At 43.9% G+C, this 71,387-nt stretch overlaps 1 protein-coding gene across 1 annotated transcript; it reads right to left on the bottom strand.

The window, feature by feature from the left end:
- Positions 1 to 37,950: 37,950 nt before the first annotated feature.
- On the bottom strand, positions 37,951 to 64,357 carry LY86 (lymphocyte antigen 86). Its single transcript, XM_041475493.1, has 5 exons — positions 64,046 to 64,357; positions 50,219 to 50,305; positions 48,697 to 48,825; positions 41,670 to 41,722; positions 37,951 to 38,698 (listed from the first exon to the last, which is right to left on the bottom strand). Exons 1-5 carry the CDS (start codon positions 64,164 to 64,166, stop codon positions 38,603 to 38,605), a joined length of 486 nt encoding a protein of 161 aa, XP_041331427.1. The 5' UTR covers positions 64,167 to 64,357; the 3' UTR covers positions 37,951 to 38,602.
- Between the last annotated feature and the right edge of the window lie 7,030 nt (positions 64,358 to 71,387).

The following is a 71,387-nucleotide window of genomic DNA, read 5'->3' as shown; positions in this document are numbered from 1 at the left end:
GAAAGATGCCAAAGTCTGCTTGTTGTGGACACACAGAGGCCTGATCCTGTGGGCGTCCTTGCTGTGCCATAGCCACTGGCAGGGTGAGGGGCCATGCCAGTGCACAGGCTGTTCCATCATCTCTTGCAGTTTGTCTTGCAGGCTGGCTCATTGCTCCTGGACATATTGTTGCTTGCTGGCCCTATGTGCATGCCCCACTCAAAGCCTGTGGGATTAAACGTGCGAGGTGGGTGTTGCCAGAAAAAGTGAAACCCACCTCTGGAGTTCCTTGGGAAAGTCCTTTCTGCTGAGAAGTTCAGCAGTGAAGCAGCACTGAAACCTACTCATCTTTCCTTGGGTAACACCCAGCCCTGGGGAAAATCTCCCAGGAGATCACCCTCAAACACACACACACATACAGCCCTCATCCCAAAGCTCTGCCCTTCTGCTTGCTGCCCAAGAGCAGACAATTATTAGGCATGAAGGTTTCTTTCATTGAAATCTGATGTGCTTGGGGCAGGTGTCTTCTTCTGGAATCATTACTGTAGCTCCCCCTTTCCAGAGAGAAGTAAATGTATGATGTATTTGACATCTGCTTTAGACGAGTTGCATCTTCAATACATCTGTTTCTGAATTGGATCTGACATCTTTGTATAGCCACATTAACTCTTTCCCCTCTCTCAGCCACCTTTCTCATCTATGTAGCTTTCATTGCCATTCCATCCCTGAAGCACCCACACTCATTTTCATCATCTTTCCTCTCTTTTTATCACTTTGGTTTTGTGGGCCTCAGCTATGGGTCATTCCTTCCCATCCATGTGGTCCTTCCTTCTCCTCTACAGTGCCTCATGGAATAACTCTCATCTCCTTGGAACCTGTATCTGTATATGATGCTGTGTCCTTCTGCATATTTTCTCTGGCACAATGTATCACAATTCCCAATCTTCCTACACACAGACTCGTGCAGTCTCTCCTTCCTATATGCTCTCTTTGCCCCTCTCTCTTCCCCTGGGCAATGGCTTGCTGCCTCTTTGTTGAACTCTGTTCTTTGGGAAACACCTATGTGAGCCTCCCCAAACTTTGCCTGCACAGCAGGCTCCAGCACAGCCATTAATATTGCCATTACCTTGGTTACCTCAGCAGCCAAGTACTGGTGGACAGCTCTTCATGGACAGAAGGAGTTTTATTGGAATGATACTTCACTGATGTAAATTGTCATGTTAGGAAGGAAAACAGGCCTTGAAATGCTCACTCTGACACTCTGCAGTCTGGTCGCCTCCTTGGGATTCACCAGGCTTTTTGCTCTCTATGTTCTACACTGCAGCCCAGACCAGGCATAGGACTACCCATTTCATGTCCCCAATTGTTGACTAAGCACAAGACTACTCAGGGCTCTTTCTCCAGCAGCTGCTGAAGGGTCCTTTTATAACCTTATATCCACCACAGAGGGGTAGCATGCAGGGTAGGTAAACTGAAACCCAGCTCTGAAACCCTGGAGTGTGATGCACAGTGGGGAGCTCAGAAAGTCTGTGGCCTGTTCTCCCATCTAGTGTTTGACTTGTTCAGCTAGGGGTGGACCTTTCTTTAAAGTAGCCCCCTGCCTCCCATGCTGCAATGGACTCTTTCTCTTCTACTGCTTCAGATCCAGCGATGGGAACTGCTGGGAAAGAGCAGGACTCAGGCTGCAGGATGTTTTCCCTTGTGGCTGAGGGGATGCTGTGTTTATTACCTCTTTGCCTGAGAAAACACAATTCCCCAGGGTGACTGTGCTCTGACACTGTCCCACTGTTTTAACAATGGCTGGCAGATGCTCTTTTAGCTCTTGGTCAGTATTCAGGCCATTTTGGTAATGAGGTACAACAGAGCAAGGAGCTGTACAGGTCAAGAAAGCTTTCTGGGGTAGATGGCAGTGTTTGGAAAGAGGGTGTTTCCCTAGGCATCACCTCAGAGATGACTGTCATTTTTTTCAGATTTAATCACAGTACCACTGGCAGCACTGACACAGGCTAAGTCTCAGCATAAGGTCAAAGTACCTCAAGTCTGCATGCACAGACATTTGCTGGTATGCATCCAGACCAGAAAGAACAGTGCCTGTTATTTCTTCCTGCCATGAGAGACATTGTGAAGGTCTACAAGCAGCCTCTGCAGAGCCAGAGCTGGCAACAAGTACACTTGAACATCGGTCCTGTGGCTCTCAGCTTGGGCTGCCAGCACAGGCGTGTTTCTGAAAGTGGGGCACCACGCTGCACTCCTCCACCGCTGCCCTGCTCTCAAACACACAGGCGTCTCTGGCAGAGGGGAGGTACCCCTCTGGCTCAGGCATCAGCCGGATGGCAGCATGCCTTTGACCAAGAGGAAAGGAATGCAGCATCTCCCCTGACTGAGAAAGCTCGGGTGGTTTTGCACATAGGAAGCTCCTTTAAATGTGTTTCCTCCCACTGCCTGGCCTTTTGTTTTTCAGCCATGCTTGATGCTGGTGTTGGAAAGCTGAACTCCCCAAAAGTGAACTTCCTCTCCTACTATAAACTGACCCTTGGGGTTGCTATAGCGACTGCAGAGCGGCCAGCAGGCTGTGTAAACACTCCCTCCCGCTTCCCATCACACTGGGCCTGAAAGGCTGAGCCACGGGATGTGCACAGCAACCTGGATTATGCAGGCGGTTGTGAAATGCAAACCCGACAATTTCTCTGCTTCCTCCCTGCTTCCCCCGCGGGGAGGCAAACCCAGCAGGCTGGTAGCAGGCATAAACACGCCCGTCCTGACGAATTTGGGCACACGGTGTGGTACCGCAGAAACCAAATCCAGACACTTACCTGGGGAGCCTGAGCAAGATGTGGAAATATATGGTGCAACTGGATCCTCTGCAACATCTGATTCCCTTGGCCTCACTAACCGTGGAGTTTCCAGCTGTGTGGGGGGGAGCAGTTTGTACGCACTGTCACAGCTCCTTTTATGTAATTAATTGCAACAATCGACTGAGTGTGAAATCCATCAATTTCTGTGCCCTCTGTTGCTCACTTTGATGTCAGCTCTCCCTCTTTCATTTTCTTCTTCTTCTTTTTTTTTTTTTTAAATGCATTTCATTAAAGTTCCTGACTCTCTGAGTCACTCTCCAAACATTGATGTTCACGTCTGTATCCATCCCTGTAAAACCAGGTCAGGTATTTCAGCAGCAGTAGCCTGAGTGACACACTGAAGCATGTGGGAAGGTGTTTCCCAAGCACAGCGGGATATGCATCCCCTCCAGCCACTGCAGATGTTCTTCCAAAATGGCAGATACGGCTTAACTAGGGATTTTGTGAGAGGCAAGCTAAACTACCCTACCAGAAAGAGATAATCAGCTCTGCTCCCATGGCATTGTGATGCATCTTGCTGGGTTGTCTTCAAGAAATAAGGTTGCTGTTTCACCACAACAGACCTGTGACTGCTTGGAAAAGCACAAAGCACATCATCTCAAACCTGTGTAAAATGAAGCCCCTGATCCAATCCCGTCTGGAGGAGCCATTCAGTAGAGCCAGGCGACCTGCAAAACACCCATCTCTGCCAACTGCCAATACACTCTTTTGTTTCACTGTTAAGAGACTTCCTGGCACAAGGATGGATGGATTTACTGATCCCATCTTTATGAGTGCTGGGTGTCACTGACCAAGCTGATCGATATGTACCTTTGATCAGACACCTGGCTACACAATCACAAGCTGTCCGGGAATTCCCTGAATTTCCATCCTTTCTGCCACCTCAGAGAGCACACACAGCCTCTGTTAAGCAAAGTACTGGCAAAGGCAGAAGAGAAGGAGATTTCTGGGACAGTGCTTGTCTGTAATCCTAAAATGTCCCTCTAATCCCAGCCTGTGACTCAGAGTGGGGGGATGCAGTGGGTCGGTGTGGTCTGCTCACCCACTGCAGTGAGTCATTAGACCCCAAAGCGAAAAGAAGCCTTAAAGCCTCACTCTGATTGCTGTGAATGAGGGCAATGGGACATGTTGCACAAAGTATGCTAAATCAAGGGCAATTCTGATATGCATTTTGTTACAATACTGAGTCCCTATAGTGTCTCACTTAACAGATGGCAGGAGCTGAATCTGATTAAACAGGGTTTTCTGAATCACTCACAGAGACAACTGAGAGGCAGGCAGAGGCATAAAGCAACACACAGCTCTGAGAGCCTTCTAGATCTCAGTGGGTTTGCACTTCTCCATTCATTCCATGCCTGCCTTATTACAGCATTTAAAAATAAATCAGCTGAATTTGTTGGTGTGAGTACATGGTCCTTCCTGCTCCTGTCAAAGGAGTCAAGCAGTGCTGCCAGCCTGCCTGCATTCGATGCAGAAGATGCAGTGAGCTTGGTAATGTGATGACACTGATGCTCCCATTTCCTCTGAAACGAACGTCACAAAAATAAACAGCCTGCAAATTCAGGTAGGGGTTTAGAAAGTGTGAAGTGGGCCACATGCATCTATGAGGTAGGTGGGGGGAAGGGAGGCAGGAGGAAGGAGGAAAAGCAAAACAGAACTACTTTGGCAATTCTGGGAGCTCAAAGTTGGCTGGTCAGGTGAGTTTACATATTTCTTCAGAAAGAATCTTAAGCCAGATTGGCCCTGATGAGGGATGGGACAGCCTCAAACAATGCAGCATCTGAATTATGTCCATAGAAACAGTTAAAAACCTGGCTGTTATACAAGTCATCAAAACCTCTGCAAAATGAGGCTTTTTTTGTGCAATTTTTGATGACTCCTTTTGGGAGGGAGGCCAACTTTGCGGGTCCCAAAGACCACTTAGTTCTCCAAGAACGGCTGCCCAGTGCCAGGGCTGCATCTCAGCTGAATGCCTGGCATGGCAGGGAGCAGGAGTAGGCACCACTTGAAGTCACCAGCAGTCTTGGTGTTACTGCAGCACTAAGAAAATTTGAAGGAAGACAGTGCAAGGGACCTTTCAAATCTTTCCTGCATCTAGGTCCAATCCAGCTGCATATGGCCCAGGGATGCCCTTTCCAGATGTGGACTGACACCGTGACTGTCCAGGGAAGCTAAAAATTGCTGGGTGAGGGAGAGGATTATTAACCTGGTTCAGTTTAAAAATGAGGGAAGGTTTGTGAGGCTTCTGCAAGGTCTCCCTGCTGCAGGAAGCATGTTTTCAGAGGCGCCTCTGGCTGTGGATTGCAAGTGGCCAGCCGGGCGCTGCGGTCGGCTGCTGTTGCCTCCCAAAGCCGCAGCAGCATTGTCGAGCTGCAGACGTGCAGAACAGCTCACGCCAAGACTGCGTGCTCACAGGTGATCTTTTGGTCTGTACATTTTCCAGCAGAGCTGGCAGCTGCTCCTGCAGTGTGCATGCTTCGTTGGCTGTCCAAAGAAGGAACTGGGCGGGCGTTGATCCAGTTGAGGCGGTTTCGAGGAGTGAAGGCAGGAAGGAAAATTACCAACTTTGACATATGTTGCTCCCTGTAGGTCTCTCTTATTATTGCCTGGCGGGATGTCAAGGTGCACAGACACGACCCAGAGCTGTAACACACGATGGCTGCTTCACCTCCTGTCCCACCCCTTTCACACAGGCAGGAGTGGCAAAACCATTTCTGGCATACCAGGAAATCCTGGTTCTCGCTATTATCAAGGAGGGAGCGTGCAGTTATACAACCTCGAGCTGCCATCAGCAGGACCTGTGGGAGGGAGGGGGGGAATAGTTCACTTGGAAAGGAATGCTGCAGCGTAGGGCAGTGGTTTTGACATGCTGGAGTGAAACTTGGCATAAGGGAATAGAGGGAATTCGTTTGCCAGGTAGACGTGGCACTTGAGCAAGAGAATAAATGAAATGGCAGTAGAAATCCTGAGAGATCTTAAGAGGCTGGTTAGCACAGGGCATGTATCTGCAACCCTTAGTGCAGTTTTCACTGTGCTGGGTGTCCACATCTTTTTAACAATTAGTATTTACCTGACCCTCTGTCTCTTTCATCTCGCCAGCACAAGAGAAGCCAGCTGTGTGCATAGGCCCCCAACTTGACAAGAAATGAAGACCCAGGGTGCAGTGGCCTGAAGTGTTTGTCAGCCCTTTCTGATGACAGAAATCTACTTAATTTTCTGAGAATATTTGTCCATTCTAGTGTGCCAGGAAGAATGTAGTGTGGCATAGCAGCCATGCAGAATGATGGCAAATATTTGTTCCTGGTAAAAATTTGCTTGCAACACATCTTCATTTGCAGCATATTTCATGTCTTGGAGCAGATGGGGGGTGGTCTGTGTGTCCTTCTTAAATGTCACTCTGAAAGGGCTGCTGAAAGGGCTGAGTCTTAAGGAGAACACTTAGGTGGAAAGGGTGGGAGAAATACATGTGCATCAAGAAGCACTAGGTGTGCACTGGATGAACACCTTTCACTGCCTCTCCCAACAAGCCCCTGTCAAGGGCTTGACATCTAAACAAACATGTTAAACCTTCCTCTTCGCAGATTCTTTCTACTGGGGCAAGTTCCCCATTGCTTGCTTTCATGCTGTACTTTCAGCCGTTGTTTTTGTAGTCTGTCAGCACAACCTTGAGAGAAAGGACTTTGGCTGCGAGCTGAACACACAGTACCAGCTGTACTGATTTCCATCTCCTGGTATGTAGCTGTGGACTTTCACACTGTGCCTTCTTCGCCTCCCCCAGTTCTCTCCCCACAGCTTCTGCTCTTTGTGGTGGAACTTACTTGGCCTTGAGAAGCAGAGGATTTAGCCCCCTGCAGCCCTGCTGTCAGGAGGGGAGCCCCTTGGCAGGGTGCAGCCAGCCATGTGGGATGAGGGGCTGAAGGCATCGGAGGACTGCTGGTGTTCCAACAAACTTTGGGACGAGTGAGGGAAGCTGGAATGCATGAGTGGCTCAGAGAAGAGGAGGAAATGAGTGGAAAAGGGAGATACCATGTGATAAATGGGAAGGAGAGCAGAAGGGCAGCATAAAATCACACAGGGGATGGGCAGGATTTGAGGAATAGGGGCAATAAAAGGTGAGGGAGTGTTATGAGTGCCTAACTCTTGGGGAGCTTGTAAAAGACTGGATGTCCCTCCCACCCCCATCTCTGAGTTGAACTGTATTTTGAAATGAAAAGAAATCCAGAAGATATCTAAATGACTTTTTTTTTTTCTTTTTTTTTTTTTTTTTTTTCATTCTTCTGGTTATAGGAGTGAAGCAGACTAAAACCAAACCAAAAATACCATATTTTGCACTTTGGCACATGATTTGCTGCCCTTTTCTCCTTTCTGTGACTCTGGCAAGGAGAGGTGCAGAGCACAGACCGCTCCTCCTCCTCCTTAGCAGGGGTTTTACCCTGACCTTGTCACCCATGTAATGCAATGTTGCTACCTGGCAGTTATGATGCTCTTTAACCTTAAACAAAGGTTCACGTGAAACACAGGCCTTTTGTGTGAACAGAGAGAAAGAAGATGAAGAAATTGGGTAATGCCAAAATAATAGCATGCCTGGAACAAAGGCTTGGAAGAGTAACTGGGAAGAGGATGCTCCAGTTTCCTTCTCAAACATCCTCTGGGTGCTTGGACATGATCCAGAATGTCCTCATTGTCCTAGTTTCACACAGATGCAAAGGCCTCTTCATCCCGTCACATGGCCTGCAAATACTGGTCACCACCAACTCCTTTCACCTGCTTCCCCTTTGCATGCCTTGGAAAAGGGCGTAAAACAGTATTTCTACAGTGTCTCCTCTTTTGCTGCTGATTGTCCTTCCAAAGTGTACCTAGCACACCTATTTTCTCTGGCAGCACTTTTATTTGCATCCCAGGGGACTTGTAAGAATTAGGGTCAGCTTGACATGAGAGGAGTACTGTATAGAGATATTTACAGCTGTTTGCAAGGCTTGTGTTGAGTATGAAACCAGCAGCAATTAGGATCCAGGCCAGTGCCTTCGGTGAATAATGGTCTTGGTTACTTGGAAATATCAGATGGCTTCAGCTTTATGCAGTTGCTACGAGGAAAAGAAGTTAAGTAAACAAAGAAAAAGAATAAGAGGAGGGAGTGGTGTTTTTTTTTTTATTGGCATAGTCAAGAAGGACAGTCAAAAAGAGAGAAAGAAACTGGAAAACAATACCATGGGTCTTCCCTTGCAGCCCACAGCACAGAACATTTTCTTTGTGTGCCTTCACGTTCAATATCCATTGCCACGACCACTTTTGGTTCCTGTCCCTCAGAGACCTTTCTTGGAGGCCAGTGTTGTTTATTTGGGTGCTTCACTCTGAGGATGCCTAACATATGACCCTGTTTGCCACAGACTGTGACTTCATCCCTGTGAAGCACCTTCACACCTCACGGCCTCCATGGCAGTAGTACTCAGCAGCATGTCCCTGGGGCCAGCACTCAGCAGTTGTCCCTCTTTTGTAAGATGCGTCCAAACAGTCCACTTCGTTTCCTCTAGGGGTTTGAAGATGGGGGATCCTGAGAAGAGATTATTTCTGGAGCTCCTCCAGAGCCACAGCACTGAATGTTGCAGAAATGCCTTCCTTTCTTATAGATAAAGGATAAATACTTTCAGATTCCTGGAAATAGTTTAATTTTATCTTTCCTTGGGTAAATAAGATAACATGAGGGAACTGATTACATTTCTTAGTGTCCAGCTGTGGAAACAGGCTATTGGCCAGCTATTGGCCACCTTTGACAGACTGGCCTTGGAGTTCGTAGTATTTTGTTCTTTTCCTCCTGACTGACAGTATGGGTCCCACCTGGACCTAGGAGCTTCTAGGATATTTGGGCTCATCTTTCTTTTCTGGTGCAGAGTAGCCCTGAGCATAGAGTCTTCTCAGCTCACCACTGTTCAGAAATAGAGCAAGATTGTTTTTTTTACCCTGGAAGAATCCCTCTGAAGACTTTGAGGTGAGGCAGAACTTCTCCTTGCATCTCATTTTCCCTCCCCTCAGCAGGGGTTGGCTCCTCTCACAGTGTTCTCCACAGTGGCCCACATTTCCCCCTGGAGATGCTGCCTGTAATGAGATCAAGATGGAGGGACAGTCTTTTAGCAACCCTTCAGCCTGCTCTAGCAAAGGAAGAGGGCTGCCAGTGCATCTGTCAGTGGGACAAGATCTGGGTAGTCTTGCCTTCTAGCAATGATGGAGCCAGTACTTCCAGACCAGTGTACTCTCGCTTGTGATGACACCAAAAAATCCTTGGCTCCTTACAGGCTGCTGGCACACACAGCTTGCTAGAACACTGGCAAGTTTTTAAGGTTTTGTCAGATGGGAACAGTGGTGGAGAAAAGAAAAGTGAAACCAGATGTTTTTCCTTACAGTTGCTTCATATTCATATGAGGGAGGAGAAGAGAAGCCATAAAAATGTCATAACCCTTGATCCCTGAGGCTCAGTGTTATACTATGCAAAAGCCAGTGCTATAAATCCACACCTCTGCCTCAGCAGCCGAGGGTCCTGACTGCACAAGACCGTTGCAACAGCTGAAGTGGAAGAATCTTCATATTTGTCAGCAAATGGAGGAAACTGGAGGAAAAAGCCTTTGAGAAGTTAACACTGATAGGCTACTTTTATGGAATCAGTTATTTTTTTCAGATTTCTCTGGGGATGCATCAGTGCAGAGTCCTGAGCCTGACCAGCAGGCTTAGAAATTTGGGATGTGTTTGCACTGCAATCAATCTATGCTGCAGGCTGTGCTGAGGAAGGGGAGTTAACTTCATCCTCCCCAGAACAGGCTCACCTGCCAGCACAACCAGGGCAGCATAGCCAGGGCATTCACCTGACTTTCCAGACAAGGTTTTGCAGCTCTTGCTGCCCTGTGTCACTGTAGCTAAACCTCCCTGACACCTCATGCCCCCAGCCTGGGTATTGCTGCATCGCAGTGCCGTGCCAGCAGCCATGGAGGAGCAGCTCTGATCAGAGGATCCAGCTGGCACCAGAGGAGAACTGCTAGGAAAAGTCTGACTGCAGTCCTGTCCTTTTTGTATAGGAGAGGCTGCTTGTGGTAATCATAAAACAACTACAAGGAGTGCCAGGCAGTCATTTCCAGGGAAATGTGAGCTTGGGTGAACACAAAGATGGAGGAGAGGAAGTGAAAGCTGTTTACACACAGGCCTTGAGCCAAACAAGGATTTTAAGAGAAAGCAGGCAGGCCTTCTCTGCCTTGTAGAACAAGGACTGTGATAACTAGTATTTGTTCTTGCTATTTCTTCACCTTTCCATGTTCAGTTTCTGTCCATCTGTTGACAGAGTGGAAAGGTTTTCCTTGATCTGATGCAGACTGCATGGGGTAGGAGGTGACTTCAGCCTTGCAGGCCCTAGGTAAGGAGGTGATTTCAGCCACGAGCCTGGATTCTAAATCTGAATTTCCCTGCAAGATCAAAAGTGACTAGGTTTAGCCCTGTTTGGGGTGAATAAGCTGGGTTACTTCCCATAGCATTCAGGTAGTTTGCTGTGCTGGGTAATATATAGTTATAGCTCTACTTGTACTAATGGGTGACCAAGAACAAAACGAGCATGAAAAATGGAGAAGACACAGACAGGGTTATGGCCTTGGACTTATATGATCTTGTTTTGCATCCTGATTCAGCCAAAGACTCCTGTGGTTTCTGTGGTCAAATAATGTAAACAATTTTTGGAGCCTTCTGCCCTTTTTCAAAAGAAGTGAGCAGCCCTTGGTAGTCTATATAGGGCCCTGAAACTGCACACTGTTCAGGTATTATGACAGTGTGGCCCAATTTGTCAGAATGATTTAAAAAAATATTTTCATATGTGAGTTACTCATCCTGCAAAATAATTTCATGGAATGACTGCAGGTTTTTTTATTTTGCAGCATGTTTTATTCACAAGATGACTAAAAGTTTAGTCTTTTTGGAATAGGAATTGCAGACATTTTACCTCACTGCCTTATTTCTCTTCTTCATCAACATGTCAAGTGATGGAAAGCTGGAGTCATTTGCAAGCTGCCTGGCACTGCTGTTGCACTGCTTTGCTAAAATTGGCATCCTGGGCACCCTGGTGCATTACAGCTATTACAGCTATCAGAAATAGGTTAGTCTGTGGGTAGTTGTGCTTGCATGAACTTTGTATTGACTGGGATGCTCTCAGACAGACACAATTCTTCCGGTCCTTTGTCACTGATCATGTTTTCTAGGCCTCTTGTCTATCTTACACCTCTCTTCTGGACTTTTTACAGTTGGTTGGTGTTGAAGATTTGTCTCCAAAACCAGAGAGCAGTCCAGCTCCAGCCTGGATATCCTGGATGGAATGATTACTTCACTCATCCTGAGGGTTTTTCTCCTGTTTATACATCCAGCATGTTGTTTGCCTTTTTCCTAATGGTGTTCACTGTTGACTGACTTTCTGCATATGACCCTGATCTTCCTCTGCAGAATATGTACTGAGACCTTGGTGCCACCATTCTGGGTCTGGGAACAGATGTATTTCCCATAGCATACAGTGCTGTGCCACTTGAAATTATATTTGTGACCATTTCTTTATTTTTCCTTTGGTTAATGGAAATAAATTTTTATTCTTGAACTCAGATAATTGATCAATATTCATTTGAGGTAGGCTGGCTTGGGTGATGGAGTTGTTGTGAGCCAGAGCACTGGGAGTCAGAGGCAGATGTTACTGGCAAGACTGAAATATATTGGCTGATGTTACAATGCTCAGTTGTGAAAATACTAGTTAGCTTTGTCAGGGGATGGGTGTTGCTGACTGCCTTTAAAAGTAATTACAAAAGATTGCCTGGTTGTAGAAATGAACATAAGAATAGTTTTGCATCTCTCTTTGAGTTAGGGAGTTAGTAATAGCCAGAGGGTGAGGATTTCATGTGCATACCTATAATTTCCTGGCATTCTGCAAAATGACTGAAAACTTCAGCCAGTTTGTGAAATGACAGGTTTCAGAACAGAGAACATAATGTATGTGCCTTAGAAGGCTCCTGCAATTGAAACAGAGTATAACTAAACAGCACCTTTGAGTGTGCAGTGAGAGATGGAATTAGTCTGAAGAGAGAGGAGTCTGCTCCCTCCGCCAGATATTTTCCCTCTCCCTGTGGCAGTTAAGCACTTTGGAGCCATTAGGAAAGACAGAGTGGCCTTTAGACTTCTGTTAACCTGGAAACTCCCCTATACTGCATTCTTTTCGCTGTTGTCAAAAAAACTCCTCCCCCTGCACCCAGCTGCTTCTCCCTGCTCTTTTTGCTTTAGCTCGGCACAGCAGAACTTCTCCAGGATTAAAAGCCACTCTGTCTGCTATGCAAGTGTTGGGAGAGGAGAGTGATTGCTGGGCAACTGATGAGCTGGGGTGAAAGAGTGTTGGGAAAGAGAGCACAATGTTCTTTTCTTTTTATGGAAAGTGATATATTACTATAGACCACAGTAATCCAAGGTCTGCTCTTAGCTACTTCACGATTAGCGAACAGGCCCCACTTGTGCTGTACCAACCATTTGTGCAGCTGTGGAAGGCACGAGGATGTCAATTAATCTTGATTTGTGCTGTAGGATTGCTTCATAGGGGAAGAAATTTATCGTTGGGTTTGGTTTCAGGGTATGTAGATGGACATCATGCTATCTTTGAAGGAAAGCACAGGCCTCTCCTGTGCCAGGCGAGTCATTGGTCCTTGCTGGATCTTCCCTGGCAAATTCCCTCTCTTCTCGGGAGCCTTAACTTGGTCTAAAAGATGGAGCAATCAGCACACAGTACAAAATGTTTCGCAAACTTTGCCCAGTCTGTCCCTGTGTCACACCCATTTCAGGGAAAAGAAAAAATAAAGCTTTTGCTCAGCCATATGAATGATTGTCATTATTATTTGCATGGCAGCCCAAACTTTGTGAAAAATGGAATCAGGTGAAGCCCTGGTTCTGCATCAGAGACCACAAAGCCTGTGTAGATAAAAAACACAAAAAGATGAAAAAAGGCACAGGCAAGCACATCCTTTGAGAACAAATGTGTTGTCTCTTGAAATTCCTTCTACCATCATCCTGAACCAGAGAAAAATGAATTTACCTTCCAAACTGCAAGGCTCAGAGAAGCAAATAAGCAGTGAGTACAAAAGTGGTATTCTTACTGGTTTCTTATGCAAGGTTAGGTTTTTGTTGGAGAATGAAACTCTTATCTCTGAGGTGTGATGAAAAAATATGGAATAATGTGACTTGTGACAAAATAATGAGATCTGCCAAACTGTTTCTCAGACCAGTGCCCAGGTTCTCCTTCTTAATCCAGCATACCAGCCCCTCCTGCATGGAGCCACACTCCCCAGGGACCAGGCTGCTCTGAAATGGTTGCAAGGCAGCACATGCTGGCTGATCTAGTCAGTACAGGTCAAAGCAGGGGAGAGGGAGCAGCATGGCCTTCAGCAAAAACCAGTTCAGGGACCCGGAGAACTGGCTGCCTTTGTGAGACCAGGCTGAAGGGCTGGCTGCTGTGCCCCTACTGTGATCACTCTCTGCCTGACCCTGCTGGGCTGCAGCTAGCTCAAGTATGCCAGACACACTGATTGCAATGTGGAGATCCCTGTGAGCGAGCCAGAGGAGAAAATAGCTGGGCAGATGGTGCTATATTAAGGGGAGAGCATCTCAGAACTGTCTGCTGGGATTCTCCAGGGGCATGGGTCCGTCTTGGCCTCACTTGCTCTCTGCTTTTCTGCCTTCCCCAGCACTTCCTCCTCTTCTGCCTTTATCTCCCTTACAGGTCCTTCCTCACTGAGGAAGCTGTGGGGTGATGCAAGGCCCAAGGGGTGCTACCTCCAGCTGGACTCTGGGAGAAGATGAATCCTGGGTGTATGACTCTTGTATGCCATCTGTTTCAAACAAGCTGGAGGTCCCTCTATTCCCATGCTCTGGTCCAGATCTGCACTCTGACACCAAGTCCCAGGGCAGGACGCAAGTGGCAGCTTTTCACAGGGATGGGCTGGCATGAGCAAGGGAGGGCTTCCTAATCATCTCTGTCAGCAGTCAGCTTTCTTCTCTTCAGATTCCACGGGGGAAGGACTTGCAGCAGCATGTTTTTCTTCTTCCTCTCCCAGGCTCAGCTCATCTCCTTTCCCCCTCCCACCGCTCCCAGCCAGTACCAGCCCGGCTCCTCATCCCTGCCAGTTGTCTCTGCCTCCCTCCTAGTTCTCCCCTCTGGTTCCCAGCTAAGCTCCAGTGAGCAGGGCAGCAGGCAGGGGCGGGAGGGAGGACAGTGACAAGACACAGCTGCTGGCCGCGCTCAGCAGCTCTGAGAGTGGCCCCTAGTGCCCAGCAGCAGAGTGCATTGGGCATGGATGGCCACATGGCAGGACACCGGCTTCCCCTCGGGAGGGCAGCGCCCGCTCCCTGGGGTCACCCGCTCCCTGGGGTCACCTTCTGTAAACGGAGGAGGCCCATCGAGCACAGAAAACAAATAGGAGAAGTGAAACACGAGGGTTGATTATTCAATTGGAGAGCTTGAAGATTTGTGGTTTTTCGCTTTGCCTTTAAATGCTGTTGGAGGCACTAAGACCATTTCCTGGTGCAGGGAGGTCTCCAGGAGGCTGGGCAGAAGTTCCCTTGCCCCATTTCCTCCCCAGCACTGCTGGAAAACAGAGTCCATGTGTTGCATGACTTTGAAAACATCCTGATGGATAGCATAAAGACAGCAGCTGAAAGCACATGGAACGGTTCTCCTCCTTTATCACTACAGGCATCTGGTGTTTGGGGGGCTCAGAAAGGAACAGAGCTGTGTGGTCAGATGTGATATGGGCTCCAGTGTGGTGTATCTGGGCTGTGACTGGGATCCCTAGCTATTCAACACAGGAGACTGGAGTACAGAAAAGTCCTGGAGTTGCTCTAAGTAATGGATTTTCAGAATCCTGCACTTACAGAGATCAAAATGTCTCCTTTCACCAGTCATAGTGTGGAAGGATTAAAGATAGAAATACTGGGGTTGATTGTCATGGGTGTCAAAAGGGATGCTGGCAGATAAAGCAGCACAGCAGCCGCACAGGAACAGTAATACCAGCACTCAGAGATGCTACAACTGCAAGAAACATGTGGGACAGTGACCATCATTTGCTCTATACAGGACACATTTTACTTGGTTAGTTCTTCTGTTGTAAGGATAATTTTACCACCTCTAACGGTTTTTATGGCAGTTCTGTTCCATGCAGCCCTTTCACAATGTTTTGTTCCATATTAAACTTGATAGGTTTTTATAGTGTAAGATTGTCAAAGAAAAAGATTTTTTGATTTTTCCATCTCCTAAACTTACAAAAAATCTTGTCCACAGCATTGCTCCAAAGTATTTTTTTCTAGCTGCTAAAATGTGATACTCCTGGGTTTATATCATGTGCTTCTCCATATCATTATTACCCAGTGGTGTTTTGCCCCAGCATATCGTGGTCTTCTCAGAACTTAGTTTGTAATTCGGATGACTCTGCATCCATGAGGAAGGAAGGCAGGCAAGGTCCCCAGCTGCCTGATGCAGAGCTCTGGTGATCAAGAGAGGGAAATACTAATTCTGTTGTAGAAAGCAGTGTGACATGCCATGTGCACAATGAGGGGCAGTTATGGTCATTCATGTTCAAAAAGATTGATTCATGCTGGAACAGGTGCAAAGAAAGGCAGCGGGAGGATTAGGGTGTTGGAGAGCTGAGGTTATAAAAGTAGACTAAAAGAGCTTGGCTTATTTAGTCCAGCACCACAAAGGCTGAGAGAGGGATATGATCGCTCTCTATAAATACATCCTGGAGGTTAATGCTAAGGAGGAAGAGGAGCTATTTCAGTTAAAGGACAATGCTGACACAAAAGCAAATGGCCATCATAAACCTGGCATGCAGAAACTGAGATGGGAAGTGAGGTTGATGTCAGGCATTGCTGCTGGCAGGCCGAGGGCAGGGGGCTCGGGCGGCTCGTGGGAAGGGTGCATGGCTGTCACTGCCTGTGCAAGCAGACTGGGCACAGCAGCCGTGGGCTTGCCAGGTCCCGCAGGAGACATCTGCCCAAGCCTGTTCCATGCTGGGCAGGAGGCCCAGCAGATCCAAAGCTCTGCTCGGACCCTGAGGGCAGCGCCAGCCCTGAGGTCCTGTCTGGCTGACCAGGGCTCCCTCACAGCCCGGCCCTCATGTCGGCCCCCAGAGCCATCAGCCCCCAGGGCAATCAGCTCTGGCCCAAACAATGTGGCAGCAGGGCCCGTCTCCATCTCCCCACAGCCCTGCCCTGCCTGCCCCACGGGAGATGCCTGGGGCTGCACAGCTGTCGTGGGCAGACCCCCACGAGCCATGTTAGCCCTGCTGGCAGAGCTGTCCTGATCGCTACGCAGGGCTCTCACCAGCCCGCAGGTTACAGCAGCCGTAGCAGTCTCAGTTCGCCTGCCTGGAGAACAGGAAGCACCAGTGAGACAGGGCACCCATTTTGTTTCGTGGCCAGGGGAGGAGAAGTTTCCCCTGTTAAAACCAGGGTGATCTCGGGGTATGTAAGGAGGCAGTTCCCAGCTGGCTGCTGGCTGCTGGGGCCCAGGAGCCAGCTCTCCAGGGCGGTGCTGCAGGAGCTCGGGGCCTCCCCAGGGGCCTGCAGACATGTTGTGCCTGTGCATGGCTGGCTGCTGGAGTTAGTGCAGGAGTTCTCTGGGTGTGTCCGTCACTTGAAATCACTGGCATCATGTTGTGCTTCAAGTCTCTGACTTGGGCTTAAGCCCTTGCTGCCTCAGTGTTGGTAATGCGAGCAGAGGAGTGAGTTGCTCTCAGTGATGGGAGCTGAGTGGCTGCTGGCTTGCCAGGCCGGTTTTATTTCCACTCTACGCCATATGCTTGCTGAGAGGCTTCACCTTTGGATCAGTGGGATGGAGAGGAGCTGCCAGTGAAACTGTGCCTTCTGCTCAGGAGTGCTCAGCAAGAGGCAGAGCCCTGCCTCTTCCCCAGGCAGATGCTGCTGCTTGCTCTCGAGATGCTCTGCTGGTAGAGTCTTCTGAGCAAACCCAGCCTTCGGTGGCCAGGCCACTCACCTGAGGACCAGGTGACATAAGGCAATGGGGACTGTACCTATGTGGCAGGGCCAGCTTTTATTGCTCCTTGCAAAACAAGTAATCACTTGTCAGAATCACAAGTATCTCAGCTCAAGTCACAAGTATCCCAGCTCAAGTATTTTGGGGCTTTCCCTCTCCTCCCCTCTCTATTTTCATTGCTGGAAGCTGAGTGCAGCCCATGGGATGAATATTTCACTCCAGACTTCCATTCAGCTGTTAAGTCAGGATGTTTGCCAGAAATACAATTCTTTCTTATATCTCCAGCATAATAGCTGGGTAGGATGGTGGATGGCTCATTCAGGATGAGACATTACAACACTTTTATTCCTGGCATGGGATGGCATGTGGCTGTACTGCCTGTGGCAAAGCTCTTGGCTGATAGTGCTTCTTTAAGGTTTGTTTTTTTTTTTTTTTTTTAAAGTAAATACCTTTTGTCTTGTTTTGCCCAGTGAGTTCTGCAGGCTGGGACATCCTGTAACAGAAAGGGATCCATCAATGCATGTGTTAGATACCTGCTGCCCTCTAATGGCTGTCGTTCTCTGCGAGCCTTGGGACAGCCTTGGGTTTTGTGCATTCAGTGCAAGGAATCTGCTTAGCTCAGAACTTTACCCAGTGTTTTTATAGCATGGGACAAATCTCTGGAGAGAAAGTGTGGTGAGATCTCTTCACTATTCTTCATGGTTTAACGTGCCTCTTCCCTGCACTCGGTGCAAACCCCATCATTTGCTCCTTGCTTCTGCCACAGCCTGTCCTGCTTTGATTCCTGTTATGGAAGTACTTGCCTTTCCTAACAGCTTTAGATGTGATTTAGATGGTGGACAAAGAATAGCAACAGCGTAGCCCTTGAACTCCATCAACTTTCTGCAGACCACAGGAGACCTGGTCAGAAAGTCACTGCTCTGGACTTGCCCAAACAGTTGGAGACAGTTCAGACAGCTGTTTGTGAGAATTTTTCTGTATTAACGAAGACACATCATGTCAACTTCTGCTTGCTCACTACCAGACCTGTAATAATGTCTGCTCTGTTCGCAGAGAATTATCGGTGCCCTGCCTGCTTTGTTGACTTAGAGGGATTACATTTCTTGGGAAGTAGGACCATGCAGTTCCCTGCTGAATGGTTTGCTGCTGCTTATCAGCGGGCAAGGTACAGCATGTTGTTCCCTTGGGAGAATTCCCTGAATCAACACAGGCTCCCTGAAAAGCCTGGTGCTCATTGAGTGTTGTGCAGTTCTGTTTTTTTTCCCAGAACCAAAATCTTTAAGACTGTCTGGAGGTATGCTGATGTATTGGAGCAGCACTGGGGAAGCAGTAAGATATCTGGAAGGAATTTTGCAGATGAGTTCATGATCAGTGAAGTTTGAAGAATGGTACCGACACAGCCTGCATCTCTTTGCCAAGGAATCTAGCATCCTACTGAGGACTGGAGTCCATAAGCAACAGGGGAGAAAGAAAGATGAATTGCAGTTAAGCACACAGACAGGCACTCTGAGAACACTTGGAAGGAAGTCCCAGGAGCTGGGGCCTGACTTTGTTCACAACATTCTCTCTCTTTTGACTTAACTACTTTTGCTAATTTTGATAACAATCTCTGTGAGAACACAGAATCACAACTGTAGTTCCACCACAGTCAACCAGCCTCAGTGAAAGTTTAATGAAAAGAGCAAGGCTACAGTCCTTGATATTCCCTCTTCTATTCAGCTTGGAAAGTACAGTTTTAGTGCTCTATTTATAAAATATATTTAAAATCCAGGTTCATACATTTTGGAAGGTGGAGGGGGGTGGTGGGGAGAAAGCCTGGCTTCATTCAAATCAGTGGGAGTTTTGCCATGATTTACATGGGCCAGAATTTCATCCTTGTTTATATAGTTTTGCAGCCAGGCTGAAAAACTCTTAGGATGCCTGGGCCAGAAAAAGAAATCTTGAATCTTAACATTGCTGCGAACACTTGGGGTAAGAATGCTGGGAAAGTCCCAAGGAAATTGAACTGGCATAGAAGTCATGTTTAGCTGGCCATGTTTTGGATGCTTTTGTTGTGCTCTCCATCTCCTCCCTCGCTGCCTGAACTGTGAATGACGAGCTGCAGACCAACCTGATCTGCAGATGGCTGCAGTTCTGACACGTAGCCATCTGCGAAGCCTTCACCAGCAGGGGAATGCCGGGTAGCTTTTTAAGATCAGATAATAGGCTGGTGCAAGACAACCAGAAGTCTGAACATACTTAGTAAGCAATGTTCCTGACTAATGTAGGCAGCAGTCTGTTTAATAGCAATCCGCACTCGGTAGCCAAAGTGCTATGGGATGTGCTTGGATCAGGTTTGGGCATGCACCAAGTTTAAAAACTCCTCTGTTACACGGATTGCTTCTCCTAAGCTGCCATTATAGGTCAGTGCAGCACACTGAACCAGGAGCCACGTGTGAAAAGGATTTCTAGGTCACATCTCTGTTGCTGAGCATTTGCACCAGTGGGGTTTTCAGGTGGTCTTTCTATATCTAGTAGCACTCATCAGCTTCTAAATTCCTCAGTCTGTGTCTGTTCAGCAAAGAGCATGTGCAGCTGTTCATTTCATTTGACAAATCCTACACTTCATGTCCCAGAATCACAATGCACGTACTTAAAATTTCCATTTTGGATAGAACAGTGAAACCACTAAGTTGCAGTGTAGTTTTTTACCTCAGAAACTGCACTGATTTTAAAAATGGCAACATCTGTGCAGCTTCCTTTGTTAAAACACTGGGATGCAAGTTGTCTTACAAACTAACATGAACCATCCACATGCATCTGCAATGCTCTAAAGTGGTTGTATGATTTTAAACTCGTTTATTTTCTCAGGTACCAGCAAGGGCTATTCTGGATTGTTAAAACAGACAACTCTTAAGGTAGAGCTTTGAGCTAAAAATAAGTCACTCCATCCAAGTGTCCACATAAGGCTGTGCTATGCTTCATAGCTTATCTGGTCACAGTGACTTCAGAGGGACTACATTGAAGAATGCAAGGAAAAAATTTAGTCCCAGGCTCTGATCTCAGATCCTCCTGTAGGCCACAGAAAAGTAAAGTAATACTGCCCCTTCTTCCCAGAATTTCCCTCAGAAATACAAAGATCTGGTGAAGTTAGGACTAATCCTGGACCCAAACATGACGGCTAAAGAGTTGCTGGACTGGATCCTACAGGCCGTGTACAAAACAAAACAAAACAAAACAAAACAAAACAAACAGTCTGGCTGACACAGGTTGGATTTTTACCTGAGGGAGACCTACTAGCTTTGACACTTGGTGAGTGAAAAGTGAAATTGTTGGGGTGACTTTCCCATTTTCTTCAAATAAAGATGGCAAAACTCTCACCAAAAGCAACTCTCCACACAGAAGCAGCTTGGGTTCTTCTAAGTAGAACTCACCAGAGAGAATTTTGTTGGATCTCATGGATATGCTGGTGGTTGTAATGAGCTGGACATAAACAGACTAAAGGGACAGCCCACAGGCCTTCCCTTTCCCCTACCAGTGGAAAAGGGATGGGTGAGATTTCCCTGCTGTTGTTCAGCTGCTGGTTAACAGAAGAAGCTGTTCTCTATTTGGGCTTGTGCTAGTTGAGCAGCCCTGTCTGCAGCTGTATCGTGTTACACACTGTTATGCAACCCCATCCTCCTTGCAAACAATGACAGGAGCAACCTAAATCATGAAACATAAAGACTATAATTAAAGAGGAGAAAGTGCTTATTTGGCATTTGGGTACCCACAGCCAATTCAGATTAGCTGAACTAGCAAATCACTTGGCACAAGCTTAATGAGAATAACATTTGCACTGGGCTAAATGATGGTTGTTTTACCCCACTGCTGGCCAAGACAGTAGTGTAACCCGAGTGATGCTGCCATGGCTTGGGCAGTTCTCTCTCTTCTTGACAGACAGTGACATTTACAACACAAACAGGAAGAGCCTTTGCAGACAAAGGCTGTGCCTCAGGTTCTGAAACTATTAGCACCCAGAGGAGTTCTGGCCCCGTATGATGCTTCAGGTCTGTTTCTTGTGATTGGAAGTTTGCAGGTGTACAAATCTGACAGTATCTGCTCAGACTATGCCTTGCATTTCCCTGCTGGGCTTGCCCTCCTCATGCTGGCTGGGGGGTTTATGCACCTGCACAGCTTATAGCTGCAGTTGGCTGTGAAAAGTGGAAGCTGCCAGCAAGGGACTCTCAAACTGAAGAGAGTATGCAACTGTGCAAAGCCTCTGAAAACTTTGGAAAGTGCTTCTGAACCCTCTGCTCCATCCCTCCCTCCCACCTCTTACAGAAAAAAGGCACACAGTTTTAAGGATCTGATATTTTTTTCAGAGTTTTCTTGCTGGAGGTCTTCCTTGGGGAACCCAGATTAGCAGCTTATAGAGGCATTAATAAAACAGCAGATGTTGAATGTTAAACAAAGAGAGATTTTCATCCAACTGATTGGTAGATATTAGAATTAAATAAGAATTATTTAAGAATAAAGGCCCTACTTCCCTTTTAGCTTGCAGCTGTTATGCTGGTGAACATCTCCAAGGAGCTCTGTTGAGTTTTCTGATCTGTGCTGCAGCCATCAGAACTCCAAAAGTTCTAAGCAAGCTGAAAAAAAGGTGAATATTTTTATGTTGTTGTCTTGGGGACTGTAAAACTATATACCTGCTGGATCTTCAGTTGACCCTAGAGATATTTAGCAGAGGGAGGAAAAGACCTTAAGTTTAAAATATAAAATATGGGGAAGATGAATCAGCACAATTTTGATGCTCTTGGCCCCACCCACAAGTTTTAATCACGCATCTTCCCCTTTTTCCTGCCGTAATCATTCTCTGCACATAGTTAGGATTATTTTACTGATCACTGAATGCCAGAAAGGATCAGAAAGGATGCAAATTACTGTGTCTCAGTATCAGTGACACCCACATCTGACAAATTTATATTGGATATGAAGATAATTACCTGTGACTTTGGGCAAGTAGGTCAACAGTTTATGGAGGGTTCTGCAAAATACTGATGACAAAACACTGCAGCATCTCTATAGGTGGCTACATAGTGAACACTTTATTGTCCCACAGCTGTCCAGAACCCTGCATTATCCCTTCCCACAACCATCCCATCGCAGCCAGAAGCTGATCTATCTGAAGAGTCAGGCAGATCTTCAAGTGGGAAAATGTTGCATGATATTGAATAACAGCTCTATTTCTCCATATGCATACATTTTTCACAGTTAATCTCTCATTCCTTTACCTTAGTCTCTCGGAGGATAAGTTCAGGCATCTTCATCTTGAAAATAGCTCTGTGTTACCCAGACAGTTAGCTAAATTTGAGATGTAACAGGTTATTCCCCAAAGGCATCTTAAATGCTAGGGTCTCTGTTTGCCAGGAGAGTGCAATATCACATTTTACTGGCTGACATATGAGACATCACTTCTGCCAACACAACGAGACAGTTCTTGAGCCTGGGTGTACCCATACCCCAGCCTCGCCTCAGAGCCCCACATTCAGACATGCCTTCTAACCTTCTCCAGGTTTTAGGCCTTCATTTGTTTGTACATTCTGGGATGGGAACCTCAGCAGCCCTGGGTCAGCTGAGCTCTGCTTTTGCTTAGCTTTTCTATATACTTCGGGTGCGAACCGTGATGATTTTGCATGCTAACAATTCCTTAATTACATTCATGTTTAGATTCCTCCTCCCCTTAGCTGAGCTGAGCTCCCAGCAAGTGGTTCATGTTCCTGAATGTGTAGCAGGTGACTGGTCTTACATGCTGATAGAGAGGGGCTTATTAACAACTGGGGTCATTTCCAAGCTGTAAGATCTAACAGAGCCTGGCAGGGTTGTCTGTGGATGCAGGGGGGGATTTGCAAAGTGGAGCTGAGGGAGTTTATTCAGAACTTGCTTGCCTTAAGGAGTGACCCTGACTGACTTAGCCTCACTAGCAGCTAACTAACGCACTAGCAGCTAACTAAGAGCACTAACTCTTGTTTTCCCTTTAGGAAGGATGGAAGTGGGAGAAGAGCAGGCTGGAAGCATTATTCCTAGTTCAGGTTCCTGTCTTCTCCTTCATGGAGAGATAAACTGATCTGATACTCCATCTACAGGAGCTTCTCTGGTTCTAAAGGTACTGTTGCCAGATAATTTTTAAAGAAGTATATTGTTTATTTTTAATTCTTTAAACATGGGCTTAAGTTCATAGATAACTGTCCATATATATATATATAAATACACATATATACATATATATAATTTTTTAAAGCTACTTTGGGAATACTTGCAGCAAGGCTGATGCTGAGTGTCAGAACTTGGCTCTTTAAGATGCTGCAAGGAGTACAGGGAGAAAAACTGCCTAGGGACTGCAAAAGAAAGGCTCTTTAGCAGCCTGTGGTGTCACTCCTCCTAAGTTTTCCATGTTTTTCTTGGGAATACTCTTTTTGTGAATAATGGTGCCTTGTTGAATGGCAAACCAGTTGGGCATTTGATATTTTTGCAGAAGTCATGTATTTATAAAGTTATAGGTCGACATCAAACACTTAATAACTTAAGAAGGTGGAATTGTGTGTTGTGTTGGTGTATTCTTTTCCTTCCAAGTCCTTTCTTCTCTAGACTGTCTGTTTCTACTTTAACCCTGTAATACCAAAAGCCAGTTGAGATGGGTTGTTGTCTTTTTCAGCTTTTAGTGATTCTAGTCAAATGCGAAGAGTTAATCTCTTCTACATATGTTAAAACAAAGGTTTTCTTCTGGCTCAAGTGCTGCTTTGTTAAAGTCTGTCTTTTCTTTACTCCCTCTACTTTTTGGAATCAAATTTATGGTTGCATCTCCACAGAGTATGAAAGTTTCTTTTTATTATTATTTTAAGTAAAAAATATAACTGCCGTGGTCTCCCACTTCCTGGATGACATTGGCAACTTTACTTGTGGCTACTGACATTTCAGGAGACCCATCTTATACAGGCAGTCTGTGTTTGGCTAAATTTAGCAAGCCATGGATCAAGTGGCAAGTATGTTCCACCCTGAAACCTATTTTTGGGAGGAGCTCAGCATAGGCACCAAGAGGTTAAAAAGCTGTGTGGGGGAGAAGAAGAAAAAAAAAAAGACAAGAAGCAAAATATTTTGCAAGAATCGTTGCTATGTTCTGAGCTTCAGCTCTTGAACACTGTGGCTCTGAATCACGTTCACTGGGGAAACAGCTGCAGCTGTTTAAGATGCTACTGCTCCTCAGCTGTTTGTTACCTTCCTTTTGCAGGCTGGGGGGCTGAACACAAACCTTCCTCAGCAGTTTAGACTTAATGTTACCCTTTCTAACATAAGACAAATAAGATGCAGGCATGTACCCCTTTCCCCCAGCATCACTGGGGAGTGCAGCAGCCCCTGCAAGAGGGTTGGGGTGGGCATGGATAGTGTAAGCAGCCCCTGCGAGTTTCTCCAGTGCATTTGGAAGGGTTGCGTTTATGTGTGCTGTGTGCCTGAAAGTCCCGACTGTACTCTGCTGTCCCTGATCGTGAAATATGTTTCTACATATTTGGTTGTGACTGGGTTAGTTAAAAGTGTTTTGGAAAATTGACTTGACTAAATCACAGAGAAACTGTGGTGTGGACATGCTGGTCTGTAATTAACTGATGAGCACAAGTGTGTGCTAACCAGAAAAAAACCGGTTGTCAGCTCGTAGCAGTGTGTTCATATGGGCTGGTGCATGTTTATCCCAGCAGTTTAACCCTGTTTTGAGTCAATGCCTTCTAGACACTGTTTATTCCCTCCTATAGAAGTGCATGTTAGCCAAAAGAATTTGTAACACTGTCCTGGAACAGAGGTGTAGCACTGTGTGCCCATCCTCTCCCAACTGCCAGGGCTGCCCTGGGATGGAAGATGCAAAGCAGACTGCCTCTCTGGGAGCCCTGCCAGCGGCTGACTCAAGGTGAAGGATCTCGGGCACTGGCTGTAATGGGTGAGAGCCGCGCCCGGTCTGGTTCAGCAGCACACCTGGTGCTCTCCGCTTCAGCAGGGGCTGGGAAAGGCACTGGTGTGCGCTGGCACAGCCCCCCGACACCGTGCCTGTGGCTGGCCCTGGCTGCAGCCGAACCAGCCCTGGGCACTCACAAAGCTTTGAGGTCTTGCACTGCCCTAGCCTGTGCGGGTGGGGAGCTGGCACAGCCCCTCTCCCTCCCTGCTGGAGGAGAGAGATGGATTAAACTAGTCTGGGAGCAGGTGAGTCATGGGCTGGCTCCTTGCTTCCTCTTGGGGCAGCCTCTTGCTTGAGGATCCAGAGGCATGTCAGGGACAGTTAGTTTCTAGTGGGGATGCTGTGCTGGCAATCTGGTTGTATAGGAGATTCCCAGCTGTGCTACTGGCCTCAGCTTCCCTGGGAAACAAAACAGAGATAATAATTACTCTGTCATGGATTTCAAGCTCTGGAATATTGAATGTAAGGGAATATTCATGAGCCTATCACTTTTGTCTTTTTATTAAAGGAACACTGGCACTTAAAATGACAATGACCTATCTAACAGACTCTTCATAATGTAGCTGTTTGCTTTTTCCTTTAGCGAGCCCAGTCAACAGGCAAAATAGTTCAGGGTCTTCTGAGTCAGCTTTAGTGCAGTGTGAGAGCAAGCATGATTAAGACTTTTTTAAAAATTCTGTAATGTAGAAAAAAAAAGAAGAGGGAGTTCCCTTTTTTTAGAATGCACTTAACAAGTCCTTATTATTATATCTTAACATAGAGCTTTTGACCAGCCTAAAAGGCATCATGATAATGAAGAAACTAATGCAGTTAGTACTTTTAGTGCCCAAGCGTTTAGGAGTATTTAGAAGCATTGCTTTCCTAAGCATTCAGTACTCTTCTTTTCCACAAAAGTCATGACAGCACGTGATACTCAGCCTTGAAAACATCTTGATCTCTGCAAAAACAGATAAGGCCATGTTTATTTTGTATTCCTAGAGTTGGGGTAGCAGGGGGGGAAATCCCATCCCGTACCTGAAGGAAGTACACCTAATTTCTCCCCTTCATGGGAGAAGATCAAGTATTTCTGAAGCCACAAGTGTCTACCCTGTAAAAAAACAGAAACCTGATTTAATAATGATACTTTTGTGAGCAGCCTTAAATTCCCAACAAAAGAAGACAGATTAAACCTCTTGAAAACATCTCTTGGCCTTATTTCGAGCAACACAGATTGGAGTACAATTTTCAGATCAGGCTCATCGTCTCCTATTTTCAGTTTGGTGAAGGGGCAATTTCAGCCCTCTCCTTGCATGAAGGATGCAGCAGTGTTAAAGAACAGAAAGAAATACTTCAAGGCTGCTTGGAAAGAGAAGGAATTTAATTCCCACCTTAATTGGGGATCTTTTCTATTGATTTCAGCAAGGGCTGCTGCAGACATGAATAGACTTAGGTCAAACTGCAAACTCAAACTGCAAACCTCACTGAAACTGGTGGTGAAGGGAGAATCTGCACACACTGCTCCCCTGTAGTGGCAGAAGTAGGAAAGAGTTAAGATCCCTAACGCTCCCTGAAGGTAGAAATACTGGAACACCTCCCTCACAAATGATGGGCAGCGGGGGCTTCAGCTGGCTTTTCAAGTGTGAAAGGACTGAGGAAAGAAAAATGATGGTGTTCTTGTAATGATTGAGGAAGTCTATCCTAATGGCTAGTTGCTACTGAACACACTTTCTAGCTCTCCCCTTTCCTCTGTTCCCCCATCCTGACTATGAAGCGAGCTGCCTAAGGAGACAACAACCCCAGTATTCTTCGTCTCCCCTGACCTATTTTTCCCATTTTTTCTTCCTCCCTGCCCCCTTTTGCCTATTTCTGTCTTTCCCTTCTTTTTCTCTCCCTTCTTTGTTATTTTTTTTTTTTCCCAGTAGCATCAGCTTGCTGTGGGATGGCAGGGATGGTTGTGCTGGCCTGAGGGGGAAGCTCAGCTGCAGACAGGGGTTGTGAGGATGTAAGAGCCAGTGATCTGATTCTCAGAGAAATAAAATCTGGTGACTCTTGTATTGGCAGCTGAAGCTGTTAAGGAAGGGGCTGTGTATCTGTTGCAGGAGCTGAGCAGGTCTATTAATGCCTGGTATTGTCAGGCTTGCTAACACACCTGCCTGTTACTGGGGGAGGCTTAGGAGCAATATATGCTGTGCTCAGTTATCCACTCTGCAGGGCAGTAATTTTTGGCACAGAAGGAGTCAGTGGCCCACAACTGGCAATGTCCTTGAGTCCTGAAGCAGGAATAGCCAGGGCCACTGTCAGAGTCTGAAGAGGCTTTTAAACAGAGTTTAAATGAATTTCAAAAGGTGACATGAGAATGTGAGCAAATACATCGCTTGTTTGATCTCTCCTGTGTTCGTTTTGGGGGGTGAGAGAAAAGGAATTTGTGCATTCTTTGCAAGGAATGGAGGGAACACCCCATTCAGCTACCAAATCTGCTTGTAATGGAAACTTACCACTCCCTGCATTTTTGGCTGGCTGCAGAGGTCAGAAGGGGTAACAGTAGTACTTTGCTGGAGTTAGTGTTGCTCTAAATCTGAGACAACTTTGTCTTGTCAGTGTAGGCTGAAGTCATCTCTTACTATGGACACAAATGATACTTAAGCCACTAACACTTCAGTGATAAATATCTCCTCATGTGGTAAAGTCCTAGAAAAGTGGCTTTGATAAAAATCAGGATGATTGTCTAATTGGAAACCTATTTGCAAGGCACTTGGACTGTGTTGGAGTATGACCCTAGATTTGCTCTGACAAGTTAGGTCCCAGTGGGGCAATTTCTAAGGCTTCTGGCTTGGTCCTTGTCGCTTGTTTAGAGAGCCCTATAAAGCAGGCAGTGGGCTACTCTTAAATGCTGGTCCTGGCAGTGCTCTTGCAGCTGAGGCACTGTGCCCCATCTGTGTTTCATGATGGTCTTTTCTGTATCAGGAGGCCAGGTGTGAGCTCTCTCAGTGGGAGAGGAGAGGTTGCCAGGCCCTCAGGAAAGCTGGCACTTGGTTTGGTTTCCAGAAAAATCAGTGCTTATGGGTACTTTCTATCCCAGGAGCTCTTGGAAAATTATTTTCTCTGGTACCACCAGCTCAGCATCATCCTTCTGATGGCCTTAGTGGAAAGCAGGGTGGGCAAAGGCTTGTCTGAGTGCCCACAAAAAAGGCAGTGTTTCTGAGAAGTGTTGAGCTGTCTGCACGTACACAGGTTGGCTCTTCCATCTGTGTGTGACGTGTGATGTTCAGGAAAGGTGAGGTGTGTGGTACTCATGTGGCCAGAAGAACCTGTGGCCTGTCTAGCCAGCAACTGGGACACTGCTGTCCCAGAGTACCTGGCTCACAAAGCCCTATTTGCTGGTAGTTTCTGCAGTTGTGGTAGAAAAGGGCCAGGTTTCAGGGAAGAAAAAAGTGGCATGAGAACTTTTAACTCACTAAAAAAAGACACAGACACTGCAATCTTTGCTATGACTCATCTGGGCTGTTACTTGAAAAAGGCAGGCTGAGCAGTTGAGGACCTCCTTACTCAAGGGAGCAGCACTCATTTGTGAACTCTCTGAAGCCCTGAAAGTAGAAATGGTGTAGGTGAGCAGTTCCCATGCTGAGCCTCCAACCACTGATTTCCCTCCAACCACGGCCAGATGCAGTGTAGGGAGAGCCAGCAGGTCACGGCTGGCTAGTTACTTCCCACCTGTTGCTTCCACGGCTGCTAAACAAGTTTGAGAAGTAAAAATCCAGCATATATATACTCATCTTTCTCTTAAAAACAGATGATGAAATAGTTGCAGAAACATTAATAATTCCTGGATGATGGGGCTTTGCACTGCAGTGAGTGTTGTTGATGGGGAGGGGTGTCTGTGAAGAAAGCTGGTGTCTGCTTTATCAAAGTGTGAGTGGAGATATTTTAATGAAGTTTTGACAATGTTTTGCCCACTTTGAGCTTTATTACAGATTCACAGAGTCAAAGCACTGCTGTGAACTGCAGCAGCTTGTTCAGTCACCTCCCTTCAGTGAACAAGCCATGCTCCCGCGGGGCCTTGCTGGGACATGAAAGTGCCGACGTGCGTTCTGGAAAACCTTGCGGCATCGCTGCCTCCTCCCTGGGGATTAGGGACTTGTTGAGTCCTATGAGGAAAGACTGTCCCCCCAGCTCAGCAAATCGTGGTACAAACTGCAGAGAGGGGTAGCTCAGTGCTGTTTCAGCGTCCAGCAGCCCGGGCAGTGGGCAGAGGAGCCTGGCTGTTCCCGGGCACCGCCGCTGTTTGCTCAGGGAGCGGGAGCTGGGCGATAACGCGTCCCTCGAGATAAAGCGCTTTTGTTGTTTGCCTGCTGGGTCAGGGCTCGGTAGGTGCTCTGCATTGCTGGGCGTTAAGGGTGTAGGCCGCTTAAAAGAAATTTAAAAAGGGACTTTGAATGGGCTGGGTCAAGGTGTCAGAGGGTTAAACCAGAACAGTTCCGGCACTTGCTAGAGGGAGAAAGTTGTATAACATCACCTTACACCGAGTAAACCTTTTCCTCTCAGCCGGCCAGCCCTTTATGCGAGAGGGAAACAGTCTTGAAATCGCAAAGCCATCGTCTGTTTAACGAACTCTTTTTTTTAAATTTTTTTTTTTTTTTCAGCCGAGTTTTTGCTGTGGTGTATGGCCATCCTCAAAGCAGGAAAACAGATTACTGGGAGGGAGGTAGGAGCGGAGTTAAAAAATCCGACAAAAATCCAGTGTAGTGGGAAGGCTGAGCAGTTTAACAGTGCCACCTCCTGGCTGGCCCTGGCAGGGAGGGGTGTCCCAGCTCCCCACTGACGTGTCCCACACCGACTCGCTACCAGCAGCAGCCGTGGAGCCCCACACACGGATTTCTCGCCAAGCGATGAAAGCTGAGGGGCTGCAAAGGGGAAAATCAGCTGCAGCTTTAGGCCTGGTCAGTGCATCAGCCCAGAGCGGTTCTTTGGTGTGCAAAGGCTGGCCTGAACAGGTTTTTTCCACTTCATGCAAGCAACTACTTTTTTTTTTTTTGTTTGTTTATTTGTTTGTTTGGTTCGGTTTTGGCTTTTTTTTTTTGTTGCATTGGATGAAAAGAAGCCTTGATCTTGCCTCCTTCTCCAGGGATGGGGGGCTCAGAATATAAAATGTTTTGATTCACAGTTGGGTGGGGATAACAGGAGAGATCCTTTTTGGTGAGGTCAGATCAATTGTCCAAATGCTGATATTTAAATTTCATGTTAATTAAAGGCAAAAAAAAAAAAAAAAAAGGTACTTTGAAATGAAATCACCTTTTCTATAGCATTCTTGTAAAGATTTCTCCTTAGCACAGACCCAGATTTCCTGGTTTTCTTAGACCCAGATTTTTCTGGTTTATGGGGGTAGCCACTGTCCCATCCTCTTGGCGTCTGATCTATTAGCACCAATAGGCACAGGACCTGGGCTGCTGCACAAGGCAGCATGGACAGGGCAGGCAGCCCTGTTGGGACTGTACTGGGTCCAGCTGCAAATACCTCCTGAGCCAGGATGATGTGAGGATGGCATCTCAGTTCCTCCTTGAGATGGGGAGGGCATCAGCTGGAGAGATAGGACTTGCCTGGGACTCAGGAGCTGTAGCTTGGGGTACTGTGGAGAAAGCTGCCCTTAGGGATGCCAGTAGAACAGGGTCTCAGCTTTGGAGGGCACCTTGGTTTCCCTAGAGGACTGGATTCACAAAATTATTTTTGCTGTTGCACTTGAGTTTCCATGAAGCTGAGCAGGATTCAGGACTGCCCTGCATTTGAGCAGCAGTCCCACACCAGTTTAGGCATCTCTTAATCTCCCACCTTGTTTCCCCACTCGTGTCTTCTATGACCCTTGCAGAGCAGTCCAACAAAAAAGCTCAAGGCAGAGGTGAGCAACTTTCTGCTGGTGTAGTTTGAGAGCAGGTGTGCAGCAGAGCAGAATGAACCTCGTGTGGGTGCAAGGGAGGAAAAGGGAGTGCACAGCTGATGTGGCACGGGTATGAGCACAGCTCCAGGGGACTCGGTGCTCTACTCGGCTGTGGATGCTGTTTGTGACAGCTCCCAGTGCAGCTGGGGCAGGCCTTCATCAGCAGGTGCACTTCCTGAAGCACATCAGCTGCTTCAACGTGGTCTCAAGAGCACTTAGAGATGTACAGGACCTTATAGGTATAGGCAGCTTTTCCCTCTCTAAGGAAACAATTTAGCTTTGCAGACGTTCCAGTAACAGCATGGGTGTTGGGTTTTTTTTCCTCTAGATGGTACAAAATGTAATCACTTATGCAATACAGCAGACTGGCTTTCTAATCTTCCCTCTGATGTACCACTTTGGCAAGTTCTTTGGATTTATATCTGAATTTCACAGTGTTCCCCATCTTCCTCTCTTTCATCTCATTCTGTGGTGTTTCCTGTCGGTGTAGTAACTATTCAAGAATGAGAGGAGGCAGAAACATCTTGAAATCGCTGTGGTGGAAAAAGCTGGTAGTGCCTCCTGAGCAGCACTACAGTGGGGCAATGCAGAAGCCTTAGCAGTGATTGTATGTGAGCAGTGCTGCATCATGGCACTCGATCCTTCCACCCAGCTGAAGGTTTTGTGGTATGAGCCAGGTCAGAGAATTTTCTGAGCCTAAAATAAATAAATAAGACTACAGCGCAATTCCAGTGTCTTGACACAGCCAGGAATTCCTTCAGCCAATTTTGCTGCTGAAGTCCCCATATTGTAAAGGTACAACTTTATAGTTTTGGACTTTCTTTCAAATAGCTTGTGGTGAGTTTTTGTTGTACCAGTCCTCTCTGTTGTGTGGTCCCAGTCTATGTCTGGAAGGTTCCTCCATTCAATCCTTTCTTTAGCCACTGCTTTTTCCAGACAAAAGTGCTTTGCTTGATCTGGCTGCACCCTGACTTCAAGCAGAAAGACTTCAAAATTTAATATTTGTCTGTTAGCTCAGTCTCACCTGTGTTTGGGTTTTCATCCTAAGGGGAAGATAAACCCCAGAAAATTAGCAGAGAAACTACCTCTCAATACTGAGGCTGATATCAGTTATATGAAGGTCTGCACAGAGAATTTATTTCAGCCAAGCCAACATTAAAAAAAAATAAATCCCTAAATCATTATCACAGTTGGACTAAGATTGATCTTTTAAAAATTTCTTTTCTCCCTACAGAATACTCTGATGTGGTTAAATCCAGAGATACCCAAGAGTCTACTTGAGTATTTTTCTTAGCTTAGCTTGGCTGTACTTGGGGTTTTTGTTTATATGGTTTTTTTGGGTTTTTTGGGGTTTTTTTGGTTTTTTTTTTTTTTTTTTTTTGGCCAGTGGGAGCAGTTTGCTATTGTAGACAACACTATAAAAGAGGACTGTGTGAGCAAGCAGCAGTGACTTGGAGGTGAAAGAATGCTGCAGTGTTATTTACTTCCCACCTTCTGCAATTGCAGTACTACAGCTCATTGCAGTAGTGGCTCTAGGCCTGTTTGTTTGTACTCATCATCCACAAGGTACCAATGTTTTTCTGAACTCTAATACTTCTTGTTGTGTGTTTACCCTTGGAGATGCTGACAAAAGAGTTAGGAATGGAAAAATATTGTGTGTTCCTGATCTGGGTCTGTAGTTCCCTAGTAATCCAGGGAGGCCTTGAATTTGATGTTGCTTTCCTGTTTTTAGGGAGCAGACCAAGCTATGAATAATAAATACAAGCTCTGGGGCAAAACCGTTTTCCATTCATAAAATTCAACATTAAAGGCTGAACAGTAATTTCTTAGTCTGCTGCAAAGCAACAGGAATTCCTTGTTGGGACTAGAGAGCTGCTGACAGCTTCTTCAGCTTTTGCTGTGCCACAGTTAATAAATTGGTTCATCTTTGATTTTTATATAGATGGAACAAAGGTGTCTCCAGCTAAGTAATGCAGATTAGTGTAGTTTTCAATCTGAGGAGTTTGAATTTGGAAAAATAAAGGCAAAGCAAGTCCCTTTCTTCTGGCTTCTCTCTTGGCTTTCAGAATGAGAAATAGCTGGGGCATAACTGGAATAAATCAAGAATGAGGAGATGAAAGTTACGGTATTCTGTTTGGGACCAAAACTTACTGCACAGACACTGAAGTTTCTGCCTCAGTGATGGTGGTGTGAGAAATCAAATCATAGGATGCCAAAAAGTTTCTGTGGTCTGGATCCTGCATTTATTTGTACTCCAGTATCTGACAGGTCCTGTTGGAGCCCAGGCAGAACATTGTGGGGAGGGAGGGGTAAACCGCTGTCGGTGGTGCAGTGATTGAGGGGAATCTCTGATTTGAGTGCTTTTGTAAAGAGCATTCAGTAGGCAAATGTGATTGTGCCTTGCTCTCCTCCCACCCTGGAGCCAGGCTGTTGTTCTCCGAACTGATGACTGTCAGGTAGTAGAAGGAGGTGAAGGTTTGCAAGGGGCAAGAGAGCATCCTGGATCAAAGTGTTTGTTTTTTCAAGGTAAAGCTGCATTAAATTGGGGAGAAGCACATCAGCAATAGTGAAGAATATAATCTGTGCATTTTATCACTCTGCTAACCCCAGCTGTAAAATTTACCATAGGAAGGCTAATAAAATGGGAGCCACACAAGCAAACAGGGCATGGAATTATTAGCAAACATTTATTTTGGCTCTGGTGGAACCACTCCCCTGATCAAAGCGGTTGGAGTTTGAACCTCTTTTAAGTTGTTCCCTGCTTGGACTGGGAGTGCCCTGATCTTGCATTGATGGCGTCAGTATCGTCTGCGCAGCTGTATAGAAGAAAATATCAGGAGGGAGAGGGAAATTGTGTGAGGCTGCTTTACTGCAGTGTGAGACAACAGTAGCTTATAGTTTAGCTTTGCCAGCAACTGCCTGGTTTAGGAAAACAACCTGAGGCTGATTGTATAACTAGATCGTATAGGTATTATCACAGGGCCAACAGGGAATGCTTTACCATTTGCAGGCTCATGTCTGGCAGACTGAGTAGCTGTGTAATCCTTATCAACAAAATAGCCCGCTGGCAGAAATCACCTTGAGCCCGAGGCTCTTCCCTTCCGGAGTCTTTTCTCTCACTGATCTCTTTGGTCGGGGTTCCCCCTTTCTCCTCCAAAAAGAGCTGCTTGAATCCCTCTTGACAATGAGTCTCTCGGCTGAAAAAAACAACTCCTCTCTGATCCTTTCAGGCTCCATGGTAGATGTCTGGTGGGGGGGGGGGGGGGGGGGGCTCACTTAGTGAATGTGGTGTTCTTGTTCAGTCTCGCTGGCTGGGGAAATACGTGAAGAACTTCTAGGAGGAGGTACATGGGTGAGAAATAGAGTAGTCTCATGAGAGAAACAGAGGGAGGAGAAGGTTTGTAAGTCCTCAGGGATGGGATCATGGGATCTTTCTATGCAAACGTCTAACGTCTTGCATCTCACTTTGTGCTAAAGGTAGAACAAAGGCAGCTTTTCTTCTGACTTTCTTTCCGTGGTTTTTTGTTTTTTTTTTTTTTTTTTTTTTAATCCTTACCTGTTTTGTCCATTCTGTATTACTTTTATTTATTTTGTACTCTGTTGGGGAGATTGTTGTAGACATCTGCATGCTTGAGTTCAGACTCATTTTAAGGCCAACTCATAAAATGTTTGCACTAGAGAGGCAAGAATGAAGCTGGGCTTGAATGTAGCTCTCATGATATGAACAGCTCTCCTTCCTGGGTCAGGGCAGTGCTGAAGCACCAGAGTGAGTTCCTGCCTCCAAGGGGAGACTAGGCTGAGCAGCAAGGGAAGAGCAGGGAGAAGGAAGTTAATGCTGTGGGTGTTAGACTGCAAAGGATTGCTTCATAATACATTTTGTTTTTACAATTCTTATTTTTAAATAGCTCCACATTATCCAACCAATGCTAGGCCAGAGTACTTGTTTTTGAGGCCTCCTGGCGGTATGAGTGTTGAGGGGAAACGGAAGCAATCTGTAAGGCTGACAGAGCAATTCAAACAAGACTTCCCCCTTTCCTTCCCAGGGTAAAATGTGTGACTTTCTGCCCTCGTATCTGCCACAGTCAGCATTCTTGCACTGCATGAGGAAGGTCCTGCAACCATATGTGAGGTCTGGGAAGGCTTTCCTGTTCTCAGCTGCTTGATCCCTGTAGCATATGCCCCATCCTCCTGCTGCACAGAAATGAGGGTCTCAGCAGTTGCAGCCCTGTAAGGAGGCTGGGTGAGAGCTGGCTTTGTGAGTGGACCTTCACACTGAGCTAGGGATGTGCTGGTATGAAGGAGTGGTGGGAGATTTGTTCGTGTCTGGCAGTCTGGGACTTTGCCTGCTGGGACACAGAAGTCCCTGTTAGTGGGGTGTGCATGACTTGGTAGAAACATGTAGTAGCTGTTTTATCTCAGCTTTAGCTGATCAGTCAGTGTATTTGTAGCACACGATCATTGTGTTTGCCTGAGCCCTGTGCGAGCTCCAGGGGAGCAGACTCCCATCCCATCTGTCTCGTTGAAGCATTTGTCAGTCCTGGGAAGGTTACTTCAGAATGATCCATGAAAGAGATTGGAGTTTGTGCTCTAGGTGGATTCTTCATCATGGTCCATTACATAAGAGCTGAGGGTAAAAATAAGATACTTTACCATCCCTTGTGTCTTTTGGGACAAAAACTTGATTTCAGTTGGAATAGCATCATTTAGATGTTCCTGCTCTCCCTATTCTCTTTTCTCATGCTGCAGAACACCATCAAAATAACAAAATGCAGCCACACTGGGATTATTTTAGGGTTGCACTGGAGAGTGTAGGAGACGATATATGAGAAATTTAAGCAATGGATTTTTATGGAAAGAGTAGCATCTTTCAACATAACAGAAGTAACAGCATAAAGACACTTCCAATTCAGGCAATCTTCCCAGCAAGGGCTGAGATTCTGGCCCAGAATCTGACCATGGGGTTCACTTGTGCCTCATACCCCTCACTTCAAGGAGATCTGTGTGGAAATGCGCAGACCTTTGTTCTAGCAAAACCCCACCACCTTCTTGCTCAGGCTGCACATCCCTGGAGGATATTGCTTTCACCTGTGCACAGCTGAGCTGTGTTCAGAGCCTGGTTCTTGCTACAGAGCCCTTAGTAACCTTTTTGAGGCTCCTTCAGAAAGATAACTGCAGTAGCTGCCAGGTGTACTAGAATTCAGGTGTGATAGCGTGAATATACCATGCATATCTTCTGGGACAGCAAGGGATTCTTTTGCTTTGCTGGGATCAGTGAAGATGAACTTTGGTTTTGTTGCTTGACTGTGCCAAAATGGTGTCTGAAACAGGAATTCAAGAAAGAAACCAAGGCAATTCTTAGGCTGAAGGAGTAAAGGTCTTTTTTAATTTAGAGGACAACAGAGATCTTGAGCTTCCAACCCCTGAAAGATCTTTAGACAACAAATCTCTCTGTCTCTGTGGTATGACAAACATACCTTTCTCCTGCTATGGAGAAAAACTCACATTCCACCACTTAACCTGAAGCTAAGATGTAGTGTTGGTTTTTCAGTTTCATTCCCTAGAGAAAAAAGGCAGGCAGTTTTTGTGATAGGAAGCCAAATGCTGTTCAGCTGGTGCTGGGAGTGAGGCTCTGCAATTTTCATGTGTGAGATGGGCAGTGAAGAGTCAGAAGATCTCAAGGGCCAGAAGTTTGATGCTTTAGAGATCGAATTCCTATTTTTTAGTCAGCTGAGACCTCTTACAGCAGATTCTGCTACAGATGCTCTTGGGGAGCCTCTGTACTGTGTGGAGGCAAAAGCTCACGTGTTTGCTGTTGTGGGCCTGGGGGCTCCTTCAGATGTACCCAAGGCTATAAGGAGCCCGTTGAATTTGGCAAATGAGGATCTTGGCTTTTATGGAATCAGTTTCAAATACAAGTGCTTGAACTAGCACTGTGTCTGTTTTTAATCTGCTGAGTCTTTCATCAGATAACAGACCAAGAAGCTTGGTGGCAGGAATTTGGGTTTTAGTCATACTTTTGTTGTGTGATTGCAGTGAAACAGAGCTGAGCAAGTGGACTCTTTCATGAATGCTGCTGCTGAATGGAATTTTGTTAGCTTCTCCTCAAGGTATGGCTCTTTTGTTATCTCATGGGAATCATGGGGGTCATATGAAGTTAAAGAGCTGCTGGTATGAGGAGAAAAAAAAAGTTCCTGTGTCTGTATAGTGATACTGTTTTATTGTTTATGTGGACCTAAAGTGCAGCAATGATGGTGTCTTGGATTAATTGTTTCCAAAACAGCATAATTTGAAACTTGATTTGGGGAGTGGCGATCAAAGCTGTGATGATCACCTCGGCCTTCTCTCTTTCCTCTTTTCTTCTTTTTTCCCCTCTCCAAACCAGGGTGTAATAGAAATGGGCTGAAAGAGCAGTGTATTTAATGTGCTCTATCCCATCTAGTGTGCTTGCTGGGTCGTGTTCAGCTGTGGTAAGCCTCCCTGTGTGAGCAGGTCTCAGACTTGCCCTCTGTTGCTGGGATAGCAGGTGAGAATTTTGCTGCACAAGAAGAAAACAAGAGACTCTTCCTTGCTGCTAGCTCTTGGCTGCTCTGTGTTGGTCATCTGTGCACCAGGGATTCTTTGGCTGCTCAGGTATTTGTTTGAGCTGCAGAATGTGGGCGTGTAGGATGGAGGCCATATGTCAGAGCTCCTGGGTGGCCAGATGTGAGCCACAGCTGCCCTAGCTGTATATATTGAACCTCTCCAACATGAGTCATGCAGCCCAATGCTTGTGACCAGCCGTTGTAAACTTGTGCTCAGCTCCAGGAGCCTCCTGTGTCTCTGATTCCTACCTATACCTTTCAAATCATAACTCAACCCTACTCCATGGCAGGATCCCAAACTGGTCTCTACACTCTCCAAGCCAAGATCCTAATACCATGTGCTGCCCTGTGCTTGGTTATCTATCTACCCATCAGCTACATCACCTACAATGGCTCCTGGAATGAGATGGTTTGAGGATGTGCTGCACTTGGAATATAATTTGTGTTACTTCTCCTGGGGCTTCAAAGCAAGGAACAGTTTGTTCTCTGTGAATATAAAATATGTGTTAACATGACTGATACTTCATATTTAAAATGTGCTCTTTGAACCGGTTTCCTTCAGCATCCTTTTCCCCCCTTAAACTTTGGAAAGATCCAAGAATCATGACAAAAAAAGAGAAAAAACAGTCTTTCATATTAATTTATTGAGAAGCAAAAAGAGCACATAGCCTAACTACAGAATGATTCACGCATCACTTAAAAGACATTACAGAACAAAAAATTCCAGGTAGACTCCAGAAGACTAGAATGATATGAATCTTATGACATGACATCGATCACTGGAAAAAAGGCATGTTCATCTTATTTCCTTTTGTTCTGTGGTTATAGCAAAAGCTGTGCTAGTGGAATCTCCAGACAGGCTCTAGAGAAGATTTAAGATGTTGAGTTCTGTAACTGCATAATATGTGATATATGTGAAAGTCATCTTCTAGCCTGTGTTAGAAATGGATACCTCCATAACTTACTGCAAAAAAGTGTTTAGGCTCTCGCCTGTTCTGCCTCATGCTATTTTCATCCTAAGATGAGAGTGTTGGTATTGGATACTTTCTTTTTACAGCTGTATATATTAGAAGAAAAAAGTAGGCTACAGCGTGCATTTAGAGATAAAATTACCACTAGAGGATCTAGTAGCTTCTTGAAAATAGCAAATTATAAAGAGGAACAGCATGAGAATCACCATGTGAGGATTATTTTCTTCAGAATCATTGTAGAATGCAAGCAGCCTACTTGACTTGAATAGTTTTGGTAGTCTGTAGCTTTCATGAAATTGGTTTGTTGCTAATAATAGTCTAAATAATTTTTCACAGTAAAATCGGCACAAGCGACAATGACGTGATCTTGATTAGTCAGCTTTGCTGAAATAGTGTAATCTCCCTGTATGAGAAAAATGCAAAGCAAGAGATTAGCCCGTCAGTACTATATAACTGCTTAAGTTTCTGACTCCTCCTTTTAGAAACAGAACAATTCTTTTCCCATCAAGTTCCTCCAAAACCTTCCTGGTCCAAATGTTTCAGAGGTGGTAAAGGATGTGCCCATATTTTCTGCCAAAATACTCTCCTCACTGACATCAATGCTGACAGCACAAATTGAAAATTAAACAGTACAAGGGAAATGAAATGTTTTGCTGCATTAAAAAAATCCCTTCAAATCTGTAAATTCTGTAAATCTGTAAATTCTCATGACTTATAAGCAAACACAATATGGCCTGTGCTGTTTAGTAACTAGAAAAAGAGGTGCTCAGTTCTCTTACATGGATCTTGTTGTTCAGTGTTACTGATATGAATTTTTATAACAGAGCACGTGGGGGGAAGTGTGTGTATAGATGACTCAATCTATAATGAATTCCTATATAATAAAACAAGAAGTAGTCTGATTTCCAGTTGTGTAGTTGGAAATATGAATTCAGGCTTTGGGGCGAACTTATTATCATTACAGTGCAAAAAAAAAAAAAAAAAAAAAATCTGAACTTTAAAGAAGCCATGGCTATCTTGTATAGGTCAAAATGGCTCTCTCCAGACACTTGGAGAAGCACTGTACAGGGAAGTGACCAAGGTGGCTTTAACAGATTTGGAAGAAGAGGTGAACTAGATTTATTCACTGTGTATTGCTGGCACTGCAGTAATTAATTCTGGGTTTTTTTTGCTGGAGCATGGAGGGGAGCAAAATGCAGGGCAGGAGAGGCTGACAACAGTGATCTCCTCTCTTTGAACCACAGAATGCTCGTGCCCTGTTTAGAGCCCTTCTGGTTGTGGAGTAGAAGAAGGCATGGATAGAATGAGTCTGGCTTCTTGGCATTTTAAAGCAATACCTGGCCTGTGTCCTCACAGAGAGGTTCAAGTTAAGAATAAAATCTAAATTTAGAGAGAGGCCCAACGGCAACATGCTCTTGAGAATAGAGCCTGGTCATAATTCCTGTGTGGAGCGTACAAACATCCCTCAGGCTTCTTGGATGAGGCTGTTCTTTGCAACGAGCAGAAGATGATTGCTGTATGGAATTGTTCCTTTTTTTCAGCATGGGAGGATGGTGTTATTTGCCTGATTGATTAATTATCAAAAGAGGCTTCCTATTCCTTTTCTCACAAGCACATTAACTCTCTAAAAGCTTATAGTTTAATAAGTTTAATGGAAGAGACTTCATAATAACTAATTTCCATTGTTTGTTAGTGATTCGAATTCTTTTTTTCTCCTTCAGAATAATTTTTTTCTTGTGGTGAAAAATGTTATTAAAAGAGGCTTGTGATCAGTCTTGGAGTTTCTGGCTCCAGAAACTAGCTGAAAATTCAGCTAATTTGCCCAGATCTGGAGTTTTACTGGACTGTGTGCATGTTTCTATGGCTTCTTCTTGGTTTAAAGACCTATTCTTCAGTTTGTCTCGAGGCTTTACTACGTAAGTATGTTAGTAAAGCTGCTCCTGGAGCAGCATGATGATTGATGTGAGCTCAGGCACTCCTGTGTGAGACATCAAAAGGCAGAAAGACAGTGTTCAACACAGCCTCTGTGGGTATACCCTTTAGGGAAGCAGGCTGGTTACAGTGGGATAACAGCCTGCATAATGTGAGTCCAGCTCCCTGTGTGAAAGCTTTGGGAAAATGAAGGTCCTGGTTGCTGCTGTCACCAAAGGAAGATTGAGAAATATGAGATGGTAGCACTTATGGAGGCTCGATCCTCCCAGAAGCCAGCTATCCTTGTTATCACCTCTGCAGGTCTTGGCAAGCTCAGTTCTTTGGGACTCATGTCTTTGTTCTTATCCCTGGTCTGATCCTGTTTTCTTTTCCTGCCTGGAGCAATCCAGTGCTGAGCAGATCCCAGACCTCATCTTTGAGCCTCTGACACATATTTTATGTCTGCTGCTGAAGAACGGAGAGCTCATGCTGTGCCTCTCCAAGTAAATCTAAGGGGTATTTGACTGACCACCTGAACTCTATGCTTTTTCAGTGGTGACTGTGATTCTTTCTTTGCTACATTCTCAACAAGATGCCTTGATAATCAAAGACTTTGCCTTCTTCTCTTCAATCCAATCTCTTCATTGTATGCCTCTAAAAAATCCTTTGTTATGTACTGATCAAATATATCTTCATGCTGTGCCCAGTTAAGAGACTGTTGCATTCAGCATTTGAATCTATCTTTTTTTTTGCAGTATGATTCAGTTGAGCTTCTAGCAGACTTAGCTGTGTGTGGAGAAGGCTGCCAGTAAAAAGCATCTGTAATGGATGACCAGGAAATTCAGAGCAGTGCCTAGAGTACTGCCTGTTTTCTCACCTTCCTAAGAAATTATTTTCTTATTTTAGGGCTCCATAAATCCAGAGAAAGTGTTCTTGGCCTAATAACTTGTACCTTCAGTTGCCACCTAGAAGACCTTGGTCTCTCTGCCTGATATCATGTACGTACAGTGGAACATGTTCAATTGAAATAGTATCTAAAATGCCTTTATAGCCAGAGAGGATGAATGAGATCCTCCAAATTGTTCAGTTCACTGAGGACTGAGCAAAATTGCAGCCTTGGTCTCTTGGGAGTCCCCTGGAACTGCTTCTTTTCTTGCTATTTTAAGAGTAAGAGAGGGGGAGCCTACTAAAGAACTCTGTGGCTGTCTGACTTAATGCTGGTACAGACATCTGCTATCCTGAAAAAAAAAAAACTTTGTCACTGGATAGTAGTGCCTCTGTAACTCTTTATAAGCAAAGCCACTTAATTTCATATTGAAAAGGATTATTCATATGAAACACTATCAGATCCAGTGTGCCAGCTGGGGAAGCCTGGAATGTGCTGGGGTGATTGCTGGTAGTCCTCTGACCATACCTCATCTGGGAAGCCCTTCTGCTTAGGAACATAGCTGCAACCAACTTACCTGAGGGATTTCTTTGATTCCCAGTGTGACTGGCCCCTCATAATAGAGATGTTCTGGAAAGCAACAATGGTGATGGGTGGTTAGACATGCAGCACAGGAAGGAAAAAGTCAGCTGATCATAGATTCTTTTTTGGTAGTGGCATTTCAGAGCCTCCAGTGCCAAGTATTATGGAACTGCAAAATGCTCCATACACAGTCCTGCAACAGCCATCTTGAGGGAAGTATCAGGATGAATACTGCCTTATGGGGAAACGCAAGGCAGAGCTTGGGCTCAAGGAGTGTCTGCAGCCGTTGTGAATGGAAAAGGGGGCCACAACCCTTTTGCACAACCAGGTGGGCATTCCTATGTCATCACACATCCTGAAAACGAAAGGGGAGGGAGGGACTGCCAGATTCAAGTCCTTTAGCATGAACTATTAAACACCTGCAGCTGCAGCAATTGAACTGTACTGTTTTGGTAACTTTTAGAAAATCCAGTCTGAGCTGAGCTGTAGGTATGGACTTCTGACTGTTGCTGAACATGACTTTAAAGTGAAAGGAACATGTCTGTCTCTCTGGTGAGGGAGTGTGCAATAAGAAGTTACATGAGGTATTAAATTCATCACAACTGTGTGGTGACTGGAATAGAACCTGGGAGTTCCACCTTCCAATCCTCATCTCCCTAATTGTACGAGGCATGCCTGCTTTTGGCTGTTGAAGAAAGGGCAACTTTGGCATTAATGGAGAGAATTAGCAAGCTGTTCTGCAGTTCCTCCTACTTTTTCATAGCTTACTGGGCCAAATTGTGCAGACTTGACTGAAAATAAAACTTGTAGATGTTTCAGTACTTCAGAATTTCTTGTACAACTTGCCCCACACAAGTCATGGAAAAGTCTAAGAACTGTTTAAGGATTCTTTTTTGTAGGTGTCATGAAATATTCCTTACTTTGACAGTGACAGAGGAGTGTGTCATCGTGTTTATGTGAGTATGTGCTGGCATTTTGATGCTTGTCACTTCTAGAGAGTTTTAGTCTAGTCTCGCTGTTGGTTTAAACTGTTTCTTGTGAAAGGTTGGATAAAAGCTTTGTAACATCTTTAGATTGTATGGGTCCATCTCACAATGCATGGACTTGGAAAACAGTCCACAAAAGTTTTTCCCACAAATGACATGAAATGTTAGTCTTGTAACAAAATTATATGAAACAATGATGACAATAAGATAAACTAGGAAAAGGAGAAACCTGAGATATCACCAGTGTTCTACACCTTTGCATTAATGAGAAGTTTGTTTAATGTAATGCCCTAATGATCGTGGGAGGTGGAGAAGATGCAAAACAACTCAGTGTTGCCCTGAAAAACCTAATCCCAAAACAGAGAACAGAATAAGTATGTCTTGGTTTGTCAATCTCAAACAGATCAGCTATGCTACAGCAATTGTACTGTACTCATTCCCTTCTGCATCCCTGGATAATTCATGTGGACAGCAAAAAGTCTTCTTGTTTTCAGAGAGCAGTCACCATTGCCTCTCGCTTCTGTGCACGAAGCAAGAGCCCAGGAGTCTGACACATCTCCACTGCAGTGAGTGGTGACTCAAAAATTTTAAAAATATAGTACAGCCTACTTCTCAGTTCACAGCTTTAATAGACTCTAAATGGGAATTAAAGGCACTGAAGACTGCATAATGATGAGTGACTCCCCTGGGACTTGAGCTGTGTGTGTCAATGTGATCTAAGGCACATTGGGAGCTGCTCCCTCAGGGAGGTGTGGACCATGCAGTGGTGGGGCTTGTGCTTTTTGTGTCCTTTTGCTCAGTAGAGAGCCTTGCAGGACTACCTTTTCTTCAGTCAACTCACAGCCTAGCAAATCTTGGAGGACAGCACAGAAGAGGGGAGAGGAAACTGGGCTGTGAACAATCACCCAAAGTTCTTCTGCATGGGGACATGGAAGCTTCTCTTGGATCACGTGGCTTGTTAGGATCTCAGTTAGGCTCCCAGAAAGCCATCCAGAATCTAAAAACATAGATGCAGCATTCAGGCTCTGCAAAGCCTGTATTTTAAAATGAAGTAGGTGTCATCAGGCCATAAATTTGCTTATGAAATGATGGCAATGCTAATCTCTCATCTAGTGTAGGTAGAAGCTATTTTTCCCCACACACTTCACTGTGATAAAGTAACTAGATGAATGCAGTCTCAGGCCTCTGCCTCAGCCCACTCTGAGAAGTTTTCCTTGATTGCTCTGATATGTTGTAGCTATGCCTTTGCTCAGTTATCAAAGAAATCACTGCCATGGGCTGTATCAACTTTTAGGGAGCCTTCAAATGTGGAGCAGCAGGTGCTGCTTGTCCAGTTTGAGGTCCACATTTACTGCTTTATGCTTCAGCTTTACCCTTATTTAGCTCTTGGTAACCAGGGGTCTTGCAGTGGTTCACAGCTGCATCATATGGAGCTACTGGAGAAAGTCCAGTGAAAGGCCACTGATATAATTAAGGGACTGGAACATCTCTCCAGTGAGGAGACTGAAGGAGCTGGGACTGTTCAGCATAGGGAACAAAAACATTAAGAGACAGCACATCAATATGTGCAAATACCTGAAATGAGGTTGTAAAAGAGGATGGAGCCAGGCTGTCTCTACTGGTGCCTAGTGGCCAGGCAAAGAGGCAGTGGGCACAAACTAAAACACAGGAGGTTTCTCCTGAGCATTAGGAATGACTTTTTTTTGCTGTGAGGGTGAGTGAGCACTGGCAGAGGTTGCCCAGAGAGATTATAGAGCATCCATCCTTAGATATATCTATAAGCCTTGGTCTGGACATGGTCCTGGGCAACTGGCTGTCAGATGGCCCTGTTTGAAGTAAGTGGAACAGGATTAGATGACCTTCAAATGACTTTCCAACCTCAACAATTCTGTGGTTTTGTAACCAGTCCTTTGGAAAACTCCTGTAACCTTCCTTGCTTCAGTGGGGAGGGGGAAACTATGCTGCTTTGAAATAGGAAAGCAAGGGCAGCTTTCATTTTCAGCTAGTTGAGACCTGTCAGCAAATACTATGGATTCATAAATCTGCTGAATTTTATCATTCATATTCACTTTGGACCATGGAACCCTCCTCAGTGGATCAGGCTTTTCAAAGACCATTCAGTGTTCTAGTTGCATGGGGATTTCTACTATAATTCTAGAAGTGTAAACATCCTCCAAGGCTTGAAGGACTGCAGTTTATCACAGCATCCTTAATATGCATTTTTTCTCCACATATTCATACATTTTTACATTCCTCCATTGAAAGAGGATGAACACATCTGCTGCAGTAAGTATAACTGTCACAAACACTGAGCCTATCTTATTGAAAGAATTCTATGGTCTTCCTAGAGAAAAGCCCAAATATGGTCGCAAAAAATGCGCACACATTTGGAAGAGCACAAACCATGAGTGTATTTTTCCAATTAAATATTCCCCTTTTTCTTTTTTGTCTGCTGGTAATTTATGGTACCTGTCAAACATGCTGTCATCAGTGATTTGCTTTCAGCCCTTTTTCTTATAGATTTATCTGAATTTTTCTGCCTAGAAAATATTTCTATTGTACCACTGAATCAAGGTGATACGACTATAATTATATGACTATAGCAGCTTTTCACTGTTGTTTCTACCATAGGGGACTTAGTCCTTTTCATTGCTAGTGAGCATGCCTTTAGTAGTTTCCAGTCTGAGGCAGAGCTTTCAAATGTGTAAGTAAGAATTTCCTGAGGATTACTTCCAATTACTAGTTATCATTTGTCATGAAGATGCCTCTCCTTCCTGACTAAACACCTATAATGAAATTCTCACTCCTCTTTCTCAAATCTTCCTTTCACTGAAAATCTTTATGCGTTCTCACACTCTTATACTATATAAAGGCCCTGTACATCTGCACCCACCTCTTCCTTTTTCAATGTTTAAAATATTTTTAGAACTTCAATGCTCCATGTTGGAGTTCTTCTAGGACACAATCTTGCACCGATGCAACTGACACACAGCTTCTGTGCTGTGGATGTAGGAATGATGTGAATAACTGCCAGCTATAGTCGTATAGTTGAGTGGGGAAAAACATATGTAAATACACGGCCAGGTGAGAAAGAGTCATTCTTTTTACTGGTGAGGAAAAGGTGAGGTGAAGGGGCTAAGCAAGATGGCCTTGTGTGTCAGCCCAAAGACCTAGCTTTGTGGTATAGCTGTTTTCTCAGAAACAGCTACTTACATTCTCAATGTGATAGCCAGTCTTTTAATTCATGTTATGTTCTCTACTTTTATTCACAAATGCTGTTTTAGAAACTTGCTCACTGTAACACCCACTGAAAGGGACAATAATGTAAAAGAATGGAGGTCTGAAGCAAGGTGGGGAGTTTCTTTATAGTCTGGGGAGTGTGCACAAGGAATTGTGCAAGTGCTCTGATGGTGCCTATGTCAGTTGAGCCCAAAAGAAAATTTGCAGAGGAGGCAGCTGTCTTTCTGTCAGGTAGCTTTGTTTAAGCCTCCAAGCTGTGGTTGGCACATTGCTTAATATTACCCTGGCAGATCTTCCACTCTGATTTTAGTGATTGCATTGGGAAATCTGTTAAATCTTACGTAACTGTTTTCTTTGGAGGAAATGGAGAATAACCAGCATATTCTACTAAAAAAGAGGAAGGCCTAAGTTCACGTTATGCCACAGAGTTTAGCAATTTTGTTGCTGTTCCTAAATAGGCAATGGCAAATTTCCTTGCAAACTTTGAGCTAACAACTTCACAACAGACTTATAGCTCAAAGAAAAAGATCTTGGAATCCTATTTATGAGTCTGAGTGAGCAGTGCCAGACATGACCTTTGGTTAGCAAAAGTAGTAAATACTATATGATTATGATGAACATGAAATCTCCAGCTATTTTAAGTCTTTCCAGCACAGAGAGTATTTCCAGTCATGAAAAAATGGTAGCATTATAGGAGAGCAAATATAAATAAAGAAAAAAAGTAAACTTCCCTCAAATAACTAAGACTTTGCCACATCCGGCTCTTAAAAGTCTCTTTTTATTGTAACTGCTGCTCTGCTTTTCCCCAGAAGTAAGTAAGTGGATCAACAAAACCTGTAGAAGGATGATGTTCTGTCTAATTTTGGGAGAGGGAGGGGCAGGCAATTTTTGGCCTCCTTGTGAAAGACAAGCAAATTCTGTGTAAGACTACATTTAAACCCAGGTCAAGTCTGGCCAGATGTTGGAAATGTTGCCCATAGATCAGGGAAAAAGGGGCTCTCCATGAAAAGCTTCAGTTGAAAGGGCTCTCTGCTCTCCTCTGTCTTAGCAGTCTGCATACTTGGTCATTCACAAGTTATCCTGCCTGCATGGGCATTAGGTCAGATTTACAGCTGTGCTAAGATGGTAAATTATGCCTGAACTGCCTTAAATTGGTCTTCAGCTCAATTCTCTGTTCTAAAACACGGGGTAGATTTGACTGTCAACTAATTAAGAAATACCCCATTTTCAGTTTGAACCTGTCTGAGAAAGTTCACTTCTTTCCCACTGTGACTTAATTACTAAATAAAAACAGCTACTGAATGAGAGGGTGTGTATTAAAAAGTGCATGGCAGATATCTTTGCACTGAAGTAGGGGTACTTCTAAATGAAGATATATAGTATTATTTAAACAACCAACTATGTGCTTATATCATAATGTACTTCAATTAGCAGAAACAATCGCCTGTCAGTTTAAGATTAAGAGACTTGGAAACCCCAGGAGGTTTTGGCTTTGTAGCTTAATGAGTGAATAGCAGTTTGTGCTCAGCTCAGGACTGACTCTACTTCTCCTTAATGTATTCACTGAAGGATGTTATTAAGTGCTTCATCAGAATAAGATAGTTTTTCAGTAGGTCTGTGGGTGGGTTTACTCCTCTTTTAATTCAATACACAATTGAAGAAAATTCTGAATTTAATTTTTTTGTCTATCTGGCTTACAGGATTTACATAATTGGTTGCTTACGCAGCATTTCTCTATTATTCTTTGTGATAGTTTTGTGCAGTGTGAAATGTCTTAATAATTTTCCAGGAACTGTCTTAGCAGTAGTGCTGTGCATGGTCTTTAAACTCATGGCCCTCACACATGAGTTATTTCAGGGTTATCATCTTGAAGATGTGAGTAAGTCAAGGAAAACAGAGCTTCTGTAACTATCTGGTGCTCTGACAATTCAAACTTGTCTGTGGCTCTACTTGTTTTTTATAAAATCAGCCTAAAAAGATGATCATGGTATGAGGGGGATTTAAAAATTAATGGATACATGCTACTGCAGTCCAGAAGCAATACCACAGCTCTTCCAGACATGGCACAGCTAACTTGGCACTACCTAGCCTGGGAGCCTTGAGGTGCCCAGGCTCACCTGGGCCCAGAGATGCCTGGGGGGGTTTTCTGGGGGCAAGCAATAGCATTCTAAACCAACTAGAGCAAGTCTTTGCCAGCTGGCAGTGTGACTGGCACGAGCTGAATTCATCTGACTGCTGCATAGGCACACATTGAACTGAAAGAAGATGCAAACCATAATGGTAGCAAATAGTATCTGGTTCCAAATATCCTTATTCAAGCATATTTCCTCATAAAGTGATTAAAGAATTGCCTTTAAGGACAGGAGGTGTGACTTGCTTAATAGTGAAGAACGTGTTCAGAATGGTTGTTTGTTTGCGCAGCTATTTCTTTTACAGAACTAGCCTTTATTTTTGTCATATTTCTTGCTCACATGACAAGCACATGCCCCTAAATAGGGCTTATGAACCTCCCTCCTGGTGGATGGGGGTCACATAACCACAGTAATTTTTAATGGACTTGAAATCCCATGTGTGTGCAATATTCTGTGATTAAAAGTAAAGCAAACAAACAGGTTGGGGGGAAAAGCAGGCCCTTAAATTAACATGTCTCTGTCCTACTGCGTTCCTGTCACCCACTAACATGCTGCTGAAGTAAACAGAACATAACAATGTATTGGTGCAGTCAAGAGCACAGCGGGCACATCCTGCTTGGAGTATTCAGTAGCCATCAAACACTTAGAGTGCCACCTAAATTACCTCCTTTCTTCTTTCCACAGAAAATAAGCTTAACATGACCCGGCCCGCAAAGCGTCTCGGAGTAGGTTAAGACAGTCTTGCCATTTACGATCATGTCCAGCTTGACATAGAGTTCCTTGATGCTGTGCCCTACACACAAAGCAGAAAGAGAGCTCAGAGAAAGCACAAGAATAAACAGGTTTACTACTTTATTTTGAAAAAAAGATTCTGTTTTTTCCTCCCTGCTGTTTGAGGCATTAGATGTTTTCTCCTCACGGAGGACTCCTGATACACAGAAATCTGTGCTTCAGGCCCTTCAAGGTATATGACAGGGGACATAGTAGCCTTTCTCTTGATTGTTAAATAAACTATACCCATGACCATTTGCTGACTCTGAGGTCAAATGGTGTAGCAAATCTCATGTCCTTACATCTAAACTTTTCTTGTGTTCTTAGCAGAGGGATCATACCCAATGGACCCCGGGAGCAACTTGTGACCTGTAATTGCTGCCTGGGAAAACAGTGACTGGCCTGAGCCAAACCTGTGCCAGGGACATGCTTGGCAGTGCTAGGAGGTTGTCTGCTTGTGCCTGGCTTGTTGACACAGGCAGAGCCAGTGAGGCTACTGGATTTAGATGGAGGTCCTGTACTCTGACTTGTGGGAAAAGCATTTGCAATGTCTGTATTGTGATTTTTTTTTTTTTTTTAATGCTTGTTTACCTTTGCAGCCACCTGAAAACTGATGCTCCCTGGACAAATAGCCCACATGTCTCACAGGAAGGGAGAGCTTTTGCATGCAAGGAAGCATTCCCAGGTGCTAAAAGAAACTTAGCACACAAATTTATTTTCAGCACCAAGAGCATACAGCAGCACTTTCATATTTATGCTCTGGTAGTACAGGATCTAGATGAGCTTGGGGCTCAGGTTTGCAAGAGGTGCCTTTCCTGTGAAAGAACCACAAAGCAAGCTATGGCTAATATTAAATTGTGCACCTTTTATTGCTGATCAGTCATGTGCTGAAGGGTATAATTTCAGCTAGTGCAGGTGGCAAACTGATGGTGCGACTGTTGCCTCAGGCCAGCACTTTCCCAGAATGTATGCCCAGGAGGGACAGAGGGGTGTCCCCACATTGCTCTGTGGGAGTTCATTCAGACCCCTGCCTGCAAGGGTCACAGCCTTGGAAATTTGGTGAGGTAGTGACACAAGAATGTGTGTGAGAGTCAACAATACTCTCCCCAGAAGACTTAGCTATGAAGATGATGAGCTCTAGAGCAGCGCCCCTTGGCTCTCCATGTGTACAAATGAAGAGTAGAAGCTGAATAGGGACTGAAAGCTGATATGACCTCTTCAGGGTGACATATGTAGTCTGAGGCCGAGCTGATAACAGAACTGACATTTTTGTAACCCTGCACAGGTTTTGAAATTTCTAAGAAATGAAGCTCATTCATGTTTTATAGGAGATTGTCACCCTTGCTTACTTCTTAAGATCAGCACTCATGTATGAATTACCTGTGCACAGTGTGAGAAAACAGCAATTCACTTACCTAGGACCGTTGCAGCTCTGATGTCAAAGGTGTGGGTTGCAATATCAGAACAATGGTCAATGCTGAGAGCAAAATCTTGCTGGGGATCTGTTTGAAGACACAAAGCAGTGGGTTACAAGTTTTATCTTTAATGAGATACTGACTGTATATATAATATATAAAATATAGTCGTGTTATAAAAAACAAATTACATATTTCTTAAAAGTTCTCCAAGAAGTGCTTAGAGCTCCCATACCCTGCATTCAATATCTACTTCTGTCCTTCCTGCTCCTTCAGTCTGAAGTGCACTCAGATGATAACCTGGGTGAGGTTAGAATCTACTGTGTAGGAAAATTAACTAAGCTCAAAGAAGGAAAGTTTCCCACAATGCTGGGTGGCCAATACTTATTCAATGGTGAAATCTCAGCACAACTGCTCTTCCCAGACTCTGCACATTGCCATTCTTTCCTCAGCACTGAGGAGCAATTGGTTATGAAGATGTTTATTAATGAATTTGCATCACAAGATGGCTTGGTGAAGCTGATTAGGAAACTGAATTCTGGAGTGGGATGAAAAGTCCAAAACTGAAAATAAAATTGTGTTTACTGAGATACTGCAGCACGTTTTGTTGGATTGGGGCGTCTTTTTTTTTTTTTTTTTTTTTTTTTTTTTTTTTTTTCTGAGTCTGTCATCCTGTGATATTTCTAAACCAGAAAATATTCTACATTTCTCTTTTTCTGGGAGACTTCAGCAGAGCTGTGGGGCCAAAGGCAGGCCTTTGACTGATAATTGTAAAGAACATGATCCTTTCCAATTCCTGCAGTATCCCTTTCTCTGCAAAAAGCTCTAAAACTCTTGTAAAAGCGTAATTGTTTTCCTACCACTTCTACCTTTTCCCTTGCTAGCCTCCATGAGACTTGATGCTGTGCCTGAAGCTTGCTGACATGTCACTCTCTGGTGACAGGCAGCAGCAACCACTGACAGCTCAGCTGCCACAACCACTAGAATGTGCAATTGTTTTCCAAAGCTCTGGCAGGAGGAGAAAGATTTGGCCTATTTGGAAAAATACCTTGAGCCTCAAACTTGCTTTAGGCATAGTTTTGTCCCTCATTATGGCATTCCAGCCAGCCTGTACATCCAACATAGTTCTCTGTGGAAAAAAGAGAAGCAACCGTGGCATGTGCAGAAGCAGCCATAGGCTCCTTGGTTTACACAGATCTGGTAGTGATAAACATAGACTTGGGAACTGAGTTCTGTTTCTAAGTTATTGTTGCTTGAACTAATCTTCTCACTGAGTTGAAAATAACAGGTTGGGAGAATTTTCCTTTGATGCTGTGGTGAAACTTGAGTCGCAAGTGTCCTCTGTGAGGCTGAGCCAGCATCCCCATAGTCTAACCCTGTTTTTGTGGCAGTGCCCCACAGCTGCAGCAGCTGGCAATCAGCAAGCCTGTGTGACCAAAACCTGATTGCTTAGAGGAGATCACAGAATGAATGAAAGTGTTGAGAGGATATGGAGGGCTCTAACTAAGCCAGGCTTTGTGAGCCCACAGATTATCAGTGTGGTCTAACAGCAGAACCCTAAATTTTGGTCAATTAGAATGACTGTTCAAAGAAGGGAGATAAAAAGAACTGATATTTCTAAAGCTCTGTGTCCCTGTGCTGGATTTTGTCCTCCACACCACTAAAGCAGTCTCTGCAGTTGCATAATCTACTTGGGACAAAAACTTAGTGCCTGCAGTTGTTTATCAAGTGTGGCCACAGTCAGAGGGTTGTTTTTCCTCTTTTTTTTTTTTATTCCTGTCAGTTCCAGCTTTGTTTTTGCAGCTTCAGAAGTTGTTGGAATCGGTTAGAAGAGCAGTTTCCTGCTCCAGCTGGAAAGCATGTCAAACTTCTCTTTTCTTCAGGACCGTTGCTCCTGCTTCCCCTCTGGTTTCTACCATCTCTCAGGGCTTGATTTCCACATTCCTCTGGGCTTCTGCTAGAGCCCCTCTTGTTTCTGTTTTGTGTGTGCTGTGATGATAAGGTTCAGGAAGCAGCTGCTCAGATTCAGAGCAATTTGGGCATTGATGCCTACAAATAGTGCTGGTTGTCGAGTTACTAAAATGGTTGATTCTGCAATTTCAAGAGGGAGTTATGGTCAAACATGGCAGTAGAACATACATAATGCCCTTCTCTTTTCAAAGAGACTAGGCTGTACTTTAATGAACAAATTAAATTGTGGCACTAGGGCTAGAATTTGAACTTTGAGTTTAAAATTTCTCAGCAGTAACTGAGTGGAAAGGGTATGTTCATGAAACCAAGATTTTTTTGAAAGCTTGGTCTTCTTACAACGACCCTGATCTCAGGGTTATTTTAGTTTGGATGTCTGTTTATTTCTATGGGTTGAGCTCCTTTGACAGATGACACATTTCATAGCGCATTGTAGCCATGGATGTCTTTTACTGCACTGCTAGTAATGCAGCGTAGGATCCTGACATATCCAGGAGGTGCTGTCTGGTCCTCAGAGAAGAAAGTGTGGAAGCACTCACATGAGGAATTCCAGAAAAATTTGTGAATTGGAGCACTTGGGTATTGTGTTGTTACTCTATTGCTGACAAATGTAAAATTTTCCACTGCCAAAAGAACCCCAATTAATTTTCTGACCATCCTTGTGGAAATTCCTGCTCAGATTTGGCAATCCAACTTTGCAGTCTTAGATACTGTGGCATATATGGGGACCTCCTGCTGAAATCAATTGAAAGAATGGCTGTGTTGCTAAAGCTACGGTGCCAGGGAGTCTGGATTCACAAACATGTAGGGACAAACGTTTCTACTATAAAGAAATTAATGAAACTAGTGGGGTTTAGCTGCATGATAAGTGAAGGATTCTGTAAATTCAGCTGGGCTTTATAAACTAAGGGATTGTGCCATACCCCTCTTTCCTTAAATCGTGAGGAGTCCCTCCTGTGGCCAAGGCAACTCAAGGCAATTGCCGTTTTTGTTTTTCATCTCAGATGAACAACTGTGAGTCACTGTGTGTCTCCTGTGGAGGTTTAATACTTATTCTTCTGTGTTTGCCTCAATCTGAAGTGAGCTGGTTAGACTGAAAAAAAATACATGTTATGTCTTTCACATGTGCAGAGCAATAACATTTACTGTTAGATCTCTAAAACACGTGGGGCTGCCCTTCAGCCTTCCACTTCCCTGCAACGTTTCATGGTGCACAGTACTGTATGTTCCCAGACTTCCCTCCACCTACTCCCTTCAATCTGCTCCCTCTCCCATAATTAAAGCTAGAAACTCTTTAACTGGTTGCAGAATTTTGCTTTTCCAGTTCAGCTTTGATAAATCACCAACACTCATAATGTTGTTGGAAATTTTGCAAACACATTGAGGTTTATCAGTGAAAATCTGCTTACTGAGGGGGAAAAGGGCATTTTTTGTGTATCTAGTGAGAAGGACTTAGGCTGCAACATATTTACAGCTAGCATGAAAGGTGTCTGGAAGCAGAATTTTGACTCAAGTTTCTGTCTAGGCAGTACTAAATTTTGGGCGACTGCTCTGGGAAACGGGAAAGTCTTTGGCTTTGTAAACCATCAATGCACTCCAAGATCTTCCAGACCTGTTATTTGAACATGATGCTGTGGCTGAGGCCTCGCTCCCAACTGTATCTAGCACTAAATGTCCGGCTTGCACTGAAGACTGGCTTCTGTAGTACAATCCTGCTTTGTGAGAGGTGAATTTGGGATGTACCTGGCATCTTGCTACCCATCACCTCTTAGTGCCATGGCTTAGTGCCAGCTGAGCCCATGCATCCCACCACCCATTTCACCCTTCCCCAAGCACCCTGGTGGAGATTTGTTTCTATAATGGCTTGGGATGTGGTTTTCCATGTGCACTGGCACCACAGTGCAAGATTTCAGCCTGACTTACTATTCGAGGTGCGCACAGTGATGGGTTTGGCTGGGTTTTTCTTAGAAGACTGAGCAGGAGCGTGTAGTACAGCCTAGAAGCTCAGATGAGTTCCTGAACATTTTTTTCTTGAGTTTTTTTCCCCTGATTTTTTTCTTGGCAGAAGGTTCATAGGTAAATTAGCTCAGCCATGTTTACAGGAGTGTAATCTCAGTGACAAGGACAACAGATGGGAGCTCCCTTTGGTGCTCTGGTTACTGCAGTTGTGGGACCAGTGGCTCCTGCCCCTGCTGAACATGGGTGTGCACAAAGGCACAGGGCTGTGAGCTGGGCCTGCCTTTACAGCCTCCTGGGAGGGGATCTCCAGAGCACAGGATGGAGTGGACAGCTGGGAATGATAATGTACTAACCCACTGTGGCAATGTCCCTCAGAGCCTGAGCTGCTAGATTGCTAACTGGGCATTACAGAAACTGCATGGCCAGATGGGAAGCACCTGTTCAAGGAATTTTGCTGTGCTGGTGTACAACAGGCTGTCTTTTATTCTTCTTTTTCCCTTCCCCCCTCTCCCCCCTCCCCCAGTCTTTTTAACTATGCTGTACTGGCTTCCCTCTCTTCTGAATCTGCTGTAAAATCACATTGTTTCCATATGACCATGAAAATCAGTGGTATGAGTGAATAGCAGCAGCAAGCAGAGGAGCTTTGCTTGTAAAAGTCCACATCTGTAGGCCTTGGAGTGGTAAGAAGACCCTCCAAACTGGTTAGCTTCAGGTGTTTCAAAATAATATTTCTAGGAGCAGATAAGCCACAGAATGGAATGAAATAGCACAACTGCACTTGGCTAGGGTCAGGTAAGGACAAGCTGGTGCTAGAGGAGATGGAAAATAGCACAAGGAAGAAACATTTAGCAATTACTCAATACTCCTCACCTTCAAAGCTCTTAATAAAATTAAATCATTAGTCTTTACAACATTCAAGGTGATGAAAGGAGAAAGAAAGAATGAGGAACTGTTTGGGATTTCAGGCTTTATGTATTCGTTCAACAATTTCCCTTTAATGTCTATTTAAATGAATTAACCTGAATGCTCAAGGTTATATTTGACACTGGAATCTACTTACAGGATAGTGAGGAGGAAGCATCAGGTGAATTAGCAACTCTCTGGTTTATGCATCTGCATCTCCCTGAGCACTTTCAGTTTAATGAACTTGCCTTTGGGCCTGCCTTCACCACATGCCACTGCCACATCCAGACATGTCTGGGAGGGGCAGAGTGACCCTCTGTTCAGAGGAGAGCAGAATAAATTGTGAGACTTCACTGACTGTGTCTACCTTATCATCAGAATGCTTCATCCCAAGACATTTGCCTTAGTCAGACCAGCTCCAGGCTTTTGCCTAATTCAGACTGGAATTCTGGCCTAGTTCAATTCAGTCACTCTGGCCTCATTTGCAGAAGTCACTGTATGTTTTATCACCTAAACTTTTCTGGCTTGCTTAGGCAACATAGAGGAGACGGAATAGAGAAGATTAGAGTTTGTGTATCCTTAATGTCCTGGGGTTACAGACTGTGGGAGTTCCCCTTTGCAAACAGCACTATCAACTTGTGGTTTCTGAGGTTGCTTAAACCCAAACCTCCAAAGCTTTTGGAGATGTCCAGTGGCATGAATAACTCTACTTACTTTTTGATAAAACTTACATGGCTGTAGAGGGAAGCCTGAAGATTTGGTTTCAGTATAATCTATAAACTAAAAAAGCCCAGGACACTAGCAAAAGAAATTTAAAATGTGACTTAAAAAAAAAAAAAAAAAGGGGTTTATAAAAGTTAAATAATCCCAAGTCCTCTCCCAATAATACTGAACACTGGTAATGCATAGAGCATGTTTCTTGGTTAGATTAAGGCACAGGCATTACTGGCTGATGCTTATGACCTTAGTTTTGGAGCAAGGTAATTTCAGTGTCTTACAAAATTAGTTTAAATAAAAGACAAAGATTTTGTTTCTTGGTATTTCAAATAAAACTCATTGTGAAGTACAACTGTTGTTCAAATGTGCAAATATTAAGAAACAGTAAATTAGAAGGCTTCTCCAAATATCAGGTGGAGAAGAGAGGAAGAGATTTTGTGGCACCAGGCTGATGTGATGAGGTGGAGGGAAGCCCCTGTGAAGACAGAAGGTGTGAGGGGCTCTCTGCAGGTGCAAGGCTGTATTTGGGGATGGGGGTGTCACTAGCATGCATAAGGCAGCCTTGTCAAAGAAATGCCCTGGGTCTCCCTGCCTTTTCCTCCCTGAACCACCTTTCCTGAGAGCAAGCTTTTTAGGGCTGTTGGCTGAGGCTTGAAGTATGCTCAGTATCTGAAGGCTCTTTCCTTTCTTTTGCCAGAGGTGGTATTTGGAAAGGGGGGGTTTCTGTGCTTTGTGTGGTATGACAAAGCTTTATCCAAGCCTGTTTAAGAGGACAAAACTGAAAGATGCAGGCTTTGAGAGATAGCACATACAGATCTGTACTTGATAATCCTGATTTGTCCTAGTTAGCTTGAGAGAGAAAGGCAGACAGGGCAGGCTTCAACTACAGCAGTGTAACAAGAAAATACTGCATTAATCTGAGCCCAGCAGGGCCTGTATTAGAGAGAGAAAGTCTTTGTTCTTCTGTTGGTGAGAAATCATGCACTGGATGAAGAAGATGCTTACAGTAACTGCCTGTATTCCTAATCAGAGCTGTCTCTTCCCTCTTCAATGTGTTATTTTTTTAAATAACTTTTTCATGGCGCTCTACTTGAGACTGAGATCTCTGGACATCAGTGCTTGCCAAAATGACTGGGGATTCACAACAGACTTTCAGAGTTGTGTCAGAAATAGAACCAAACGTTGCTGGAAACTGCCCTGCTGTCAGACACATGCCATGCTCTGGGATAGCAGCTATACTGCTGATTATACAGAACAGTAATCAGCAGCATATAAATGGGCTAAGTGTTCCCATTTTCCCATGATGGGTTTAAATCCACTACAGAAGCATGGCAGTAAGCTACAGTTGGAATGGCATGCACCCTCTGCTGAGGAAACTAGCTGGGTTCCCCCCTGCCTGATCACCTCTGGATCATTTGACAGGAGCCATCTATCTTCAGGTGAAGAGGAAACTGAAGCATTGAATTAATTTGTGGTAGTTTTCAAAATGCTAGCTTTTGGCAACTAGAAGCTCTCCTAAGTCTAAAAGCAGCATCTGGAACAGACAAAGGGTTTTGATTAGGTATGTGGTGAAACTGTCAAGGGCATTTGGACATCTTGTCTATGCTGACCACTGTTTCTCCCTACTTTTAGGTTGCCTCCTTAAAGTTGGTTCAGTGACACCAACACACAATAATGTTGATGTAGTTTTTTCATTTTGAGCTGTTAATTTTTCTTAGCGTACTTTGGATGTTTTTCCTGATGGATATTAAATTGGTGTGAGTGTCTGATCTTCTGCCTCTATTTGCTAAACTGTAAGAATAGTAGGGTCCAGATATATTTTGGGGCCTTGATGACAGCTTTAGGTGAGATGATGTGGCAATGTCAAGAAGGTGTAGCAATGCTTTATTGCTTAGAGGCTTAAAGAGAAAGCTTTGCATAGGAGCACATATCATCAGCTGTGGTTTGTTCTTGCTCCTGACTTTATGCAGTTAATGTACCTTTTGATAATTTCTGCTTTATGTAGTACAGGAGCTAATCTCAATTTTTTATCAAATTGTTAAAATGGCTGTGACTCACCTGTTTAGTGTATTAGAGTGCTCCATCCATAGACTCAGATTCAGTATCTAATAGCGAATGACAGTATTGCCTTGCCACAGAATTTCTTGACTGTAATGTAATATACCATTTTTTAGTATGTCTCTTCTATATGTTTCCAAAGGGGAGAACATATTTTTCTATAGCTTGCCTTCTGAGCTGTTACCACTCATCCTTACATTTACCTTAGTGACTCAGTGACTACAACAACCAAAGATGTGGCAAAAGTGAGTAGGTGTAAAACATGCCAACCAGTTTAGATTTATCAGCTGGAGATAAGCAGGAGAGGCTGTCACACATAAACAACCCTCTTTTGCAGTCCATGGTGCAGGACCTTAATTGATTTGGTGAAGAATTTGGCTCTGTGAGGAAACCACTGAGAACTAAATTAGATGGGAGAATTTAAAGCCTGGTGGGAGAAGTTCAGCTGAGGTTAATTTGCTCCACTACTAGTCTCACTGAAAGCATTAATATTGATTTTACGGAAAGATTTAAAGTCTAGGTACTGAATCTAATGTTTTTGCCAGAGTACCTTGGAGGTATGAAATTGTCTCCTGCTCCTCTATGTCATTTACTTTTTAAAACTTACTAAGTACTCTCCCCTCTGAAAGAAGGATAAAATGATGTTCAGAATCACCTCAAGAGTTCACATAGAAAAAGAAAGTTTAAATCCTCTAATGAGATGTAGAGAACGAAATAGATGGGATAGTTTTAATTCATGGAGGGACCAAAATTTTAAAAGAAGATTTGCATGTGCACTCATAACTATGCTACCTTGATTCTGATGATAGTTTAAGTTTGTTAGTATCTGGTGCCAGAAATATACATGTACACATCTGGTCTTCCCCTTGGAATAAATAAGTTATACCAGATAAGTTCAACAGCAAAGCTATGACAGTAAGATGGCTCGGACAGAGTAAACAAACAAAAAATTGTTTTCAAGTGGAATTCTTAAGTTCTTTGATTGTTTTCCCATTAGCAATCTATGCAACAAAAGATCAGAGGGGAGTGAGTGTCATGTGGCTTTAAATAATTTAGGAGCAGAAGCAATTGCTGGAGACTGTTTGAGGGAAATAAATAAATAAGTCCAAGAGAAGCATCTGGCTCAATCTGTCTGCCGAAAATCCAAAGAATAATGGAAAAAGAACCTCTTTTTACCAAGTGTCTAGAAGAATTTTTGCCCTGAAGAGGCAGGAGTGAGAACTTTTTCACAGACCTTTCTTTCCCAGCTGAAACTATCAGATTACTTACATCCTTTAAGTAAAGAATATAAGTGTGGTCATGGAAGGAAAAGGACTAGTTACATTGGTTGACATAGAGAACAGAAGGTGATATGCTGTAAAATTAGTGCTGCAGTGATGCCAATTTAACAGTACTGTTTACAAGTTGGTATGGCTGATTGAACAGGTGTATTTTTAAAAATACACCTGATGTTACAGGTGTATTTTTAAAAAAGGAACAAGTGGAATTTAAGAAAAATAGTATCTTTGATCTCTCAGTATGTAGGAGAAAGTATAATGAGTGTGTGAGGGGGACCCTAGTAAGCCTGAAATGCTTCAGAAAGGACAGACAAATCATCAGGAAATTGTGAGCTAATTGGTCTCTGTCTCCACTTGTTTTATTTTAAGCACTGAAAAGTTCCCTCAATACAGAGTTTAACAGGAGCATGTCTGTAGTGCACTATCTGACCAGAGTGGGTTCTACACCCTGTTGAGTTCAAGGGGCCATTTTAACAAAGATCCAAATCTGAGCTCACACATTTAAAGAAAAGCCATACAAATGAGAGTTCCTCTATCCATGAATGCAATTTAATCCAAGTGTGTACTGAAGTGGGCAGTGCTACTCTCTCCTATTGCACCACTGGAGGCCAGGAAAAAGGTTTATAGAAATGACACTGCTTCAAGTGTGACATAGAACTATGCAAGCAAACATGGAGCTCACTGGACATAAGTTCAGCATGACCTTCCTCTGTTTTGCAAGAGGCATTGTCATGTAAAAACAATTTCCTAGATGACCAGATTTCCCTGGTTCTTTGTCTAGCAGAATGAGTTATAACAAATGTTTACCCATATTCCTATATATGTTTTATTATTTTAAAATTTGTAGCTATACAGATATAAAACTTATGAAGGGTGCAGCCAATTTCATATTTAATTCAGAAGGTTGAAATGAATACTGATTGTTTGCTCCTTCTCCTGAAACTTTAATGGCTATTAACCTTGCTTCAAATGAAAAACAGAAGAAAAAGAAAACAAAATCAGATATGAATTAGGGAAAAATTGTTTGTCTATATTTAAAAATCTCATGTGGTCTAAGCAGTGTTTTATATAGTCTTGGGAATATTTCTGAAGATGACACCTTTAAATACTACTACTTTGACTCTTCTGAAGAGCTCCCTGAAATTCCTTGTTATTTATTCCAGTGCACAGAAAACAGACTCCTTAATCGTTGATGGTGTCCATACCCTTTTTTAGAGCCTTCTGTCTTATCAGTGTTTGTTTCTAAACTGTAAAGAAACCTACAGTTTCAGGCAGTCGGCAGCTCTAAGGTCTCCCAGGTCCTAATCTATAATAATTAAATAATAAATAATCTATAATAATTAAAATAATTTAATTAAATAATCACCAAACTTGCTGGTCAAAACAAAAGCAAGCATTCTAAAGCACTGAAGTGTTAATATAGGCCCACCTAACATTCCAAGAAAGAGCTGTAAAAATCGTTGGAAAATATTCTTTGTGTGTCTGCAGGAGCAATCACGTGCTTTCCCTTATGAAGGGGGGTCCCATTTGAACACTACATATTAAGAATGTTTCCATGGCTAATTAAGACAATTAGGCTTTACATGAATGATCTAGAAGCAGGTGCTGGTAGATGTGTTAGGGAGTTATGATCTGTTGTCTCTGACTGCATTGCACTTTGCACTTCCAAGTGGATGCCTATTACTCAAATAACACTGGAATCTGCCCAAAGCACTTTGTTACCATTGCCTACCTGCCCTTCCCTTCCCAGACAATTGCCTTTTATAAAGTAGCTAAAAAGATCAAAAGCATTATTACAGTGAAATTAAAAGGGGTAGAAATTGGTCATTTATGTAGCAGGTTCTTTTCATGTCTGTGCATAGACTTGCCAATTACTGTTCTCTTTTCTCAGTCAGAGATATTAACCTGTGCTTCTTTTATCTCAGGATCTCTGCCCAGGTTTCTAAAGTGAATTGTGGTCATTTGAAATCTTCCTTCATTTTTGTCACTTGTTCCTGGGAGGAAGAGTGGCCCTAATAGGAAATGTCTTGCTATTTATAGGCTGTCTCGGTGTTATGTCTCCTGCGGTTACATGGAGGAGGCAGCATGCTGTCTATTTACTCTACCTTTAGACCACCTGCCTCTCAGCTTGATTTTCTTACCATGGACTTGCTGGTGAGATTTTTTTGTCTGATTACTTTTTTACAGTTGCATTATTCTGATCACTAGTATCTTGTCTAACCCCTTCTTTTGATGCATGACTTGGAGTCCTGGTTACAGAACATTTAGTCTGATGTAGCTGAGTGGGAATGGGGATGTCATCTATAGGATCCAGAGCATAGGCTGAGGCTGGGGGCCTGATGCATGCCTGTATCTTATGTGCTATAGGAGCAGGATGCAGCTAGAGCAATTGCTTGTGACCAGCAATTTCAACTTACTCCTGGGTACCGGAGATGGCTTAAATTTCTCAGTTATCCACCTAAACTTCTCTGTTGCATTAATCACAGTTATATTAGCCCATATTTTTTAATTTAGTCAGATTTTTACTGTGTTATAGGAGAGGATTTGATAAACAGCAAAGCAAAAATGGGTACTTGTCTCCTCTTTAGATGCTCAAACTGAATTCTAATAATTTGTTGAGAGAGGTCACTGAGCTCCAGAAACAAGTTGTGAAGTACTTGGTAAAAATTCTTTTAACATCCTTATATTTTACTTGATTCAATCCTAATTCCCTGGTAGCATCCTAGAGTCTATAGTAACAACATTAGAGGTGAAATTGTCACCCTTGAAGCCAACAGGGCAATCCTTTACCCAAGATTTTGTACTTGTTACCTCACTGTGGCTCCTGTTATCCCCTAAATGGGACATCCTCTGATATCTTCAGCGGAGCAGGAAATACCAAAAGGATTTCTCAGACTGGAGGGACATATGGGGCAGTATTCCTCTGAAATAGCTAAAGGGTGTGGGCAGTTGCCTAATATCAACTCTGCAGTTGCTGCCATTACAAATTTGTTATGAGAAGGTTTGATGGGAAAGGGTCTCGTCAAACACTAACAAGTCTGTGTCCTCCTGGGTGAGAACAATCGGCAGGACACACGAAAAATTGAGTTATGGTTTACAGAGAAATAAAGTAGGGACAAAGCTGCCCTTCTCCTGAAAGGGTGATCAGCACTTTGTGCACCACTGTGAGCTTGCCAGTGAGCTCAGTAAGGACAGGCCCTTCTCTGAAGCAGATGTGCACTAGTGTACTTGGATTGATCCTCCTGACCTGTAGATTTTGGGGCTCGACCCAAAGCACCTTAAATTCTTCTCCGTTATGCAAACTGCTGGATTATGAACTGCATCTGCAGCATTGCAGATGGTATATCCTGGGCTGATGCTACACATGTGGTAGCCTCTGGAAAAAGGCAAGGCAGGACATTGTGATGGCAGTTGTGAGTTGCCTCAACTTGAATCTGACAGAGCAGTAGGGGAGAAAGGAACCTGACTTCAAACAAGGCATCTTATATAATTCTTGCATTGTTTCCACATCTATGTAATCTTTTCATTCCCATAGCTGTGCCCAGGAGAACAGAAGACCACTCTAAGTGGTGGGACCTGACCTTTATGATCTCTGGCTCGTGCTTCTCAAGCTGTGAATTCCCCCTGAATGAATGTATCTCTTGTCTTTCTGTTCATGGCAAACCAAAGGAAGTGACAGAAACAAATGACTCTAAACAAATGCATATTGTTAGCTAGGCCAGTGATGTGCACAGTAAGAAGCAACATTTAACTGGCACATGCCAGCGGACAAATTCATCATGCTCTGAATTCACTCAGACTGTAGCCTGTGTGTCTCTGTGTCAAGGCATCTCATGCTGACTGAGACCTGTTGAGGGAACAGAACTCACGCAACAAATTTTTTACTAAAATGAAGGCAAAACCAAAGTCTGTATTCAATATCTAATTAAATATTTTCTTAATGCATTATACCCATTTATAGAACGTGAAGCCTGACTTTAGTCCCGCTGGGAGCAGGCCAGTAAAGAATAGCATGGCAAATATTTATTTACTTCTCTTGTCCCTCACTGGCTTTATTTTAATGGGTGTGCAAAAACGCATGAAAGCTACAGGCGAGGAAAAGCCCCCGGGAAAACCCTTTGTAACTGGATGAATTGGAAAAACAAACTCTAGGGTGCTCATTTGCCATGAATCGCTTTTCAAATCACGTGCAGAAAATGAATGAGGCGTCTGTGAATCTAATTCCCTTTGTCCCAGTTGTAAAGCAGATCAGCACAATAGGCAAGGCACACGGCCAGCAAAGCAAGAGGTGGAAAGCAGGCACCATTCAGTGAATTCATTTTCAGTCAATTCCAGTGTCGCTTGCTCCTTTTCTTTTCTACAGATTTAAAGAACAAACAAAACCCTGTGATCCTTGGGAAATGCCTCTGGTAAGGGCTGCTGCTGAAGTCTCACTAAGCGCAGTGGCAATGGCAGAGAACATGAATCCTTCCCACTGTCACACTGGGTCCCTTGTCATTCCTAGTGGGAGGACAGGAAGCACATCACCACAGCCTCATCGCACATTAGCAAAGCAACAGATCAGTGCATTGAAGAGCCTGTTTCATCCCAGGGGTAAAAAAGTTAAAGACCTAGGGTCTTCTTATTTTTTTTTTTAACTTAACTTCAAGATAAAGATCTTAGTCATCTCTTTCATGCTAAACTGGGTTTTTCACAGTGGTTTATTATTCTGAATTGTTACATTATTTCCTCTTTATTATCTTCTGAATACAGTTAGGTATGTGTGTGTGTGAACCAAAACCAGCTGTACTTGAAACACGAAAAATATTTTAGATGTGAAACCCAGCACAGGTTTGGGAGTGTAACCCTTCTATTCACTGCCTGGCTTTATAAGCATCTCTCACTGCATATAAGAAAAACTCTGTTGAGCAGCTAAAAGGAAAATGGAAATGTAAAAAAATCTCACCGCAGCTTTTGTAATATATTTCCAAGTTGTCCTCTTTGCAGACTGTGTGCGTAGGCCACTGTGTGCTGGCATTGATGTAAAGCAGGAGTAAGATGAAAAGAAGAGCATTTGATGTCTTCATGGTGGTGGTGGTAGTTTGCAGGATCACTTCTGTCTCTTGCTAACACTCTGGAGGGAGGTGTTCCTTCCTTTCTCCAAGGGACACGGGACTTATAACATTCGTGCCTGCAAAAAGGTTAAGTGAGCCAGTGCAGCCTCAGCTTCCCACAATGCGGTATAAACAAGAGGCTAATCAGAATTGGAGGGTGTTATTTCCGTGTACTTCGACTTCTGCTTTCTGCTTGGTGTTAAACTAATGACAAATGAGCTAATCACACCTACTCACTGCCCGGCATAGTCCTGCCTTGGTGCCTGCTGGAACAATGCGGCAATGTGTTTATTTCTGCCCCTGCTGCCAGTTTCTTCCCTTGAAGTCAAAGCATTTGGGACAAAACTTCAAACAGGCTTATTTTGCAGCCTTCTGGCTGAAAAAAAGTTGCAATCCAAATTGCCCCATCTTAATCACACAAAGTCAGCCCAAATTTTGGAAGACGAACAGTTTGGTCTCTGTGTTTTTCCTAGTAACAAATCTGTCGTCTGGAGGGAAAGGAGGTGTGTCTGATAAAGCTGACACCACATAAGCAAGTCTTGAAACTTTTAGGAATGAATTCCTTCTGCTTGACTATGCTAAATCCTTCATTTACATTGATTTTTTTCAGTGGTTTTTGGGAATATATAATTTAGCAGTGTACCCAGTTGGACAAACCTAGACTTATTTTTTTTTTCCTCCTGTCTTCCTGGTTACTTAATGGCCCTCTAGTAAAAATGTGCATTTGTTTTTTGCAGTAGCTCTTTTAAAGCTGTGCTTTATGCAGAAATTAGTGGCTGGTGCAGATGGCAGGGAAGGAATAAGGGAAGGAGGGAGAGTTCCTTCTTCTCCAGTAAAATTCTCTGATTCAGTTTTAAGATCCAGGGCTGGAATAGAATTTCAAATTGCAGTTGCCAGAAAGGTCTTTTTCTGGACAGAGCACCAACTGGAAAAATGCTACAAGCTGAATTCAACCCTAAAGCAGATGTCTGCAATAGTCTTCTCTGAGCTCAAGACAAGGAGAAATTGCCTCTGTAGTATAACAGAGTTGGATAAAAGATCGCTTTGGCTACCTCAGTCTTTCTTCCTCTGAAGGCTGCAAGTATCATTTGCTCTGCCATTGAGTAAAGCTGAACAGGGGAAAACTTACGTTGTTTAGTAAACAGGAAAGCACCTAACAAGATAATTATGAAATAATGCTAAATGGTAGGACTATTCTTCAGGCAAAATCCTGGCCTCAGTGAAGGTAATAAAAGTAATCCCACAGATTAAAGAGGCAGCCAAGATTTCAGCCATGATGTATTATATTTAAAAGCCAATTCAGTGCAATCCTAGAGACCTTGCTTTAAATAATGAGGCTGAAGCTAGCTTCATATTTTTGGATGCTATCATAATGGTAAATTTTGTGTCCAGGGCCAGAGTGAGAATCCAGGCAACTGTCCTTAGGCATGGAACACATATGAGTCATATAATGAGGACTGAATTACAGATCTGATTTGACTGGACTTGGGTTGTACCCTGCAGATAGTTGACAAAAGCAAGAGCAATTGAAAAGGGAATAGTAGGGAGAGACAATGTCTAGCATTACTACAATACATTTAAACTAAAATCACATAAAATAAAAGTCTCTTGCCACAAAAGTCTATAAAGATAGTGAAAATTGTATATAGCAATATAATACAAAACACAAAGTACTTCAGATCAGGACCTTGAGAATGTAACTTCCAGATTTCTTTTTTTTTTTTTTTTTTTTGGGAAAGACATCATCATGGTCTTTCACTTAAAATGTTAAGCTAATGCTCAATAGCAATGAACAAAGCAAATGAAAAGATAGAATAAATGCTTCAAAGAGAGACCTACTGGGGATCATTCAATAAACAAACCAAAGCAGGATCAGGACCTCTCCTGAGATAAAAATCACTGAAAGTTGCAAGAGTACATGGGACAAAGCAAATGGGCTTGGCCTGCTTTTATTCTTCTTTGCATGCCTGTTTGTCCACACTACTGGGAACAAGTTAATGGGTTGAATGGAACTTTGATCTGGACTAGAATGATTTCCTGGACAATGGGCTTTTCTTTACCACCCTTCCCTCTGCCTGCCCCATCCTGTTGGAGGAGTGTTGCCATTGGTTTTGGCTTCGAAGTCTGACTGCAAGCAGTCCTCTTGGCAGAAGGCAGCCTCTCTGCATCTAAGTCTCTGCTTTTCCTTGTAGAGATTTTGGTCTAAGAACAAGTAGACAGCCTGGGAACATGAAACAACACTGGACTTGTGGGATACAAGTCTTCCTGCTTCACTGGAACTAGGATGCCTGGAGTAGATCTAGCAGAAATCAAATACAGCTTTGTAGCTGAGATTGGGAACTCTGATATACACAGGCACTGTTTCCCCGTCTGGTGCATAGACTCTCTCTTGCTCTTTTAAGACAGCTTTTTTATCCTTGTTTTTTTGGCAGTGCTTCTGACACTGACTCAAAATGACAAGTCACAAGATTTTTTTTTTGTGTGAGGTTGGAATGTGTGTCTCAAGCAGGTTTTGGGTAGCCAATGTTCTGAGGGGAAACAGCCATGATATCGCTAATGTTTTGAAAAGCCATGCTGTCACTTCCACTTTGTCCTACCATGTTGTTCTTTCTCAGTGGGAAGGGAATTTTACTTGGAGTGGAATTTTACTTCAGGTTTTACAGCGTGTACTGCAGACACTGTTTCGCCATTTCATTCCCTGTGTAATCCTTGTATCTCCTAGAAAGAGCTTTATTACCAACTCCATATGTTCTGAGAACTACTTTCCCTTCAAACAGCCGAAGCCTGTGGGATGAGAAACTACATCTGAAAGAAATGGTATCAGTTCTGGCAGAGGGAATTCTGTTTTGGCACATTGCTTATCTGGCAAACAAGTGTGTTTCTTTATCTGCCTGACTGAAGGTTTTGACCATGGAGGTAAACAGCTCAAAAATGTCTGCAAAGGAAGTTGAGGGGTGGTGGCTTCATATACCTAGAAGACACTTGAGCTTGATCAGATGTTTTTGACATATTAAAGAGTGAAAAAATATCTTGCTCCCTGTCAAGAAGGTTATTTTATCTGTAATGTAATTGGGAAGAGATATAAGCCCATTGGTAAGTTGATAATGTTACATTAATGTCTGTAACTTCTTAGGTTGTCTAAAAAAAGATTGCTGATATAGCAAATCACCACCCCCCCACCTCCAAATGGATGGTTTGTGCTCACACAGCATCCTTGCCCTTGAATTGTTTAATTACTCTCCGGGTTCCCCACAGAGGTTTAGTTAGTCATGGGGCGTGGTGGTCTAGAGGGGCCTCTTGCTTGCACTCATACAGCTGCACCTACACTGTGACTTTTGCCAAGATAGTTATAGGGATGTTGTGTTTCCTATCCTCCCAGCCAAGTACTTGTGTTTGCAAAACTTTTTCAAATGTAGACCTGGATAGTGCTTCACCTCAGCAATGGGGGTTTCCTCTAAAGAACGTGTTTTATTTAAGGATTTTTTTTTTCTTTATTGAGTAAGTCCAGTATCAGGTGAGTCCTAACCAAAGTTTAAGTTCTTTCTTTCAAGAAAAAACACTTTCTTTTTTTCATTCCTTTGGCATCTTTGCATGCCAGTATCATACAATGAAATGTTGCCAGAGGGAAAACTACATATTAAAAACTTCACTGACTTATCTTCCTTTCTTCTTTAATTCACTCTGAATAAAAGCTTTCTGCCTCATATTTCTTAGCATGGATCTCCTTCTAGTCAAAGACAATGAGTGAAAATTTCTCAGCAAAGAGACAAGACTTTCCAAAGGTGATACCTTTTCTCTCAATAAAAGTAAAATTTTCCTACTGTGCCTGTAATAGTGTATTTAATATTTTAGTTAAAAAAAACCCCAGGACCCCGAAATGCAATACAAGCTAAAGTACTGCTCTCTCACTCCCTTTCCAGCTAAGTTTTGTTTTCTGTGATTTCCAGTGCTGGGGATGTTTGAGGTGCTATGCCCTCAGCAACGTGCCTGATGGGGCTCATGCACTTTGTAAGCCCTGCCAGCAGCAGAGACCAGTGGAGCCTGAGGCCTTCGGGGCTTCTTCCTTATGTAGGCCATGAAAGTTTCTGGGATCCATCAGCCCTTAGCTGCCAGCCCAGCATCTGGGGTGGGAACCCAGCTACTCCAGTCACCCCTTGTCTTTTCAAGTGCTCCAAGACCAAACCAAGGGGCTGAGAGTGTTGCAAAGTCACAAAATTTGATGCATGCAGGAGTTGCAGATGGGGCTGATGTTCTGTAATTTTTGTAACCACTGTAAAGCTGAGCTTTGCTGAGTCCTGGCATGCTCTCAGCACAAGCCCTTAGTGGCTGTCTGGGGCTGAACTGCTTTTCAGGACTGTCTGCTCTTCATGGAACACAGGTGCTGTTTGGAATATATAGCATAAGTCTACATAGTTTTATACAGGTCAGGTTTTAATTTCAATATACACTACTTTATACTACTTTACTTTATACTACTTTATACTACTTTTCACTTTATACTACTACTATATAGTAGCAGACTACCCTGGTAGCTACTTTTTTAATTTTAGCAGCTCATTTTAGAATTAAAGCTTTAAGGAAAGAGAGTAGTCAGTAGTATGAAGAAAAGAAAAGAACTTTCTTATCTTTATAATTTATATTAAATGTTCAGTTGCATGTTGTTACAACTTTTCAGGACTCCATCTGGAGTCTACAGCCTGTGTGACAGATTAAAGTTTCCTGGCTCATCTGCTGCCAAATGAAGAGTGTGTGTGCTTGCACCAACATACACACCTTAGGCTGTGCAGCTGTAATAGAGGTGTGCAGTGTGAAGCCTTTCCCTCTCGTTAAAACTAGTCTTTCCTGGAGTAAACTGGTGGGCAGTCAGGGAAAAATAGTGAAATTAGTCTGCTGTCATGAAGCAGCTATGTTCCTCATTTTCAGAGGAGGGACACAGAAATGATTAGAGGGATAGAATACCTCTCCTGTGAGGAAAGGCTGACAGAGTTGGGATTGCTTAGCCTGGAGAAGAAAACTTTCCAGGGATATCTTATTGCAGCCTTTCAATAGTTAAAGAGGGCTTACAAGAAATAAGGGGGCAGGGTTTTTAATTAGGTCTGTAGGAATAAGATGAGAGTTATTGCTTTGAAACTATAAGAGTAAATTTAGATTAAGTATGAGGAAGAAATTTTTATGATGAGGTTGGTTAAACACTGGAGCAGGGTGCCCAAAGAGCCTGGAAACAGGTTAGATCTGGGTCTGAGCAACCTGATCCTGTTGAAGATGTACCTGTCTATTGCAAGGTGTTGGACTGGATGACTTTAAACTTTCCCCAAACCATTCTGTGGTCCTAGAGCAGGAAGGTGAGTTTTATATACTATCCCTCTGCCATTTGTTTGCATTCAAGGAGAAAATGTAGGATAAGTTTGTTCTGGTGCTGTCTGGAGAGGACAGCCATGCTTGTGATGCGCCTAAGCTGAACATATGTCCATGAAAAGTGAGATTAACTGAGAGTTTGGGATGTTATTCTTGGACTAGCGTTGTTGTGTTTGTCAACTTGTCCTCAGTGTGCACCTTTGCATAAGGGAATGGGAAGGAAGAAAGCAGACTTAGTAATGCAGAGCAGAGACAATGACACATACGTACATTTATTTGGGGTTTACATCACATGCTCATGATGCAAATGTATGTGGTCTAAGGCTGAAAAGGAATTCTGGCCTTGGAGCATGTGGGCTCCAAAATCATAGTTAGGAAAAAAGTGGCAAAAACAGCTTTGGTGCAAAGGAAAAATATTAATTTACTTTTGCCTCTCCTCTCCTCAGTTCCACCAACCAGTCTCAGTAGCTGTGCAGAATTAATGCTGCAGAGTTAGGCTTTGAGGTGGGTGGGAATTTTCTAGTGGATACTGTTCTCCTTAGAAAATACCACTTCACTGAATTCCAAGCTTCTTATGAAAGAGCTCTTACAATATTGTGGAAATATTCCTTATCAGAAGAGGAATTTTCTCAGCACCAGGATCAAGCACTGCAATTAGAAGAAAGCTCCACTTCCAGAATAGCCTGCATAGATTAAGGGACTTTTTTACTTCTTGAGAGTTGGAGCTTAAAAGGTGGGGACTTCTCCTGGGCTAAGAGCTCTGACCTGCCTTGGAGGTGACATCCTGTTCAGATGAAGCTCAGAATGGGAGAAGCTTTGAAACCTCAACTTCAAAGGAGTGAGAAAAGGTGTTTCACAGTGCCGTATTCTCCCTTCTGTGAACTGCCTCTCAGTGCATGGCTTTGGTGAGGCACCTTCAATTAGGTATGGAAACAGCCTTTGGTTCAACATGAACTTGGCAGGTGTCATTATGTCAGAAGTCAGTCTCTCATGTGTTACCTCATGACAGTGCTCGTGAGTGGGTCTTCAGCCAGGCAATAAGTTTAAATTGGTGTTGAATCAGGATCACAGTGGATCAATGGCCTCTGTCAAAACCCAGTGGCCCTCCTGGACAGACTGAATTTGTTTGCCAACACTGAGGTGCCGGAGTGTAATTTTGGATTAATGCAGATCAGAGCATGTTAGGCAGTAAGGAACAGCACATCAGGACTGTTGCATTGAGTCATATGGTATCCGTCCATTTTTGCAACTCTGGTGGAAATGTTTCTCCATTCCTGGTGGAAGTGTTTCTCCATCTTGGCTAATGCAGTTTCCTCTGTGTTCAGGGGGAAGTGACTCTGTAGAATAAGCTCAGTTTCCTGCCTAGGAAATGCTCAGCAGTGTCCAGACACTCCTTTCATAATACGCCCTGGGACCTTGTGACAGAGCAGACTCGGCCAAGGACTAGTTAATGTTTGATCTAAGGAGCAGAGTTCCTGGCTCTACAGAAAAATTCTGTTTGCAGGTGACTCAACAGGGCAGGAAGTGATATCTACGGGTATCAAGTATCTACAGCCAATGCACACAGTACAATGGTGTGGAATTTCGTAGTCGCACAAGTATTATGGGGAACTTGGCAACTCAGCAGGGTTTTGGATTGAAAAAAATGGATTGATCTGCAAGCAGGGATAAATGTCCAAAATAGCAGCCCTTGTGCTTCTGGATCACCTGGCACTGATAGTCTTCCTTCCCTAACATGATCTAATTGATTTCCACAGAGGCCTGATGTGAAATCTTTTAAAATGGTCTCATAATCATGTGCTGGGAGATATGTAAAGAAGTGCCAGTTCAGAGAGAGAA

This window comes from Pyrgilauda ruficollis, unplaced genomic scaffold (genome assembly GCF_017590135.1).
Source record: "Pyrgilauda ruficollis isolate IOZ18807 unplaced genomic scaffold, ASM1759013v1 scaffold35, whole genome shotgun sequence".
Lineage (NCBI taxonomy): Eukaryota > Metazoa > Chordata > Aves > Passeriformes > Passeridae > Pyrgilauda > Pyrgilauda ruficollis.
The sequence above is the reverse complement of the archived record's forward strand: the minus strand, read 5'-3'. Positions and strand labels throughout refer to the sequence as shown.

Excerpts from the sequence above, each read along its gene's own strand:
- LY86 (XM_041475493.1), bottom strand. The coding sequence starts at position 64,166 with ATGAAGACATCAAATGCTCTTCTTTTCATCTTACTCCTGCTTTACATC. Across the intron at positions 41,723-48,696 it reads CTGTGGAAAGAAGAAAGGAG|AACATCTCTATTATGAGGGG; the intron begins GTAATTTAGGTG and ends GTTGCTTTCCAG. Across the intron at positions 38,699-41,669 it reads GAATCAAAGAAATCCCTCAG|GGAGATTACACTATTTCAGC; the intron begins GTAAGTTGGTTG and ends TTTCTCATACAG.